The sequence below is a fragment of the Panicum virgatum genome, chromosome 8N (genome assembly GCF_016808335.1).
Source record: "Panicum virgatum strain AP13 chromosome 8N, P.virgatum_v5, whole genome shotgun sequence".
NCBI classification, from domain to species: domain Eukaryota; kingdom Viridiplantae; phylum Streptophyta; class Magnoliopsida; order Poales; family Poaceae; genus Panicum; species Panicum virgatum.
In genome coordinates this window covers 927,613-996,463 of record NC_053152.1, presented here as the reverse complement: position 1 = coordinate 996,463, position 68,851 = coordinate 927,613, and the positions used below count along the sequence as shown (strand labels likewise).

Sequence of the window (68,851 nt, the reverse complement as noted above, 5' to 3'; positions counted from 1 at the left end):
GCAAGGGGAGAATCAACACTATCCATCCACGTCCTCAGGGAGTCCCGGGTCCCGACTCGACTCCAGACACTCCCTCGATCTCCTCAGGGTCCTCTTCCTCTTCTTCTTCTTCTGGCTCCTCCTCTGCTGCATCAGCCTCCATCTCTGCTGCTGCCTGCACCTGAGCCTGGGCGTCCTCAATCCACTCCTGGGCCTGCTGAAGCTGCCCCTCAAGGTGCTGCACCATCTGAGTTCTGTTCTCTAACTCCTCCTGCAACTCCTGAATCCTGATCTTCCTTGCTCTGGACTTGGCCTTCAGGGTCTTGATCTTGTCCTGGGTACCAATCATGTGCTGCTCATGAAGGTGAGCCTCTCGAGCCTTGCTCCTGCATATCGCATTCTCCTCACGAAGCTGCTCATACATGTTGCTCAAAGCTGAGGAGTAGCTGAACGAGAGTGCTGTCCTGACGCTATAGTCGGGCATCATGATGTTCAGGTTGCGGTTCACCCGATCTGTATAGGCCTGAGTGGTCTCATCCCTCAGAGGAAACACACTGTAAGGAGTATCTATCACCTCTGCATTATGCTTCTCTGAGAACTCCTCAATAGCCCTCCTAGCTGCAATCTCCCAGGAGTCTGCCAGCTTCCTACCATAGACAGTGAGCTGCCACGAGTCCCAGTCCAAGCGAGCGGGGCAAGCAGGAATCTTCACAATCATCTGACAGCGCTCGGTGCCCAGCAAGCTAGACTCGTGTCCGGAGTACTGTGGGGGCTCAGTGTAGTCAAACGCCCTGAGCATCTGCCACAGCAGACGAGGAAAGTGGCCGGTGTGGAGGGCACTGGAGTGCGCCCAACCCTCAGCGTCCACGATCACGTGCGTGAAGCTAGCCATCTGTAAGAATACATAGCGCTGACGTAAGTGACAGTTTTCAAAAGAAACAGGTTTAAACTTGGCAACGCAACACAAATAAATTTTTAAAAACACACAGTAAAAACATGGTGATCCAAATAAATTTTTGTGAAGCGCAACCGAAGGTAACAAAAATAAACAACAACTCAGGATTGCAAGATGCAAGATGCATGCCACGTTCTAGCGTATCTCACCCAAACAAGTACCAAAATATGGTATACGAGAGCAATCGGTGGCACAATTACGTTCTCTCCCTATATATAGACTAGTCGTTCCTACAATCAAGGATTTTATAACGCGCTTACGGAGTTAGTTTCCTGCAGAAGAACACAGAGACAGATATAAATATCCATTTCTGGACCCTTCGTGCCAGCACACACGAACGGCCCCCATGTGTCCTACGCCACACGGGTAACGCATATGCAGTTTCCCACATATTCACACATACATTACCATCCACTATAGAGATGGCACCCAGACGTTCGACGCTGAATGGGCAGCGCTGCATACGTCATAACAACGTATTCACTTCCCGTACACTCGCCTTACGGGACATCCAAGGGTAGACGTGTCCCAAGGGTCACGGTCATGGCCAACCGCATGACAGGTTTACATCTCGTAACATTGCCTTACGAAATGGCCGTGATCACAATCACACGACATGAAATCCGCACTCCATATCAGGCGGCAGATAGCGACAGGCTCGTTTGAATCGAGCCTTATCACCTCCTCGTATGCTCAACATACGGGACCCGCGCACGTATGAAACACGTGGGCTATTCTAAGGACTACCAGAATGCTTACCTTGCTTACCTCAGCGTAGGTGCGTCGTTACCGAAATAAGGTTTAACAAAAAGTAAAAGCTGGAAGTGCTGGAATAAAATAGATACTTAGTTGCCACCTAACTTATAAAACATAATTAGGGCATACGAACTATCTATTCTATTCCTTAGCGCATCTAGCGTCAACTTTTCGAAAAACCCAAAATCGTTGCAAGGTAATCACCCCAGTGCAATTTAGAGCTCTGATGCCAGCTGTAGCAGCACCGTCCAAATTAAACCGGCTTAAATGCACTAACCATCATCTTAATACTTAATCCAGTTACTGTGCACTTAAAACGGTGTAACCTGACAGGCTGTCGGGTAAAATCCCGATTAAACTACCGTACTCCAGGATCACAATTGCACTTAGACCCGTACGAAGACGAGCACAGGTGATACCAGCACACAGAAGTCTTTAAATTAATTTACAACACCAGTTTTACATAAAAGATTCGAATACAAACGACAGAGTTCAAACGCACAGCGGAAATTTAAAACTGAGTTTGAAATACAAAACGATAGCTACGACGACGATAAAAGGTGAGCTCCACATCCTGCCCACCGATGTGATGCCAACCTGCCCAATCTTCACGGGGAAGACGGGGCCCACTCGACGGTCCAACCTGGAGGAAGCGGCTGTCCAATCCAGGACGCACAGATCTCCTCGAAGTCCGCCGGGACACAACCTGCTCAGAAGGTTTACAACAACAACCCTGAGTATACTAATACTCAGCAAGGCTTACCCGACTCTGGGTATACTTAGCCCATTACCTAGACATGCAAAGCTTTTTGGCTCTGAAGTTCCTTTGCTGAAAAGCTGCTAGAAGTGAATCCTTACTTTCAATATTTTAGCTCCGTTTAGTATCTCAAGTATTAACTTAAGTTTGCCTAATCATCTAGAGCACACATGGTAGATTAGATTAAATCTTCAGAACAACAGGTAAAGCATTCCATTGCTACCTTTCCATACTTATTCCACTTCTTACTACGATGTGACGCAGTGACCAAGGTTCTCTTAACCGAGAGAGACGGCGAATCGATCCGATTTAACCTTGCAAGGTGGACCTAACTCACACGACACATGTAAGCCCCGCCGGGCCATGCGCGTCAACTGTTCCCACATTACCACGGCATCTGAACTACGCCTGCTAAAACCCAGGTGATGGGCCCCTCGCGGTGAACTCCCGGAGAACCCGGAGGCGGCATCCTATCCAACACCCGCCAACTCCCACGCCCAGCGTAGCATGGCGGAATTCAAATCACCGCTGTAATGTGGTACACAGCTTACCGGTTTCGACTACCTCCTACTTCCGGTATGTGGTTAGTACTGTTCAAACTCGGTCATCAGGGCCAACAACGGTACGGTCCTCAATCGACACAGGCGGGAGTCCATTTTCTCACATAAACCAACTCATTCCCGCCCGGTCTCCAATTCTTTTTACTCAACAACGTACTTCCAAGCCAAAGCTAAGGGATCAAGATCCTAAACTCGCGAGTGACAGCAATCACTCGACTTCTACCGAAATCCTATTTAGCAAAGCATTTCTATCGACACCTGCATACTAGTATAGGCCCACGGTACCTAGGGAAACATGCATACTATGGTTCCATTCAACTCCTAGAACATAAATGCACAATACTTAAATAAACATTGAGTAATTTTAAATTATGGTTATGCTCCGGGGCTTGCCTTGCAGGTCAGCGGGGTTAACTAGGTCTCCGGGGGCGTGCTCAACGGCGTCTTCCTGCTGCGCTCCTGGTCGTGGCTCCTGGACCGGCTCAACGATCAGCTCGTGGACAGCTTCGTTCGTAGCGTCTACACGAATAAAATATGACATGCAACAGTTAGGATATGGTGCAATGCATACGTGCTTACGATGCGAAAACCAAAGATCAACATTTAACCTGAAGTGCTTCCAACGAAAACAACTACTAAAACGACTTAGGTTAGCATGGATTAACAGGAGTTTGCTTTGCATGCATAAAACAAGTAACTAGCCCTAGCAAAGCAATTAAACAACAATTAGATCCACACACTTGCATATAGAACAAGCACCTGAAACTTTTTCAGTGAACTACACATATCAAGAGTAAGCTACTGCAAAATTTTCATAATTTTTAGAGCCATGGAACTACCTACAATAATTAAACTAGGTTTAACGCAAACTGAATTTTTCATCAGAGAAAAAGTAACAAAATATAGGCACAAGTATTTTTCCTCAGAAGCTTGTGATTTTAGAAACCTAACAAAATTAGTTTGGCATTTTTCGCATTTTTCTGTGAATTTATACGGATTTTTAAAGTTTCAGCTAAAAAAAATGAGAAAATGGAAAACATTTAAAGGGGGCTGACAGCCGGGGTCCACCCGTCAGCGACCCGGCCCGCCCCCTTCCTCTGCTTCGCATCCGCACGCGCGGGGCGCGACCGAGCAGCCGCGGCGGCGCTCCCCGCCGGCGGCGCTGCGGGCCGAGCCGTGGCCCCGGGGCGGCCGGAGGTGCGGCGGCAGGCGGCGCGCACGGGCGGGGCCCAGGGCGCGGGCGCGGAACAGGGGCGCGGGCGCAGGGCGGCACGCGGCTTGGAGCGGCGGCGGTAGGGGTGGCGCGGTGGCGGCGCGGCCGGGCCGGCCAGGGCAAGGCCAGGCGGCGCGCGGGGAGGGGCGGATGAGGGCCAGGGGCCCCAGGCGGCCGTGCGGCTCGCGGCGGCGCCGCACGAGCGTGCGCAGGGGGCCCCCGCGGCGTGCGGCAGCGGTGGCACGCGGCGGCGGCTTGCGGCGGCGGCGTTCCGGCCGCCGCGGAGCTCGGCGGCCGCGGGAGCGGCCGGCACGAGCACCAGGGCGCCCGGGTGGCCCTAGGGCGCGCGTCAGCGGCGCACGGGGAGGCCCAGGGAGGTCCGGCGGCGTGTGCGGGCGGCGGCGGCGCATTCCGCGGCGGCGCAGCGGGAAATCGACGGCGACAGCCGCGGATTCGGGTGGGGAAAAGGCCGGTGAGCGAGGGGAGGTCGCGATTGAGCTCACCGTGGGTCGATTTTGGGCGGAGGAGACCTCGGAGAGGGAGCTCGACGAAGAGGGGCGGAGCTCGGCGGGAACGACGATGGCGAGCGGCGGTCTGAGCTCGGTGCTAAGTCGATTCGGCCGGGGTAGGGCACGGCCGCGCCCGTGGAGGGATGGACGAGCTTCGGGGCGAGGTGTAGTGGTTTGGAGCGCGACGAATCGAGTTGCGGCGGCGAGGACTTGCCGGTGCGACGAGCGGCGGCGGTTGCTCGGTGCTGCTCGCTCGAGCTTGGCTCGTCGTGCACTGAGGAGGAGAAAGGAGGATGGGGACGGCACCAGAAGCTTCGAGGTCGTCCGCGAGGTGAAGAGCGGCGCTCAGCGCGATGGCCGACGCGTGGAAGCTCGCCGCCGGCCACAGTCGCCGGTATGGCGTCGAACGTCACAGTGACGAGCACAGTGGAGACACTGTTCACTCGTTTAAATGATTTTAGCTCGCGTTTGACCAGTTGAAACTCAAATTTTCATATGGGAACATGAAATTTGGCCAAAATAGAAGTTGTAGAGGATTAAAAGATCTACAACTTTCGTTTCGGGCGGAAGTTGATTTGGAGCTCAGATCAAGGACAAAAACGAGATCGAACACGGCTAACTAGATGTTTACTAAGCGACGCGATTAGCGTTAACGACGAATTTGAGTCCACGATTAGCGAGATAAATCGTGATTAGCAGGACGATTAACACAGGGGTGTTACATTTATCATCATTATTTTTCATATAGTTTTGAACTCTACTGATTAATTTATTATTAATATACTCACCTATCAAAATAATAATAAAAAATTATGATGTATTTTTCTAAGATGTGTTATGATGTGTACTACTATCTTGGAAAATTTTAGCTTAAGACTCCACCTATGCAGAGAGAAATGAAAAAGATAAATTATATTAGAGGGTAATTTGAACCAAAATGCATAGTTTGGGGGCTAAAATGAACCAAATAATAGTATAGGGAGTTATCCAAACTTTGGCTCGTTCATAGGAGTAATTTAGACTTTTTTTCTTTTTAGATCCATTACGGCCCTACCCATATACCACTCTCATATTGTGTCTTGGCATTTGTGCAAGCAAGATTCTCCCACCTTCTTCTCTTTGTATGTTATATTTTTTTTTTCAATTTTCTCTCTCACCACAAAGTGTAGGTTCTAGGTCACTGGGTCAAAGTTGAGCTATTTATTAATTAACCACCACTGAAATCAATGTCTCACTATAGCTCGAGCTCACGTACATATATGAAATCGAGGTCAATAGTGACAATATGAACACATGAGAATCACATTATCAGTTGGATGATTGTGTGTTGTCCATGTTCAGCATTGCATGCATTGCAGGAGAGAGGATGAACATGATTGTATCAAGTTGTGGGCGTGAAGAAAGCTCATAGGTCTCGTTGGTTTTGTTGCTACGTGGAACCTGCTAGTTGTGGCCATCTATTTATTTACTTGGCTGGATTATTTTTCTTTCCAAATCCTATATTTTTATTTATTGACTGATTCATGTCCAAGTGCATATGCACGCGTCCACTTTATAGAATATGGAACATTTTAAGCATGCAGCAGCTAAGCCATATTCTAATGCAATACGGACTCTAGACTCAACCACGTAATACTTTTTAATTGGATATGGTCTCTACATTAATTTACACGTTTGCATCTTAATTGAATTGGTATGGACTCTTCTGATTACTTTAGACCGTCAGATCTTCATTAAATCCGACGGTTCAAATTCTTCTCTTTTATAGATTAATGTAGGAATTTCTAGACCCTCTCGGCGAACGTGGTGACTTCTTTTAACACTCCCTTATTAATATAACTAGCAAGGTGGCCCGCGCTAATAGCGCGGGTAGATAATTTTTTATTTAATTTTTTTAAAATTTTTACATTGACAGAAGAGATTAATTTGGTAATTTATTTACCTTGAATACAGATGCATATTGTACATATTTTTTTAAAGTTTTTTGTAAGTAGTTATGAAATATATTTATATGTATGTGCGAAAATATATCTAGTTTAGTTGTTAGAGCACTTAAGAAGCATCTAGCAGACCTAGATCTGACTCATCACGATGGCGAAATAAAAATAATCACGGATTAGACAAAAAAAGTTATGTTAAAAAATAAGTTGGGGTCTCCTGCTGACTTTGGTAAATGTTATGCAAAGCTTATATATGTGTGTGTGCTATATTAATGCATATATGTTTTATTTTTTTATTTAACTGAACCTATTATTATTCTTCCCACTTTGGTTACTGCACAATTTATTAGTTTTTAGCTCATATGACTGCATAAATTTGCCTACTTTAGAGTTGTGTCATCTCGGTGATAGATAGTTCCATATATATCTTTAGTGTTGTTTCTAAATCTTTTCTTTATCTTCCATTTTCTCTAGCTATTTCTATTGATTTATGTCTTCCATTATGTTCCTCTGTATATTTGAAATTGATTAGTGTGTATCGCGTCTGATGCATCTAATTGAGAAGTTCCCTATTTAGTATTGTGCCTCAGGGCTTTTGTTTTTTCTGAGCGAAGAGGAGCAGCGACAACATATATTTGTTTGAATCATTTATTTTGTATTGTAGGCAATCAACTTTGGGATAGATTAGTAGGGCTCCAGGTCTGAAGTTGTGGCTAAAATAACTTTGGTTGTGGCTTCTTTGATGTAGCGGCTTCTCTTATGGATATATAGTTGTTTTGAAAACCGTTCGGTAGAACTGTTTGTCCTAATTTTTTCATAAATATATGGAAGATTTCAAATTTCCAACGTGCCATGGCTGTAATTTAATATTTTTATCATAATTTATAATATGATTTTGTAATAACATAACTTCGTATGAAATAACATAGTAGTGATTAATGATATTATTTATAGACTAAACCAATAAATTCACTTTTGTCCTTTTTTCCCTCATTTTCTCATTTTTCCTCTCTTCTTTTTCTATTCTCCTTTTTCTACTTTCTTTACCCGTTCAACATTGCTGCTTCCTTATCCTTTTCTCTTCTCTTTCTCTATATTTCTTTAGAGGTATAGATCACATTTGTGTTTCGTGCCTAGTATTTTTTCATGTACTTATAGAAGATTAGACGGGGATAATAATATTAAAAATTATTTATGCTATTTCATTCCTCAAACGACTAAGTTCTTGATTTTTCCCATGCATCTATTTAGATTGAGCTAATAAATAGTCACATTTATTTTTAGGTTTTGGTGCTTTACCCTTTATTCTAGTGATTATTACTTGTATAGAACTATTTGTATGCCCACAAAATCGTGAATCTTCGTTGGCCACCATCAGATTAGTTTGTACAACTGAAGTTGTTTAGGAATATGCAACATTTATGCATGCCTTCCTTTTCTATTATCCTTTTTATACTTTCCTTACCCGTTCAACCTTGCTGCTTCTTTATACTTTTCTCTTTTCTTTCTCTATACTTCTTTAGAGGTATAGATCGCATTTGTGTTTCGTGCCTAGTATTTTTTTTCATGTACTTATAGAAGATTAGACAGGGATAATAATATTAAGAATTATATATGTTATTTGATTCCTCAAATGACTAAGTCCATGATTTTTTCCCATGTATCTATTTAGACTGAGTTAATAAATAGTCATATTTATTTGTAGGTTTTGGTGCATTACCCTTTATCCTAGCAACGATTACTTGATGGAACTATTTGTATTCCCACAGAATCATGAATCTTCGTTAACCACCATCAGAGTAGTTTGTATAACTGAAGTTGTTCAAGAATATGCAACATTTACGATGATAATCCTTGTTTGGAGAAATAAAGCATTGGTTATTCAGCGGATATTTCTCTCACATTGATTGGCTTGCGTATTCATTGGCCCACACTGACAATCATAAGGTGCTGAGGGTGTTGCAGTAGATTGCAATATCTTAAACTCTGCGCATCGTCATTATTTTTTTTCATCCCTATCTTGACGTTTGGTTGCTCCGGAAGAAATGGATTGATTGAGTTCGACAATGATTTTGAGTAGAATCTAGTGTGCTTCATGCAACTGCATGTACCGTAGGACCTTCTTGAGACTCAAAAAGTTGTGATTCGGAATCTCGAGCAAAGACTATGGTCGCGCCGTAGTGCAGGGCATTTCGAAGATATTTGAAAGAAATTATCTCTTTCTATAGTACAGATACAATACAATTATGATCGTGCTGTCACGCTTATGCTGCTGTAATATTTTTTTGCATCTTTAAGAAGGGACTCTGTATTTAATTTTAATTGGATACAAACACTTTTGGATAGATTAGAATATTGCATCTTCATTAAATTAGACATGGACTCTTTTGGCCAATTTAGACTGTTAGATCTTCATTAAATTGAACGGTGTAAATCATATACACAAATACTATTTAGATCTTCATTAAATATGAGTATTTATTAATTTTATTTGGCATGGAACTCAATTTTTAGTTTTTATTATTGCATTTGACCTATACTATTTATTTAGCTATTTTCCTTCTTAATCAGTACACACATCAACAATAATTTTTTTGTCTTCTAATTCTTGCATTTATATATTTATTAGTCATATTTTATACCAATTTTTTTAATATAATTTTGATTTTTGATTTATCTATTTGGCTTTTTTGTGGAATGATAATGCTAATTTTCTTAATTTATATTTTTGAATTTGCCTATTTAGTAATTGTATACAACATGGACTCTTTGGTGAAGTCCTAATTTCCTTATTTTCAATTTCAAAATAAGCTATTTACTAATCATATTCGAATGGACTCTCTATCATGTCCTAATTTTTTAGTTTTAAATTTGAAATTAGCTATTTATTAATCATAATTTATATGGACTCTTGAGTTACTTTAAGTCTAGATATTCATAAAATTCAACGGTGCAAATTCTTCTCTTTTTTAGATTAACATAGAAATTTTTAGACTATCTCGACGAACGTGGTGGCTTTTTTTAACACTCTTTTAATAATATAATAGAATTTATACTTTTAATTTTTAAACCCTCTCGACAAATGTGGTGGCTTTTTTTAACACTCTTAATAATATATTAAAATTTATATTTTTAATTTTTAATTTAGCTATTTGGCTAATATTATTTTTGTTGACTGCTAATTCTATTTTTCTTAATTTTATAATTCTAAATTTGTCTATCTAGTAATTTATTCAACATGGACTCTTTGGTTAATTCCTTATTTTTAATTCTAAATTAAGCTATCTACTAATTGTATTTGAGCATGGACTCTTTGTCATGTTCTAATTTTTCTTAATTTTTAAATCCAAAATTAGTTATTTATTAATCGTATTTGATATGAACTCTTGAGTTAGTTTGAACGTTAGATCTTCATAAAATCCAACAATGTAAATTCTTCTTTTTTTAGATTAACGTGGGAATTTCTAGACCCTCTCGACGAACGTGGTGGCTTCTTTTAACACTCCCTTATTAATATAATAGATAGATCATATTCCCCTTTCTCCCCGTTAATCGGCCGCTATAGCCATTGTTTGGCCTCCAGCGTCACTCGACTCATGTATCACAAGGACGTTCAATAATACATGAATAATCGTGTCATATCATTTGATGCAATAATGCAAGTTTGTTAATGGCAAGTTGTATTAATTAGCCCGAGCTAGCTAATATAATTATTCAGCACAAGTGTATGGTGAAACTGCAGAATAGTGCAACTTCCGGTTTCGTCGCCCGCGGTGAGCTAGGAGTAAACGTTTTTTTTTTCCTCCATTCTATGTCTTCATTTCTCTCTCCGTCGGCAAGAAATTTCGTGCCATGTACACTCATTCAGCCTGCTGACGTGCTCTGTAATACTTGCTCTTATGACTGAAGAACTTTTGTGTGTGTGCGTGCTACTACTAACGACTAAAACTAACGCAGGATCGGATATATAGGAAAGAAAGTAAGAAAAGGCAGGTTCCGATCGATCCAGCTTCATTCCAAGCATCTTCTTCTTAACTTGGGTTATTAGTGATCTGTTACACGCACTGTATCCTGGAGAAAACTGCACACTTGGGCCGCCGCGCAGCACGGTGAAAACGGCAGCAACTGGACCTGATTGCCAGGCGAGCAAGATTACAGCAGCAGCAGAAGAGGGTGTCGTATTAATGGTTGCCTAGTTGTTTGAGGGTGGACAACTCAGACAAGAGGTTCTGCAAAGCTAAGATTCCTCCGAAGATTAAAATCTTCTTACTGTTGATCGACCATCTTGACTAAGGACAACTTGGTCAAAAGAAAATGTGAGGTGTTGTTTTTCTTTTGACTGTTCAATGGCAAGATACATTTGGAGCCTGATACTGATAGCTCTGGCGGTAGGGACTAACTGTAGGCCGACTTCGTTCAGTTCCTAGTGGACCTCATCCTTCATGTCCTTTTGGGCAGAGCAACAAGATGGAGGGAATGCAAAGGTGCTCGGAGATGGTGCTGAAGTTCTGAAAGCAACGGTGCTGCTCTTCCATCCGCAGATGCCGGAAGATGGTGGTTCAGGGGGGATTGTTCCTCGCTGATACGTAGGTCATGTTGGGAAGCTTTCTATCCAGCGCTGATAGCCCGCTGGCGTGTGTTACTTCTCCGTGAGGTTTTGTTCTGCTAGTTGGTTCTGGTCGCTCCCTTATAGTTTCGCTTTGTACGTGCGTGCCTCTAAACTCTTGTCTAGGCTGGTGCCCGGTAAAATCCAGTTTTAAACTGTACAAGGGTGTGGCCTTGAAGCTACCACATCCCCCCTCTCTCTAAACCAGAACTTTTTGTAGTTTCGTTGCTGTGAGGTAATAAAGTCAGAGTGCATGCTGGATTTGATAAAAAAAATATTCATGTTTGTACCCATTCATCGGCCGCTATACGCTCCGTTCGGTTGGTTGTGGCCAGTAGCTGGTGCTGATTTGTTGTAAATGAAAAGTACCGCTGGTTGATTGTTGGCTGGTGGCAGATACTGATTTGGTGCGGAAGAAAAACACTGCTAGCTAGCTGGCTGAGCATTCAGTGGTCTGCCACCTGCTGCATTTAACCCTTTCTTTGTAAAAATTTCACATTTAGATCCCTAGGGAAACAAATTGTCTTTGGACTCTACGGGTCGGCGCCATGACCCGTGACGCCGAGACGTGTTACCTAGCCACCATAGGTCATGGCTCCGACACTTTGGTTCAAAAATGCAATTTATTTTTGCATGGTTCTAAACGTATTTTTTTTAAAGAACTAAAATGCATAAAGTACAGCTGCTGGACCGTATGTGTACAAAACTGCACAGCGCAGCCAGCACGGTGAAAACGGCAGCAACGGGATGCCAAGATTACAGCAGCAGCGAAACAGCGGAGACGGGTCGATCTTGACCAAAACCCAAACCCCACTGCGGCCTCTTGTCTTGTCCTGCGCTCACGCGCGCTATAAAACCTCGGGAGTTCCATCCATCTTCTCGCGCCGGCGAGGCGAAACCAGAACCACCATCCCCCCACCGGCCAGCCACCGTCACCGTCATTCGTCTAGGAGCGAGTGAGCGACGAGGGAGCCAGTAGACGGAACGGAACACGCTGCATCAGAGACACACAAATTAAGAGATCGATCATGGGCATGGAGAGATCTTCTCAACCATCTCCTCCGCCCCCCGTTTCCTCCCCTCCTTCCTCCTCGTCGTCCTCCATCTCCGCGGAGGAAATTCCTCAACGCAAGAGGGCGAGGGCGCACAAGGGAAGCAGGGCCGACAAGCCCAAGAGGCCCCGCAAAGAGGCGCCCCGCCAGACCCAGACCAAGGACGACCCCGCCGATCCTGCTGCTCCCAATGCCGCCGCCGCCAAGAGGAGCTCCGTCTACAGGGGAGTCACCAGGTACGCGTCTCGCCATCCGCACTGCATGCCGTCATACCCCACCCCATCCCCTGATTCCGATAGCCACCGCTGCTCTCCTCCATCCCAGTCGCAATTCTCCGCGGGCCCTGCCAGGTCTGTCCATCCAAAGCAATTCAGATTTCAGAACTAATCCCCAACCCACAACCGCGCAGAATGTCCAATGTTTGCGCCAGCTCTGTTGACAGCCGGTTGCTTCCTTCTGTTTGCAATTCCTTCCGACGCGAAATCTCCGCTTGCATGTTGCATTCATCGATTCAGGGTCGCAAGCTGTCAGTTACTGTCTACGTTACCCCGATACTCCAGAGGAGGTGCGAATTATGTATCGGATACCGATACAAGATGGATACGCGACGGATACATATCGGAGAAGTATTCGTAAAAAAATAAATGAAACATAAATCGGATACTTATTTGGGTACGTATCGGATACTCCATGGAACGTATCGCAGAGAGAGCAGAGGATCTGCTTCTGATCGACCGATCCAGAGAAAGGGAAGGTTATATGGACTGTTTGGTGGTCTCTTGGGCTGGACTTTCTTAGTTTCTTCTTCTTTTCTTTTTTATTTTTCTTTTCCTACCATTAATATGTATTAATATTTATTTTATAAAAAAAATACTAAAACATATCCGCGTATCGGGTTTTTTTTGAGAAAATGATGTATCTCCGTATCAGTGCTGCATGGCACTGCTGCTCATCTTTACCGAGTTCTGAGTGCCAAGCTCTCTCTCTCTCTTTCAGTCAAAAAAGAAAACAAAACTGTCGCTTTCCCTCTGTTCTTGAAACATTTCCACATAAGAGAGGTCGTTTTCTGATAGCTAGGAAGTAGGAAGTAGTTCATCTACATTACTGCCAGCCATCTTGTGTTGTTCAGTTTCTTTGATTTCTTTCCCCCCTCTTCTCCTTGCTGTGTAAATTTCTTTGTAAATTAATGCTGCTGCTTGCTGCTCACCCACATACGCGTCGCGTTGCATGCGTGTAAACAGGCACAGGTGGACAGGCAGGTTCGAGGCCCATCTCTGGGACAAGCACTGCCTCACCTCCCTCCAGAACAAGAAGAAAGGCAGGCAAGGTGTGTGTGTATTGCTTTGCTTGCTCCTAGTATCACACATGCATGTACACTCACTTGAAACTTGAAAGGGATATGGAAATGATTTTCTAAATATTCTTTTCATATTCTTTTTCTCTGAAAATTGATTCCTTTTCATCTTTTTTTCCAAAGGAAAACAAAAAAATTAAGGTCCTTTGTCCTCTGCAAGGATCCTGATTCATTTGCCAGTAGTACAAAGCTTATTTCAAAAGTGAACCGAATTTCTTAAGGCTGACATTCTGATCAGGCTTTGTTTACCTCCTTTTTTCTGTTATCTTTGGTGGGGGCCCTTGCCTGGTGATCTTCATGTGACTGTGATCTACTACCTCTTGCTGTTGTATTGCGTGTCCTACTCAATAGTCTATTTGGGTAAGTCCCACAAATTACTAAATATATCTAAGCTGTCTTTGCCGGATTCATGTTACTTGTCGCCAGATCATGGTGTGATCTGCATCCTTGTCTTGCTATGAAAACCAATTAATTGTCTACGATCTGCAGGGGCCTATGATACTGAGGAGGCAGCTGCTCGTGCATATGACCTTGCAGCTCTCAAATACTGGGGTCCTGAAACTGTCCTGAATTTCCCAGTAAGTTCCTGCATGCTCCCAGAAAACAAATTGTCCCCGATCTGCCAAGAGTTCATATTCTTAGCAAATTCCTGCATGACCAAATAACCCAGAGACAGAGGGCGAGCTGAAAATGGCTTCTTTTGTGCTCAGTTATTTATGAACAAGACACCGTCCAGTAATAAATTTAGTCATTTAGATGACGTCTAATCGAGCAATGAGCTCACAGCCCCTGTCGGCTTGTTGCAACTAGTAGGAAACATGTCATTATGCAAACACAGACAAGACTAGCCTCCATTATTGTGCGGTCGTAAGCAAGCAGGGGCAGTAACTGGCCGGCAAAGTTTGTTTGCATTTGGTATATCAGTAGATGAAATCAATCGACTAAGCTCGGTGATTTGATTGATGCAGGCGGAGGATTACTCGGGCGAGATGTCTGAGATGGAGGGGGTGTCGCGGGAGGAGTACCTGGCCTCCCTCCGCCGCCGGAGCAGCGGCTTCTCCAGAGGGGTCTCCAAGTACAGAGGCGTCGCCAGGTACTAACTTAATCGCCAACCCTTAAATTAAACCACATCAGTAATTTCCACATAAGTTTTGGAACTAGTGCATGCCATCTCTCATTGTTCAGAGATGCATGTCTTGAGATTCATTCTGTTTATGAGTTAAAATAATGAAACTTCAATATTCTTATTGTTTTTTTTTTTGAAAATATATTCTTATTGTTTTGATGATCAGGCATCACCACAACGGGAGGTGGGAAGCGCGGATTGGCCGAGTCTTTGGGAACAAGTACCTCTACTTAGGAACTTTCGGTATGGGCTAGTGTGCTATATTCCTCAGTAATGTTTATAGTTGCATGCTCTTTGCATTTCTTTTAACAAGTTAGCTTATGCCAGCATTTAAGGGCTACTCTTGTTTGTTGTAGAATTGCCCTACTTACTGCCAGGGCTACCTAACTCTAACCAGTTTTTATGAAGGTTCTTCGACCTAACTTCTACACAATTGAATGATTCGTATTTCTTAGTTTCCCTTCAATGCAGACTAGCCAATCCCCTTGTATACTGTCCTATTCAGAAATGAGTGATCCGAACTACCATGTCTCTTTTCTAAAAGAAACATAAAGAAAAGAAAACAGTGAATCTGATCATCTATCAAATCAGATCATACTAGGGAGCATAATACTGGTGCACTTTTCCTGGGGCAAAAAATTGTCATTTTCTTGACTGTCAAGATCAAGACCATAAGACCAAGATACTCTCATGCAGAAATCCCCAGAAATTTGCTCCTTCAGAAGTCCAACTTGCCTAAAAATTAGTAGCCAAACTCATGTGACAAGCACGTGGCGCCAGAGTCACCACTCACCTGTCATCCACTGCCAGTTGCAGTACTAATAAGATGGTGCCTAGGGATCTTCAATTCATCAGCACTGCCGGCCTTTTGTTTTTTCACTTGTCTACATGATTCAGCACCAGCAGCCAGTGACCTCTTCACGTGCATCAAGCATGCTCTGTGTCACACCTTGAAATTTTTAAATTTCAGGATGTGATTAAAATTAAAAATAAAACAATAATTTTCTCATAATTTTAAAATTTACTCAACATTAAATTTTTTTACAGAGAATTTAGTGTAAAAGAAAATAGATTGGTTGTTTTTTAATTTAAATAAGGTTATTCTTCTTGTGTTGCATTCATGTTGTTTTTGCATTGTTTTATTGTTTGTTGTTCAGTTTGAATTTGAATTCTTGAATTCGAATTTAAATTGAATGCATTTGCTCTTCTTAAGAAAATGGAAAACTTTTCTTTTTCCCCTCTTTCACTTTCAGCCCAGCCGGCCCGTTCCCTTTCCCTTTTTCCCTTTTTCTCCCCACGGCCCATTTCTCTTTCTCCCGGCCCATCTCCGCGCACGGCCCGCTCCGTCGCTCCCCTCTCTTGCTGCCACCGACAAGCGGGCCCCACTTGTCCGGGGTCACCCCCTTCCTCGAGCCGGACTCGGGTCCGAGCCCGAGTCTTGTGGCCGCGTTGCCCGGCCGCGACCCGCACGTCGAGGCCGACCTCATCTGCCCTATAAATAGTAGCCGCCTCCGCCCCTCCGTGCCCCAAATCCGCGGCCACCGCTCCACCCTCACAAACCCTAGCCCTAGCGCCGCCACCATTGGAGCTGAATCGAGCTCGGAGTCACTCGCCGCGCCGCCGTTCCGCAGCCGCCTCGTCGAGTTCAACCAACCCCGGAGTTTCTCCTTGCGGTGAGGAGCCTCGTCGGCCCCTTCTTTCCCTTCCTCCCTCTCTGTGCCGCGTAATCTAACTCGCCGTCGCCGCAACGCCGCTTCGCACCGCCGCACGCCCAGTCCTAGCCCTAACTCGGCCGCCCGAGCCCATAATCGAGTTCGCAGTCGCGCGCTCTACCTCCCAGTGCAAACCGCACTCGAAATCGAGCTTGGAAACGCGTTATCGTGTAAGTCCGGCGAACCGCAGCCTCCCCTAGCTCGCCGCCAGTCGCCTGCACCGCCGCCAGCCGCCCCCAACCCGTTCTGGCCGTCGGATCTCGCATCAACAGCCCAGATTAGATCCATCCTGAGTCAAACCAATCAAATACCAGTCAACCATGGTGTTTTTGCAAAAGAGCCCTCTACTTTTTCCGAAATCAACCCGCGGTCCAAGCTAGTTCAAAAGTACTTACAAACCAGTCCTTTATTTTTTGTTTTAGCCCCTGAGCTTTTCTAAAATTGAACCCGCAGTCCTTTTCAGCCCGCCGTCGGTCTTTTTACGTGCTAGCCCTTGAAGTCTATGGTTAATTAGGTTTTAGCCCCTGATTTCTTTAGAGCTAGCCCCTGGAAGTCCCTGGTGCACTGTTTTAGCCATAACTTCTACGTTTTAACTCCGTTTTCATCGATTCTCGCGCTCACGTGATCCTTGCAATGTGTGCGATAGCTTTTTGACCTTGTTATCCTTTGTAAGCACACTTTAATGTGCCTCACAAATCCTTTTTGCTAGCCCTTCATGTCCATAGTTAATCGCGACTAGATCCCTGAAGTACCGTTTAGTCTATATAATCGTCGTTTTAGTTCTGTTTTCCGCGTTTCTTGCGCTCTCGTAACCGTAGCAGTAAGCCTTATCCTTTAGTACGCTCTTTTAAAGACTTTCTTTATTTTGGTGTATTATTCTTAGCTGTACTTGTTATTTGCTTTGTATGTTTGCCCATGATTGCTTCAAGTAGAAGGATCGCTGTTCGAGGATTGAAGAATCAAGATTTCCAAGTGAGCAAAAGCTGAAGAGCAGTAAGAGTAGCTTTTCGTTGGAGAAAGACAAGTGACCCTAACCATACTTCTATCTATGCTTGTTTACAAGAATACTTTGATTTAATTGGAACATGGAGAACCACCCAAAAAAACCGTACAACCACAATACTATATGGCTCTGGTCTTGGCTAAGCAATTAGATGATCTATATGTCGTTCCTGGGGCGTTTTGATTGGTGGATTTTGGGTTATCGAAATTTGAGGAGCGGGTGAAGGAAGCTTCGTCTTCTGAGATACCGCAGAAAGTAAGGGACCAGTGCGTACATATAGTGATTCTTTGTAAAGGCCTCGTAGCGTCCCTATGCAATCACACCTCGGAAGTGTGGTATTGTGCCTAGCTAGCACATTGCGTGGTTGGGTTCAAAGTTCTTTGGAACTTTTACACGAATTGTGGTGAAAGTGTACAACCTCTGCAGAGTGTAAAACTGATATATCAGCTGTGCTCACGGTCATGAGCGGCTTGGACCCTCACATGATTAATAAACTTAAAGATGGAGTTATTTCTTGTGGCCTTACTGAGTACCAACCATAAGTGTACTCACCCTTGCTTACTGCTGCTCAGAAGGAGAAAATTGTGGTGAAGTTTTTTGAAGATGTTGCTGAGTTCTAGGAGTACGCAACCCCCAGTCGATTGCCTGTGAAGTTTGAAGCCTTCGTTTCCAGGATAAACTGTAAACTCTAATAGTCTTTTATTTGTTTTAGTTCTCTTTTACGTGATACTGTTATTGATTATTTACTTATGATGTCTCTATATGTATGAAACTTGATCCTGGCATACATATAGTTATGCATTCGGTTTTGTCCTTAAAACCGGGTGTGACACTCTGTGTGGCTGTGTCAAAACTAGATCAAGATTCAAGATCCAGACCACAGATTTGCTTTCACCGCTATTACCATCATAAAAGGCCAGTGTTAGAGGAAAACACAGAGGTTAACTACTTGCACTGAGATTGGACATGTCCAGTGACTGGCACATGTGCAAGGAAGCGGCCACCGGCCATTCAAATTAGTGAATAGCAGCGAATAGCCATTGTCTGCAATTCAGTATCTCCTATTAGGACAACAGTGCCTGAATATAAGATCATCTCCTGCATGATGTGTTCTCAAACCAACAAAAATATGCATTCACCAGAATCTGTCACCAAATATTTGTCTTGCTTTCCAAATGCACTGTACTCTAAGAACAATGACACTTGAACTCACATTGTTGAATTTCTCAAGATATTAGTCAATGCATCATGTCTAAACTTGCAAACATGCACTCATTCAGATAAACTTACATCATTCTCTTCCTGCAGACACTCAAGAGGAGGCAGCCAAGGCCTACGATCTTGCAGCCATTGAATACCGAGGTGCCAATGTTGTAACCAACTTCGACATTAGCTGCTACCTGGACCACCCGCAGTTACTGGCGCAGCTCCAACAGGAGCCACAGGTGGTGCCAGCACTCAACCAAGAACCTCAACCTGATCAGAGCGAAACTACAGTCCAAGAGTCTGACTCAAGCGAAGTGAAGACACCTGATGACATTGCAAAGCCTGATGCTAATGCACAGCCTGATGACAGTGCAGAGCCCCTCACAGTCGATGACAGTGCAGAGCCCCTCACAGTAAATGACAGCATCTATGAAAGCTTATGGAGCCCTTGTATGGATTACGAGCTGGATATCATGTCAAGTTCTAACTTTGGCAGCTCAATCAACCTGAGCGAGTGGTTCGCTGATGCAGACTTTGGCAGCGACATTGGGTGCCTGTTCGATGGGTGTTTTGCAGTTGATGAAGGCAGCAAGGATGATGTAGGTCTGGCAGATTTCAGCTTGTTTGACGAAGGTGATGGTAAGCAAAAGGATGTTATTTCAGATATGGAAGAGGGAATACATCCTTCAACAATTATCAGTGTGTGCAATTGATCCTGAAACCTATGCATGCTATCTGTGGGATCCGAGATATCCAAGGAGGTTTTCACTTTTCAGGTGTCCTTTCTTGGGTATACTTGATTTGTCCAATGCCATAATGCCACTACTGCAGAGAAGCTGAACTTCTTCTAGAAAGCCCCATGGCAATTGGCATTAGACAAATGTGTTAATGGTTTTTGATTCTTTGAATTTGCTCCAGGCTGCCTGACTAACCTTGAGAGATCGTCTCACCTAGCCTAGATTCAACTAATCACATCCTGATGAATCTGAAATGTAATTTAAGTGGTTGTGTAGCATCACAGTTTTGTATGGCAGTGCTGCCAATGCAGCATATATTTGTGCGTTTCAACAGTTTACAAGGCCGTAACCCTAATAGCTCCAGCTTAAGGAACATAGCTTCTTTTTTTTATAGAATGAATTAATCTTGACAGAAGACCTTGTATAATGTTTATTCCATACATGCGATTTTTTTTTCAAAAGCAGATATTTTACCCAAAGATGCTTAAAAAGATAATAGGAAGATATCGACGAGTCCCCACCCCACCCAGGCAGTGGCGGATCCAGAAAACATACATAGGGAGGCTGAAGTATAAGAGCAAGTCCAAGTTCATGTTCATGGTATCTTATATAAGACCAATTATAAAATCGACATTGAAGTTATACATCACTGAACTAGGCAAATTATTCAATTTAAATCAGTGCTTACATACGTACCCAACGAAAGTCAAAGATCAGACAAGCCAAAGATCATCTGCCATTCACCCATTAAATGGGGAGGGCGAGAGGCGGATTGGCGGGAGAGACGGGACTTTTTTTTTTTGATACAAACATACCTGTATTTGTATTAAGAGATAAGGAAAACATACACAAACACGACCAGGTACAGGTAGCCGCTAGAAGGATTCCGAGGACACAGCTGTCCCAGCCACACTTCACAAAAGACCCCAACAAAACAAAAAATTACAAAGAGGCCCAAGGGGACTACTGAGCTTGCTACCGCCGACGAGCACCACCAACCAGCATCACCGAAGCGGACGCCAACGGCGGAGCAGACCGAAGAACCGCATACCAGGATCTGGAGGAGAACCATCTCGCCTTGGCTTCGACACGAGCCGCAAAGGAGACCCGTCCCAGAGAACGGAAAGGCATCGCCTGTATACCATCGGCCGGGGACACACCCCGCTCTCCCTAGATCCGGGACCAAGGTTCGCCATCGGAGACCGACGAAGAAGAAACCAAGGCCCCCAGACCGGCTCACCACAGAACCCGCAACTGGCCCTTCACCTTCAGAAAAGAAAGTCGCCTCCGCCGCCGCAACCGGAGGAAGCAGCACCGGCAAGCAACGGGAAGCCCCTGTACACTCCCTCTCAAGACCCAAAGCACTGGATCTAGAGAACCAAACCCTCACATACCTCACGGAAGCACCGGGGTCAGCACCACCGCAGCGGGGAAGAGGAAGGAGGGACTTATTCCAAAACGACGACGCCGCACCCGCCTCGTCGCCGCCGCCAGGACACGAAACCCTAGAAAAACTAGGACCTAAACTACTAGTCAACGGGGAACCAACGGTCTTCCCCACCTCGCGAAGCCTGGACGGCCATCGGAGGCGAAGAAGACCGCCGGCGCCGCCGGCGAAGACGAAAGAGACCGACCTCTCCCTTTTTTCGCCTCTCTACACTGTAGCACCAAAGGACCTGGGAGAGGAGAGTCCCCGCGTGGTGGAGAGACGGGACTTGAGAGAGAGAGAGCCAGAGACCGAGAGAAAGAAGAGAGGCCGAGAGGGAAAAAAAAAGGCCAGCTTGGTCGGGCCGGTATCTTTTATTGCCGGGCCTTTACATTTGGGCTTTGGCGGGGTAAAGACATCTGGGCCAAGTTGTTAGCTGAACAGCCCCGTCGGACGGCGCGTCTTCAACCTCGCCGCGAACGCCAGCTACCGGCCGTTCGCGCCACAACGCCCCCGGCATGGCGCTCCTCCTCCTCTTCCTCTCCATCCTACTCTGCTTCGACGCCGCCGTGGCTGGGTCATCTCGTTCTCCGGCCACCGAGCTCTTCGTCCTCGGCGACTCCACCGTCAGCTGCGCAGCCAGCATTCTCCCCCTCAACCTCACCGCACCCTCCCTCCCCGCCGGCCCGTGCCTCTTCCCCTCCGCGCGCCGCCTCCTCCCCGACCACCTCGCCGCCAAGATGGGGCTCCCAGCGCCGCCCCACATCTCCACCCTCAACGGCACCGCGGCCGCCGCGGCGAGGGGCGTCAACTTCGGCGGCCAGTACGGCGACCGCGGGATGTTCCGCATGGGCGCCGTCGGGCAGCAGCTCCGCCTGGCCGCCGAGACTCTGCAGCTGCTGCAGCTCGAGGCGGGCACTCCGCAGGACGCCTCCGCCGCCGCGGCGGGCGCGGTGTTCGTCCTGTCCTTCGGCACCGACGCCTACGCGCGGCTGCTCGCGCGCGGGCCCGCCGAGGCCGACGCCGCCGCGCCCAAGCACGGCCGCCGCGGGCTCGGGCGCCTCCTCGCCGACCGCATCGCCCGCGCCGTCTCAGTACCGTGATGGATTCCTCCCCCAAATCAAAATCTTTGCCGCTGCAATCGTGGAAGACGTGCGAGCATTTTGACGGTGCGCGTGCGGGGTGTGCAGGAGCTGTACGAGGCGGACGTGAGGAGGGTGGCGGTGATGGGGGTGGCGCCGCTGGGGTGCGCGCCGCGCGTCATGTGGGAGGGGACGCGCGCTCTGGACGGCGGCCGCGGCGGCTGCGTGGAGGAGGCGAACGAGCTGATCCAGGGGTACAACGCCAGGCTCGCGGCGAGGCTGGACGACCTGCGGCCGGAGCTGCCTGGCGCCGCCGTCGTGTTCTGCGACGTGTACAGGGGGATGATGGAGATCCTCTCCAATCCCGGCAGATACGGTAAGGATGAGATGTTTCAACTTTCGGCTATTCTTTTTAATTAGCACTTTATTTCATTGAAGTATGGTTGAATTGACACTGAATTGTTCATGATCTCTGAATTGCATACTCTGCATCATCATCATGCACAATTCTCGCTTATACTGTGTGTCGTGGGATTTCTAGGGCACCCACAGCCGGGTGGCGGAGCGCACCCGCCTATTCCCAGAGAGGGAGTACTCGGGAAGGTACTAGGCGATTGGGCTAATCTAGCTCTGAGACAAGCACATAAGAACACACGATCTAGAGTGGTTCGGGCCGCCGGAGCGTAATACCCTACGTCCACTGGGAATGGTATTGATCTTGATTGTGTATGAATCTATCCTCTGCTGGGTCCCGGCTTTTTCCCCAGCCCCCCTTTTCTTCTAGCGACTGTCCCCCTTTTATAGACCAAGGGGTGCGAATACATAGGACGTTGATGCCCCGACAGGTGGACCCAACGTGACTGTGCAGCGTACTGCGCGGAGTAATTATATGGCTACAGTGGTAGCGAATCTTTCCTCCGATACGCTTCCATGCCCTGCTGACTCTCTGACGAAGGGAGGTCTCCTTTTGTCCCGTCAGCAAGGTGCCCGTTGGGGGAACGTAGCTTGCGGCGTGATCTGTTGAGGCTATTATGTAGGCGTCATAATGGGTGAAGCCGAGCCGTCGTATCCATCTGTTATGGCAGACTGGCAGGCGCGGCGTGGGCGGCGCCAGCGGCTCCACTAGGCATCTCGGAAATACGCGATCAACAGTGCCCCCTGGTCAAAGAATCGCCTCGGCTTCTGCTATATCAATGCGGACGTCCTCCTACCGCAATGAGTACGGCGGTAGGTGAACCTTAATATGGAGACCAAGCGGCTTTATATGCGTGTCTGCGCTTGCAGACACGTGGCAGCTCCGGACCACCCCGAGGCGGGGTGTCGATTCCTTCCCTTGGCGAGGGGTCCGGTTACTATACAGGGGGTCCGGGATTCCGCGGGGATCCGGACCTCCACGGGAGGTCCGGAGCCTCCGGCTGTTCGGGCTGAGCGCCTGCTTCTTCCGGAACACGCGGTGCTCCCGGACCTTTCCCAACCAGAGGACGGGTCCGGGACCGTTGTCAGGTAAACAGGGCTTCCGGACCGCCGGGGTCCGGCTGCTGGACGTGGTTAAGGATAACTAAAAGGCTCCTCTTGCCCACACAGCAAGAGGGGGTACCCCAGTCCTGGGGTACCGACACTGTGTTCAACTAGCCTGCTTTGAAGAACGTACAATCAACAATTGTCAGCTGCCAAGGTGGCTGATCATAACATTTATTTATAACAGACTCATCAAAGCATATACTGCGATAAGGTACCCAGCTAGTCCATCAATAAGCATGTGCTGTAACTCCGTAAGCCACTAAGTTTTGGAATACCTTAATCTTCAGACCATTCCCAACTGAACTACTAATAGCATATGGAACTATTAGTTCAGACTTGAGATGTTCCTACAAAACCACAAGGCGTATTTTGATGAGGATACTTCAGAACACCAACTTACTTGAATTGGCACTGAAATTATCATGGTCTGTCAATATATGTCAATATAACCATGCACCCTGCACAATGGTCGAATTGATACTGAGTTCTTCTGGGTCACTGCATTGCATACTCTGCATCATGATGACCATGCACAATTCTCGCTTATGCTGTGTTCTACACATCTTTTTTAGAGTTCTTGTTCTACACATGTAGCCTGCTATGTAGAACAATAGTGAGCTGCCAAGCAAGGTGTCTGATCATAACATTTACAACACACTTAAGCATACTGCGATAAGCATGTGCTTTAACTCCGTAAGCCACTAACTTTTGGAATTTGGAATACGTGAGTCTTCAGACCATTCTCAACTGAACTCCTAATAGCTGGTGAAAATAGTTTCACCCTGTAGAAGTAACATTCCAAAATGATGGTTTTCTGGTGAAAGTGAGAGGTATCTCTACTGACCCCCCTTTGACCTTTGTCCAAGTATTGTGCTTCGACACATGATGGTGGCAGTCCATTTCGTTAAATCATTTTCTGGTGAAAGCAAAGGGAATCTCTGACTGATTCACATTGTCCAAACTCGAAAGTTATCATTGAAAAGGACATGATCATATATAATAATGGTGGCCGCTTTTTCTTGTGTTTTGCTGATGTGTGATTACTGAGTGCTGAAGAAAATGCATGCATGGAATTGCTAGCTAGCTTTATATAATCATGCGTGGCATCATTGTCAGGGTTGGAGGAGACGAGGGAGGCGTGCTGCGGACTGGGCCCGTTCAAGGCGACGGTGGGGTGCCTGAGCAAGGAGATGGCGTGCGGCGCGGCGGCGGCGGCACGGCACGTGTGGTGGGATCTCTACAGCCCCACGGAGGCCGTGGACGCTCTCGTCGCCAACTGGTCGTGGGGGCGGTCGCCGGCGGATTCGGCCTCCGGCTCCGGTGCGACGATGAGCAGCATCTGCAGCCCCATCTCTTTGCAGCAGCTGGCAGCTGCTGAGGCGCCGGCGGCGGGTTAAATAACTCCAGTTATTTACTACTCCAGTAGTACGGATATATCAACACATAGTTAAGAGCATCACTGACAATCTTACTATCACTGATTGGAGGCTTCTTTAAAGCCTCCATGTGAAGCCACCTAAGATTCTAGGCGGACACTCTAAGAAAATAGAGAAGTCCTAGAAATTCTCGCAAAAATCAGAAACATCTGGCCTTCCATCTACCTACTATAATCATAATAGTCATTGGATCTGTTATATTTTCTAATAAATTATCCAAAATAACCTCCTAAATATGTATCTAAATTACCCAACTTTGCCATCATAAAAAATCTAAAGTAACCCCCTAATCTTCGTGTAAATTACACACCTATGTCATTAGACAATAATGCAAAATGGCCCCTTAATTTGTATACAAATTATTCAATTATGTCATTATTAAAAGTTAAAGTAACCCATAAATCTGAATCTAAATTATATAATTACAACAAATATTAAAGTATATCAATATAAAATTTTAAATTACTATTTCTATCATTAATATATTATTATGTATATAAAAATACTACCCACGATAAGTATCACTGTGTATTCATGTACGATAAAAGAGATAAGAACACTAATTCATAAATAAATAGTTTAATCAAATATATATATCAAACACACATGGAGCTGTGGTGCAAAATGAAATCTATCGCAACTATAATATCATAAATATATATTTTATAGTATGTGTTAAAAATATTCAATAAATATGTTATATATATATATTATATTATATGAGGCAGGCAGCCAGCCCACCATCGTGATCCCGCCTGGCGCCCTCTTACGCACGCCAAGCGCCCCTCCCGTGCCGTTGCCTGCGACCACGTTCCCTTCTCCCTTCGGTTTTTTTCCTCATTGACTCCACGTGTCCGGTTTATGTATTTTTGATCGGTGGTTAATGGTTTTTTTTATCGGTGGTGCAGGGGCAGCCGGGTAGGCATGCAAGTGCATTTTTTTCCCAGGACATGCGAGTGTGACGACACGCCATTTTTTGGTCAGAACATAAAATATTCTCATTCTAGAGAAAGAAAACATTAATTCCAGCTGGGATGATCGTTCAGGTCATTGAGTAAGACGTAACCATTTTCTATCATACTATAAGACTTGTCGCTGAAGCATATGCAATCATAAAAACTTCAATTCTATGCAAAGTAGCAGTAAGTTCTCTTATCACAAAACTGAGAACACTTTGTATTTACATTCACCATATTCAAACCGAGCACACGATAAGAGTTCATAAAAACTCAATGCATTCTGCTATTTTATTGACCCTGTTTTTACAATATGGTGGAACAATAAACAAAAAGGAAATCAGAAACTATCTAGCCAATCAACCATCTCATGTGCAGGTATCCAGCATGCATATTGCAATCTGCATAAGAGCTAAGAATTATTAGTATATGCAGGTTTAAGACAGCCTATACACATTGCATAAGAGCAAAACTAGGGGCGCACGGGAGCAAACAGAGATGGAGGGCGTGTTGAGGAAGCTCCTGAGCAGATGGCACGCCGAAAGAGGTTGGTCGCAGGATCCGGCGCCGTCGGCAGTACTCTCCTAGGGGAGACGGGAGGACAGAGCGACATCACGGAGCGCCGGAGGAGCACCGGTGACGGGAGGAGCGGAAGCGACATAATCCCAAGCTGGGTGACACCTGCAAAACAGAGGGTGCAGACTAATTTATTTCTTACTAGGAAGTCTAGTGCCACAAGACTAAAGCTTCAAAATAATATGGTTCACAAGGTGAAATGGGCAAGGAGTAAAAAAAGTTACACTAACTATTTTTATTTTTACTAGGAAAGTCTGAACTGAACCAGGATAGCATGCTTGTTCTCTTATTGTCTGAACTAAAAAATGCACACTGTATGTAGCACCATGTCGTTTTATATACTCAAGAGAAAGACTGAACTGGTCCATATTATGCTCATGATAGGGTGGGGGAGCAAAGTGATATGCATAATCAGATACTGAAATTTCAGAATACATAAGCATGCATATGGACACCTCAGTCTCAAACATCAACGTCTACACATAAAGATGAAGTGGTACCAGTGTACCACAATATGCCTAAAGTCTAATAGGTGCAATCTAAGAAGAGATTCTGGCAGGATTTCATAAAACTAACCACAGGTAGTTCGATAGATATATTACTACTATATTATGCCTAAAGTCTAATAGGTGCAATCTAATAAGACATACTGAAAGGATTTCGAAAAACTAATCAAAGGTAGTTCATGCTCTGATGTCTGGTCTAGCCTTTACTTTGTAAAATAGGACTCTTTCCATGATTATGGCACTCTTTGCACCTATGGTTACTTTGTTTTGTAGCAGTCTCAACCAACCAGGCAACCATTGAGAAATACCCATCAACAGAAATAAGTGTTTATACTACCATTTCTGTAAAATTAAAAAATGTCATTATCTAAACTTCATCACACACTATATAGCTCAAATATTAATATGGGACATATATTAAATTAACAGTACAAGCTTTATCACTCAACCTATTGATTGGCCTCAGTGAATGGGGAGGTGTTTCCATCTTGATATGACCAAGGCCTGAAACAGAAGCAGATGAATGTCTAATGAACCACTATAGCATGTTGTTAAAAGAGACGATAGGCAGCGAACTAAGGTTGATCACCAACAACAGGCTGATTGCAGAGCTCACACAAACTTCACAGCAAAACACATACACATTTGCGATCAAATTCTACTGCGATCTGAACATAAAGATGCAATTAATGTGCAAATCCTTCGAGAAAATACATGTAACAACAAATCAGTAATACTAAAAAAATATACAAGTCCAGTATCAGGCGGAGGGAGCTAGGAACGGGCGAAGCAGATCAGGACGGAGGTTAATGACCTAGGAGGCCAAGATCTCGCATCGTGGGATCGACGGAGGGCTAACCAGCAGCTTGCAGCGGGCGGCACCAGTGCCTGGATCGGCGACGAGAGGAACGGCGGCGCAGGGAGGGGGGGCGTCGCAGGAGGGGAGCGGTGTCGGGAGGATGGAGGGCCGTCGATAAGAGGGAGCGGCGCAGGGATGAGGCAGCGGCGTCGCAGGAGGGGAGCACCGCCGGGAGGAGGGGAGCTGCGTCGGATAGGTGGAGCACCTAAGGATCACCAATTAACATATCCAGAAATGATGAGCGAGAATCAATGATGATGATGAGAATCGACGACAGGCACAAAAAATCTACTAGGCCCTTGTTAGATGCACCACGTAAAGTTTTTGAAAGTTAATTTTTTTTGTATTTGAGGTATTAATATAGGCTAATCACAAAATTAATTACAAAACAGGTCTACGAGACGAATCTATTAAGAACTAATTAATCCGTCACTAGCACATGATTATTGTAGCAATTTAGAGTCTGATCATAGCCAGCCTAATTAGGCTTATTAGATTCATCTCGTAATTTATAAGCAAACTATGTAATTAGTTTTTTATTCCATCTAAATTTAATACTCTATATGCACGTGCCGTACATATTCGATGTGATTTTGCATCTAAACCAGGCTTAGGAGGAGGAGAAGGCACACGGAACAAGCATCTATCATGTGTCACGGACGCGTCGGCCTAAGCAGGTTGTGCCATCGTCCGTGTCAGTATCCAGGCCCATTTTCAAGCCCGTGCGACCACACAAGCCCCCCCCCCCCCAAAAAAAAATTTAGGTGCTTCCAAAATATGATAAGTATATGATAAGTACACTAGTTATAGTCATATATAGTAGGCTTTGTTTTAGTTGTGTTTTGACTCAATACGAAGGAAATTGTGACACAAATATATCATAGAAGAGGAAACATGCCACTCGATTGTTGTCTTTCGATCCAATCCGCAGTGCGATCGTTTCTGCTTCCGCCGCGTCACCGCTTACCAGGCACGATGAGAGTCGCGATGTCTGCACTTTTATCTTCCAGACTTGGTTGGGCAGTCGCAGGTCATAACGACCTAGCGGCGATTGAGCGACCCAACATCCAAACGTTCCGCTCATGTGATCTGGCGACCTGACTGGTGCGGTGGCAGTGTCTATCACTATAGTCCCAATTCATAGTTTCGTACGAGCCTGTCGGTATCATTATTATGTATCGGCCGAGAGAGATCGAGACTGGACAAGTTATATTAAGGAGAAGCAACTTCGATCCGAAATTCCGAATCAGTATCGTCTCGTGTTTCGCGTGCTCTATCGTGGCCGTGGTGGATGGCTGCCACCAAGTTGTTTCATAATGACATAAATATTTTCTTGATGAATGGCATTCTTTTACTTTTATAGATAATGGAATATGGAGAGATATAAACAATACTCCTAGTGTACGTAGCTGATGGCTTGCTGATTGGGCAACGGACGGGAGGGATAGGTGTGAAAGGCATGGGCCGACAGCGTGCCCGCGCGTCTTGCTCTGCTCCACTCGTTTCTTGCTGCTGCATGGTACGGTGTGGAGTAATTGCAAGCATGGGCATGGCATGCATCTGCTGGGTGACCCTAGAAGCGCGTGCATGGAAAAAATAAGAGAAATTAAAATTATTCACCACTGTCATTACGAAAAAATTAAACTAAAATAATCATATACATATTTATAAATTAAATAACCATATACATATTTATAAATTATCCACCAGTGCCATTAAAATATTTCTATTTATAAATATAAATATATCTATCGTTTTGCATATCAAGCTACATATCCTACATATCTATAGAATACTAACTACACAAACAATTAACATATTTTACCACACATATATCTTATTATATTATCAAAATTCCAAATGCACCTTCACAATTATATTATTATTAGTTAAAATAAATAAAATAATTCTAGACTTTGCACTATATTAGACTATCACCTGGCCTGCAGTGATCATGATGAGAGGGTGGCCAAAGTTGGGCCATTGATGAGGATCACAGAGTGGGAGGCCTAGAGCAAGACCATGTTTAGGTGTAAAATTTTTGAAAGGGAATCTTGTTATTTAGGAGTATTAAATAAAATCTATTTATAATTTTTTTGCACGGATGGGATGTAAATCGTGAGACGAATCTAATGAGTCTAATTAATCCATGATTAATCCATAATTAGTGGATGTTCACTGTAGCATCATTGGTGCCAAATTATGGATTAAGTTGGCTCATTAGATTCATCTCGCGATTTACAACTCATCTGTGAAAAAAAATTTATAAATAAATTTTATTTAATACTCCATGCATGGGTCCAAACATTTGATATGATATCTTTTGGTGTAAATACACATGCGTCCAAATATTTGATATGATGTTTTTGAATATAAAGTTTTGGAATCTAGACGCGCCGCCACGCTGCAAGCTTCTTCAGCCTCCATGAAGTCTGGAGACTGTCCATCACCTACTGCCTATTGGTGAAGTCTGAACATGCATGTTCGCAGGCCCAATGCAAACGCAAAGCCATTACACGTCCAACCTAATCCTTTCTCGCAATCCTCGTGCATCCCTGTCCTTGGGAGGGTCCATGACACTACTCGAAAGATTTGTTGCTGACATTACTACAAGACACTACCGCACCTCACAATTAACACCACAAGCAGATCAGAAATCAGGACAATATTGATCAGGCCATGATTGGTATAGTAAACTTATCAGGCTTGACCATGAACATAGGTTTCTGAAATTCTAAACATAATCTTGTGTTCTGCACTATGGAGATTTGTTAACTTATGTCCATTGTTCCCCAACAGAAACTAGGCCATGGAGACATGGCACCATGCAACAGACGACAAAATTAAACATCTAAGAGGATCTTATAGTAGTATTAATTCGCAAACGTACGACCTGGCAGTCTGGCGTGGACGCCGATGGGGCCAGATGGACTTTAGCCCATATTTAGTTTCCAAAAGTTTTTAAATTTTTCCATCATATCAAATTTTCAAACATATACATGAAGTATTAAATGCAGTAAAAAAAAACCAACTACACAGTTCAACTGGAAATGACGAGATGAATCTACTAAACCTAATTAGTCTATAATTAGACATTTATTACCAAATAACAACAAAAGTACTACAATATCCAAAACCAAAAATTTTCAACTCCTCTAGTAGTAGTACTAGCTACGTGCCGCAGCCTGGGCCGCAGGACACCTCCCACGCACATCCGCACATGCCCACGACCACCACCGTGGCTTTATTTGCATTGTTCCCTCCGGCGTCCGCCACATACAGTAGACTGATCGATCTATTATTATTACAACTAGATAAAATATAATCATATATTGATAGAAACAAAACTAGTACGAGTATTGTATACATATAGTTATCTGTATGTTAATTTATAGTAATCTATGTGATTGAGTCATAGACGGAGGGCTGATCCGATTAGCATACGAGATGGACTAAGACTCATTTGCCAATAATACAAGATACAGTAAATTAAAAATTTAGATGGAAACAGTATGTGCTTTACAAATAGATATAGATTTCAAACTAAAATGTCAGCCCAAATAAAGCAAGCACACAATGGAAACACGTATAGCTACCACAGACCACCGGTATTATTCTGTGTCTTGCAACACTAGCCACGCCTGCATGGATGCGCTTTTACCATGAGATTGTGTTTGGAGCATGCGCGCTTGGCCTGGCCTGCTGCTGGCCACAGCATCCACCCACTCATCCATCAGTTGGTCAATATTTATTAAACATGCCCATCATACCCTCCTTACCAACACAAATGCATGCAGCCGGGCTACAAGGGAGGGGCAATCTCGTCCGCCCTCCCACCTCCGCCAGTCAGCTACCTCTACCTCCCGCATGGGCATGGCATCGGCATTGGCATGCGCCCCCCACCTCAGCTACCACCCCCTCCCTGCTGCTTCCACAAACTAACAGGAGCATCCCTTTCATTCCTTGCCATATAGATAGATGCCTGCTCTGCATCCATCCTCAGATCCCCTCGCCTCCTAATAATAGTAGTCTTCGATCTGCTTGGATTCCTTTAGCTGGCGTAGCTTGTTGCAGACACGCACCACCACCAAAGCTAGCTCTAGCCAACATGGAGAACAGCAAGAGCACTAGTAGTAGCAGCAGCAGCAGGGGAGGAGAGGAGTCCAACAAGGTGCCCCTGCTCCAACCGAGAGCGGCAGACGACCACCATGGAGGCAGCAGAAGCTTCATCAGCAAGGATGATGATGAACAGCAGGTGGAAGAAGAGTCGTCGTCGCTGGGGCGGCGCGCGTGGGAGGAGAACAAGAAGCTGTGGGTGGTGGCGGGGCCCTCAATCTTCACCCGCTTCTCCTCCTTCGGCCTCACCGTCATCAGCCAGGCCTTCGTCGGCCACATCGGCTCCACCGAGCTCGCTGCATACGCCCTCGTCTCAACCGTCCTCATGCGATTCAGCAACGGCATCCTGGTATTTAATCTAGTACTAATCTTCTTGCTTCTAGTTATATGGTAGCACAATTTATATATAACTACTAATCTTGCATCCATGTATGTATGCCAGTATGTGTTCCTTTCAATGAGTGATTTCATCTTAATCAGTTCCTCCATCGACAATAAAGGATAGGTACTATAGGAAGGACAAAACCGGTGCGTATCGAGTGTCCTGTAAACAGAATCTCAAAAAAAAAAAAAGCGTAGCCGCCTAATAAAGTCTAAACCAAGGCAGCAGTCGTCTGTTTCAGCCTTTTTGCCTGCGTTGTCACTTGTCTTCCATTCATTCATATATAACAGTGCATGGACAAGGACCGGAAAGAATACCAAGCCAAACTTTCTGCTAGTAGGAACTTTGCTTTACAAAACTGATGGCCTGGCCACAATGAGACTGACTGACGTGTGACAAACACACAAGAGAGTAGTATTTTTATTTTGTTACACACATGCATCATCAACCGTAGTTGTATCGGTCAAGGTTAAATAATCTAACAGTACTGTGGTCCTTCATCAACCATAGTATTAATACCTTCATCTGTATTATTATGGGCCCACAGTATGCATAATTCCAATAAAGTTCCGCGCCAACTTCACCGTATATTCATTCATTCGGTGGGGTGGAGCCTCTCTTAAATTGTCTTGCACTTGCACGTGCCGCGCAAAAGAGAGAGACATTGAATGGGTTCGTCCTCAAGTTGCTCTGTTCTTTTCTCAGCCAAGAAAATGCGCCAGCGTAGACGCCAACCAGTACGCATCATCGATTGTGTTGTCCACATATCGCGCTCCAAAGTCATGGTAGAAAATTCATGGACGACTCCATTGGTTGATTGATAGCCGTCCATTCTTCGCTGTCAATATCCATATGCTGCTGCCGCGCACATCACCCTAGTGTCAGTGTCACCACAAACAAGAAGAAAACAACCTGCAAAAACCATTAACAGCTGAAAACAGCAAAATTTACCTAGGCATGGCAAAGGCCTGCATGATATCTGTATATGCCAGACAATGTAGTAGTAACACTCTAGAACCAAGCTCAAATTAACTATGCATTTGATGGAAATTAGTTACCGTGAAATGCAGCTGGGCATGGCGAGCGCGCTGGAGACGCTGTGCGGCCAGTCCTACGGCGCCAAGCAGTACCACATGCTCGGCATCTACCTGCAGCGCTCCTGGATCATCCTCTTCGCCTGCTCCGTCGTCCTGCTCCCCGTCTACCTCTTCACCGAGCCCATGCTCGTCGCCCTGGGCCAGGACCCCAAGATCTCCGCCGTCGCCGGCACCATCTCCCTCTGGTACATCCCTGTCATGTTCTCCTACGTCTGGTCCTTCACGCTCCAGATGTACCTCCAGGCGCAGAGCAAGAACATGATCATCACCTACCTTGCCATGCTCAACCTCGCCCTCCATCTCACCCTCTCCTGGCTCATGACCGTCAAGTTCCAGCTCGGCCTGGCAGGGGTCATGGGCTCCATGATCATCGCCATGTGGATCCCCGTGTTTGGCCAGCTTGCCTTTGTCTTCTTCGGGGGTTGCCCTCTCACATGGACCGGGTTCTCGTCTGCTGCGTTCACTGACCTCGGTGCCATCATCAAGCTCTCGCTATCTTCTGGTGTCATGCTCTGGTAAGCACCATATTTATGCTTCAGTATGCATAATGCAGTCTCAGAAACAAAAAACAGCACTGATAAATATAATATAAGAGTAGTAACAATGTACATGCCTCCAAACTCATCGATCTGCTTGGCCTTTTCAGTTTGGAATTGTGGTACAACACCATATTGGTGCTCCTCACAGGGTATATGAAGAATGCAGAGGTTGCACTTGACGCCCTTTCAATATGGTAATGTACACTACATTTAGTAGTAGTTGTTATTCACATTTCTTCCATAGACACCAGAATTAGTGTCAACTACCAGAATAGTAGCTACCTGTCATTGTATTTGTATGATGTCCCTTCTGTGGTCACAAACAGCTAGCATTACTAAGCAGTGTGTGGTATCTATTTGTGACATGTGCAGCCTTAATATCAATGGTTGGGAGATGATGATTTCTGTCGGATTTTTGGCTGCAACAGGGTACTTACTTTATCTTTAGCCTTTTTTATCCACCGTCTACTTTCCACCATTTGATGCTAATGCAACGTACCTTCAGAGTGCGAGTGGCAAATGAGCTTGGAGCTGGAAGTGCAAGAAGGGCCAAGTTTGCGATATACAATGTCGTCATCACGTCTTTCTTGATCGGATTTGTGTTATTTGTGCTCTTCCTTTTCTTCCGTGGAAGCCTTGCCTACATTTTTACTGAGAGTCGAGCAGTGGCCGATGCTGTTGCTGACCTCTCGCCTCTGCTAGCCTTCTCCATATTGTTAAACAGTGTTCAACCAGTGCTATCAGGTATGCTTTCGGTTCTACTTAATGGCAGAGATTAGTGCAATGTACCTCATATTTAATTGGCACTAAAATGTTACTTCATCATCTATAGGTGTTGCTGTTGGTGCTGGCTGGCAAAGTGTAGTTGCCTACGTTAACATTACATCATACTACTTGATTGGCATCCCTCTTGGAGGAGTCCTAGGCTATGTAGTGGGACTTCATGTAAAGGTAATATTATGAAATTTGGCATGAACGTGTCTGGTGCACCTTGGCTGTAAGTCGTGTTCCTCACTCCACTCGGTCATCTGCTGTGTAGGGCATTTGGATTGGCATGCTGCTCGGAACACTGGTCCAAACTATTGTGCTTCTGTTCATAACATTAAAGACCGACTGGGAAAAACAGGTATCTTGGTTCTTGGCTCACTGTTTGCTTAGTGTTGTACTCCTACTTAGCTATGCTATTTGTAATCTTCATTGATAATACATGGACTGCTAGAAGGTTCCACATTATATTGAATAGTTCTTTATTCCTATTTGCAGGTGGCGAATGCTCAAGAGAAATTGAAGAGATGGTACATGGAAGAGAACAGAAGGCTGCAGGGCTCAAGGGGAAATCCTTGAACCGGAAGTGGACCTTTGTGGGTTCTCCAAAAAAATATTTGAAGGGCATCGAGACCCAATGGCACACAAACATACCTTCTCAGTTCTCACATCTCAAGAACGAAATGAGGGAACTTTAGCCTATCCAGAAAATGTGTTCACCTCCTCAAACCAAGAACGAAATCCATTGTTAGCAGTAGCGAACATCAAGTAGAAACGCACTGCATCAATTGCCAACAGGATGGCATATGTACGTGAGCCTGTGTTGGCTGGCCGTGAGTTTGGCGAGACTGTTTCTCTGCATCGATTTTGGATTTTGGGGGTATGCTAATGTCGGTCCCATCAAAGCCCTGTTTGGACCTTTGGGGCATTTGTGCTGATTTTGTGTGTAAATTTGCGCATATAACTAGTTCCAGATGTGCACCTATTGGGTTCTTGTCGATCTATCATGTTGAATATACTACGGAGTTCGGCAAAATAAAATAGATTAGGCAAAATAAAATGGTTTATACTTGCTAGGGTTCTGTTTGCAATCTGCTAATATCGCACTGAAGTGTGGATTTCTGATAAAATACAATCGACTTTCAGCAAAACTACACGACACTGTAATTCAACCCGAGGCAGATTGAGCAAGCAAAATCGAATGCGAGATCAGAGGATATATGGGATGAGGGGAGTTGGGGACGAACCGAGCTGAAGTCGAGTCGGTGAATGGCTCTTGTGCAGTCAGCGACCGAGCGTGGCCTACTCCCTTCCTCGATTCAACTCATGGCTGCCGATCGAGGCTGTCCGCCGGCCGGCGTCCAGGGCTCATTGCCGCCGCCGCCGCCGCCGCCGCCACCGCCGCCGCTGGGCAGTCTAGCGGCGATCCACCGGCTGGGCCTGGGCCTCACTTCCCAGTCTCTGAAACTGACACCATGGCCCCACACTCTGGTGGTGGCTGAATCAGCACGGCCCACACATTGGGTCCACACGCCAGAGAGACGAGCTCCGTCTGTGCGATTACACCACGCGAGCACAACACCCCCTCCCTCTCTCCGTCGCGTCACAGGCGACGGTGGCGGCGACGAAGGATCCCCGGCGGCTCTTGGTGGACTCGACGGCCGTTGGAGGTTTGCCGCCGGCGGGTTCAGCAGGACCTAGCTAGACGCTGCTTTCCTCCGGACAAATCCAAGTTGGGGAAATGCCGACGGCGGTGAAGTCGGTGCTGCCCGTGGTGCTCCTCGGCTGCGGCGGCGTTGGCCGCTACCTCCTCCGACACATCGTGTCCTGCCGTCCCCTCCACGCCAACCAAGTATCGCTCTTCTTCTCCCCCTGCCCACTTGTTTGTCCGATCGATTCGGCGATCGCTGATTGGCTGACGGTTTCTGTTGTTTCACTACCTGCTACCGCCGGCAGGGCGTCGCCATCCGGGTGGTGGGCGTCGCCGATAGCTCTTCCCTGCTCGTCGCCGACGACGTCAACTCAAGCGGCCTCGATGACGCGCTCCTCACCCACCTCTGCGCCGCCAAGTCTGCCGGCTCTCCCCTGTCATCCCTGCTCAGCCAAGGTAGGCACCCTCCGTTTCGTTCCACCTCCTGTTGTGGGATTTCAGCTGTAGTCGTTCTAGGGACTTCGGCACTTCCTCTGCTGCTATCATATCTAAATACAGCCTGCGGTACATCTCTGTCGCTGCCTCGCGTCGTAGTGCCATGAATCAGCATTTGCATCTGATAACCTGACATATGGATAGTTCAAGATCTGAATGTGCAATTTCAGGGAACTATCAGCTGTTCAGGAACCCTGAGGCTAGGAGCAAAGTCATTGACGCTGCTACCACGCTTGGAAGAACAACCGGTTCGTTATTCTGTGCTCTATTGCTCATACATCTTCCTCCTCCTCTAGTATATTTTTTCTTCCTGCTTTTATTTTCCAGTGAGTATATAGCACCAAAAAGCTTACATCTTTGATTTTTGTTTGTTTCTGATAGATTTGAATCATATTTCTGATTTTGAACCTACATTTCACATTTCATTGTCACACACCTGTTCGCAGGTCTTGTATTAGTTGATTGTTCAGCAACCTATGACACTGTTAATCTGATGAAGGATGCCGTGGGTCATGGATGCTGCATTGTATTGGCAAACAAGAAACCTCTTACTGGTGCTTATGTAATGCTATTCGACTTATTGTTTTCTGCTAATAGTCTTTCTTGACAATGAATGAATTCACACTATTTCCTGTAATTCAACAAAGAGCAGTTATCTGAATAACAAATGTGTTTGTTACCCACAGGAGGATTTTCAAAAGTTGGTCTCCAACTTCCGTCAGATAAGATTTGAATCTACTGTATTCTCTTGCTTGTATCAGTGGCTCCATTTTATTTTCTCTTTCCCATTTTTATGCCTTGACATACTACTGTTGTTTACATATGACCTGAGTTTTGCTGCTATGGGTATATATCAGAATCTTGCCTGTAATATATTGAATGTTGTGGTATTATTATCTAAGTTAACTTTATTGTTGCAATTTCATTATTTCAATCTTTACAGTGAATTAATTTGTATTTGACCGCTGTTTGAGTATTGTTTGCTTGAAATCAAAACTGCAGATATATTCATGATAATAGTCAGGGCATACATGTAACACAATTTTATTTCTATTTAGCATCTCTCTCTCCTTTTTGTGTTTTCACATTCACTAGGCATCCTTGGTGATTTATATCTGCAATTGTTACTTTCAGGTTGGAGCAGGTTTGCCCGTGATAGCTTCTGTAACCCGTATTATTGCATCAGGAGATCCAATTTCTCGTATAGTTGGCAGTCTAAGTGGTATGCAGCTATTAGTCTATTATGCAAAAGGGCGCCCTGTTTCTAAAAAAATAACACACGTTTTCCTTCATATGGGTTTGTAGGTACACTTGGTTATGTGATGAGTGAGCTAGAGGATGGAAAGAGATTTAGTGAAGTTGTAAAAACAGCCAAGTCTCTTGGCTTTACAGAACCAGGTCTTACAATAACTCATTAATTTTTTTCCATTACAATTTTCCTATGTGTCGATTTGTAGCTAGCTCTTGTTTGTGAAGTGGTGCTCAAACAAAAAATATCTATAGTAATTTGTTTGTAACTAAGATAAACTAATATAGATAATCTGAGCACAAGGAACACAACTTATGTATTTATTATTTACCAGCTTGACATGTGCATTTACTGATGTCTTTATTTTACCAGATCCACGAGATGATCTTGGTGGAATGGATGTGGCTAGAAAGGTCAGATACCTCTCAGTTTCCTATTCGATAAGTGTTCTTTTTGTCACCTTTTTCATTTCCTAAGCGAACTGTTATTTATTGCATTAACTGCTGCTGTGTTGAGTTTATTTGTGTCCTACTAAATTTGATGTGGAAAATCTTATGAACATAACCATTATCAAACAATGCTCATCCTGTTCCAGTAGGCTGTGTTATTCACATGTCCATATTCTGTAAGCCTCACAGATAGCTCAGGAGCTCATGCACAGAGAACACACACAAGAACAGTAGTATTCACATATTCGACTTTAATACCTTCACACTTCACAGCTTCAACTTCCAACATAAAAACTTGCATCTTTTGTGAAAGGGGTAGCTGAGGTTTGGTTCAAATATTTCGATTTATCTTTGTTAACAGGCAGTCAGGTCTAAGAACTTCATGTTTTGCATGCAGGCATTGATCCTAGCGAGGCTTCTGGGGCAACAAATCAGCATGGACAATATCAATGTATGCCTATTTGTACTATTTCTTAAGATTCATAGCTGCAACTTTGATATCGATTTTTACAAACATTGTGCTTTTGGACTCTGGGGGGTATTCTCACTGTTATTGATTATGTTGAAACTTATATTGGTGTGACTGTTACTTTGGCTATTCACGTTGACAATAATCAAGTAGGTCTGGGCAAATTTAATTCCTATTCACATGCTGTACTTCTGGATAGTCTGCCTCCAATTCATTTGAATGGTTACATGGAGCCATCTTTTAGGCCTGGTACTGGTTTATGGTAGCATAATATATACTTGTCTGAATTTGTTCCAGCAATCATAGTTAGATACGCTAAGTCTGAAACAGTATCCTAAACAGCCTTCAAGTTTCTAAAGTTGTTTATATAGCTAATTGATTACGCCATTTGTTTCTGGTGGTGCATTTTTGTTCATTTATATAATTATATGGCATGAGAACTTTTCACTAGATTTTGTGCAGTTGATCGCTATTAACTTGAATGTCTTTGCACAAAAAAAACAGTTGTTACTAACTTACTATAGATTCTTTTATTTATACAAAACTACAACATTAATATAATGCGCTACAGTTAACTGAACCACTGAGATGTAATCAATCAGGCACTGTGGTTTTGATAATGTCTAATTGAGCTAATTTTGTGTTTTTTCTTCACTCCCAGGTTGAGAGTTTATATCCTAGCGAATTAGGACCTGATGCAGTATCCACAGAGGACTTCCTTGAAAGTGGTTTAGTACAACTTGACAGGAGCATGGAAGAAAGAGTCAGAGCAGCATCTTCTAGAGGAAATGTTCTCCGCTATGTCTGTGAGATTGGAAGCAAAGGGTATGCACCAAGCCTAGTGTTATAGTACCATGCAATGTCCACTGGCATCATAAATCAGGGTCCAATCTTGTTACCTATCACTTCTTTACTTATTTGGAGCTTCCTAGCAAGCTTGTTTCTTGCTGGCTGGTTTTCAACCTTTCTGTGGTATAACTAACGCCCCAGTTTGCAGGTGCCAGGTAGGCCTTAAAGAGCTCCAAAAAGATTCCGCGCTCGGCAGATTGAGGGGAAGTGACAATGTGGTATGCTACCCTTCTTTCTTTTACTGTCTATTTTTATCTGAGCATCTGTCACCGTTGTCTCAAGGGCGGGCCTGGTGCAGCGGTAGAGCCTACCGTCTGTAACCGGAAGGTCTCGGGTTCGAGCCCCAGTCTCCACACATTTGTGTGGGTAAGGCTTGGGGCTTAAAAACAACCCTTCCCCAGACCCCGCACAGTGCGGGAAGGCTACGGCACTGGGTACGCCCTTTTTTTTATCTGTCACCGTTGTCTGTCAATTCCTACACGTAGAGAGACAAATCATTCTATGCCACGGTATTATATGGGGCACTGTTGTATTTGTTTCACTTTTTCCAGAGTAATATGTTTTATTTTAGCATCATAAAAGAAGTTTGGTCTCTACAAGAGGGCAGTCTCACTCTTATCTGTCCCTGGTCTTATAATTCACAAGAATATTTCTGTGTGGTGATCAATCAGGTGGAGATATACAGCCGATGCTACGAGAGCTCACCTCTGGTGATCCAGGGCGCAGGAGCTGGCAACGACACCACTGCTGCAGGCGTTCTTGCTGATATAATGGACCTCCAGGACCTGTTTCAGAAGCCGGCATGATTGGTGTCCACGGCATCTTGTTAGCACCGGGGCATTCAGTTGTTGTGCATAGTAGCATCCTTGAGTGCTTCTGATCTGTCTCTCCTACGGGGATGGTTGGTTGGTCGAGGATGGAGTTGGGGTCGTCGTCGCACGGACATTTTTGTTCATTCAGCGGCATTGGAACAGCATGGCGAGTTTTCCTAGAGAAAGAAATCTTTTATTCCATCGAAATATTCGATGTGTTCGTTTGGCTGTGGCTGATGGCTGGTGCTGATTTGTTATGACAGAACAATACTGCTGACTGACTGGTAGCTGGTGGTTGGTGTTGATTTAGGATGAGAGAATAATAATGCTATCTGGTTGGCTGACAAGCCAAGCGAACACAACGATTTAAGGTCCCTTTGTGTACAACCAAGCAGACGTGGTGACGCTGATGATATATTGATGTGATGTGATGGGAACTTTTTTTACTCGTCATAGAGGTCGGGTTTGTGTAAATACGTTTCATAGAAGTGTGCGTGTTGTGAGCAGGACTGCGTTAACGCGCGACCTCGCGCTATAGTGGAGCGCGCGACCATTCTATTTTGCTCCGCTTATCTCCGTACAGAACCGTCGGCAACTCTTCACGTACACATTCTTTTCATACTTTGCTCTCTCCCCCACCAGGCACCCACGTGTAGCATATCCAATGAACGCTTTTAACATGCAATGAGTTGACAAAAAATATTTTATCTTCTTCATCTGATCTCCATTTTCAATACTGATTGCACCGTTATATTCTACGTGATGAGACGAACAAAACTAGATCCCACATGTATATATTTGAAGATATTTTTGCACTAGTAGCAACTTATATGTAAATTTGAGTTTGTTATTATTAAAGAAGTTGCTACAATATACACATATAAGTTGCCACACATAAAGGCTAAGGTTGCCACAAAAAATATTTATTAGTTTTCATAAAAAAACAAAGTTGTCACAACAATATGGTTCTTGATCCATTTTTACTGCTTGCAACTGTTAACCCAAGGAGTATATATGCAGTGAGAGGATGTTCCTTTCACAGTAACATGAGCAATAAAAAATGATATATTTTCTTAAAATGATCATTACTCACTTATTGAGTGTCTGTTTTTAAATCCGTTTGCACCATTATGTTTCTTGGAATAAAATCTACGAAACAAGATCCATATCTGATATGTTTTGAAGTTGTTTTATGCGCAGTCAAGTTGTATTGATTGCAAGTGATAACTTATGTACAACTATGCAACAACTTACGCATTGATAGATGATTTTTTTTATATAACTTAACAATAGACATAGATGCAACACAATTATATTATATAGCAACTTATTGTATGTCTATTTTTTCTATTGACAACTTTAGAAAAATATGTCAACTTGTAAAGATTGGGTAATAAATTATTTATAGACAATACCATATAGTATATATATGTTAATAACTTATATAAAGATAATATGGTAACTTATGTAGATACTCTATAGAGGTAACAACTTATATAGAGACAATATGGTAACTTGTGTAGATACTTCATAGAGGTAAATAACATGAAGGTAAAATAAATTTTTATTGCAATTTATCTACATAATTTATTTTTTTCGTTCATACATATACATAAGTTGCTACATAGTTAACACATAAGTAGCTACGCACATTCAATATAAGTTGTCACTTTATAAAAACTATTTCAAAACATAGGCATCATGAGTCTAGTTTTGTAGATCTTATCGAGAAGAATATAATGGTACAATCGGATTTGAAATCGGACTAAATATGAGAAAATTATCATATTTTTTTTGAGCTCAAACAATATAATTTATATTGTTCCGACGAGGGGCCGCAGCAGGCCGTAGCAGGCCGCGCGGGGGTCGTGCGCTCGCATTAGAGCGACAGGTCATCATATACCTTTTTTTCTTATGGGTATCTAAATTGTTTGTGTAATCCTAGAAGAAAAAATTCTGCGAATACTTTGCAGCGGCCCACTACGGGAGCCTGCAATTGTATGGACCTCCCCCTTCCACACTCCACACGAACGAAAGGAAGCCCAGTAGCCCACTCCAGGCCTACGCCACGCCGCCCCCGCACACCGGTAGTAGACTAGTATCGCCAAAAAAAAAACCGGTAGTAGACTAGTACAGTACACCGTACCCATCTCGTATTAGGGTATTGATTACCATCTCATCTGGAGTACGGTAGTTGGACTAGAACTAGGAGGATTTCTTCCAAAAAACAAAAAGACTACTAGGACTGGGAGGGAGACCTGGAGTCCCGAGTCCGTCTGTAACGGCGGTTGTTGCCCTGCTTGGTGTTGGCGCCATAAATATACTCCACGGAGAAGGATTCAAGTGGAGAGGCCAGTCCACAGAGGGGAAGATCAATCAATCGCTCTTGTTTTTTCAGGTAGAGGAAATCGCCGGGAAGGGAGATTCAATTCGCGGTGGGCATGGCCGCGGCATCAGGGACAGCAGCGCTCCTTCGATCTCTCGCGACCAAGATGGCACGCGCGCCGCCGCCGCTTCGTCGTCTTTCCGCGGCACGTGGACTCCACTCAGGGCCTGGCCGTTCCACCCCTAACCCTAACAGTGGTTCCTCGCCGCTGCCATCCAGCCACGAGGTATTAATCTACCTCGTGCTATGAAAGAGAATATTCGTCATCCCGGCTAGATCTACCCATAATTGTCTGCTCTGCGATGATTTTATAATTTGTTCGATTCAATAAATATAATTCTAATGGAGAATAATAATCAGTCGCATTAGAGATCATGTCATTGTACAAAACGTCAAGTATTTCTAATTGCAATTCTTATATTCACTTTCTTTTGTTATGTTGATTGATATATGTTCTTTTCCTTTTTTTCAGGAGCGAACAAGGGAAATTCTCACTGAATGTGACCGGTTCGACCTCTTATTGCACTTTTCCTTTTTTTTATTCATTTGCTCACTAACATGTGTCCCATCATCCTACATGTTGTTTAGAAGTCACAAACTGTCACTTCCCACTATTGAGGAATATCTGCATTATTCCAATTTTGTGAAGTTTTAAGGTTTATATGATGACTAATAAAGATATTGTCACTTGGATTTGTGATTTTCAGCACAAAGGTTGAATTCAAACAAACTACAACGGTGGAATCAATAAGAATGTCATTCAATCTTGCTTCCATTTTGGTGTTCAGTGGCACGCTTTTTTATTGTTGGTTTATGCCGAAAATGAATGAATCTCTTGCTAGAGAAAGGTCGAAGATGAAAGATGAAATAATTCAAGTCATAAGGCAAGAGTTCGAAAACGTGAGGATACAAATTGAAGGTGAAAAGTGTAAAGCCAAAAATTGTCAAGGCCAAAGCATGCAAACTTGAGGTACTATTTTATATGCCATTTCTTTTTTTGTTAAGCTCTGCATGCGTTAAGATTCAAACTTTGTGATCTTTGATGAATTATTAGCCTCGCTATGTATTTTTATATATACTAAAATGGTACTATTTCATCATAGTTTTGTTGATTTGGGTGGGGGATTGAGAGAAGTCCAATGAACAGAACACATGCAAAATATCGTACTATAAATCTTGTCATTTTGGAAGGCATATGGGGACTGCATCTGTTTAGTTTGGTTAGAAAGTAGAAACACATACTAGTTTCCTTTCAGCTATTGTGCATTATTAATAACATATATGTCGTGTTGCATTCCTTTCAGGTATGTCGTATTGCATTTTAACAGTGCAATTGCTAACTTGTATTGTATTGGTACTTGCAACAGGAAATCGTGGTAGGTGGGCACCAAGCCTCGGATGATTTGGATGAGGCCTAGAGTAATTACTAAGCCCGCAAACCAAACAAAGTAGTATTGAGCTGAGAGGCTTCAGTTGGTTCTCAGTGTAGGATATTGTAATATGCAGTTTTATGATAGCTGATACAATGATCTGAGTTGAAGGTTGTGGTCCTGTGGAGCATTGTTAATTTTTGCGTCTTGTTGCCTGTCCCCTGGAAATTCCCTTTCGTACATAGTTGTTAGCTATCTTGTGGCGTGAACTCTGACAATTTTGTAGTTAATGATGATTGCAGTTTCTTGAATGAACTTGTGTTCAGTCTTTTTGCAAATGGTTGAATTCTTGCTGCATTCTTCCTAAGATGTAAGCTGTAACTCCATTTATAACATATATGTTGTATCGAATCCTTAGTTTTTCCTAAGCGATTTTGCACGTTGGATGCTGATGTGGATGTCTGACTAAGGCGCAGAGGTAGCATCTTTCAAAAAAAAAAAAAACAGAGGTAGCCTGATGAGCATGAGATCAACAAACCTCCCCCTTCCCTTGGGATTGCACTCCCATCTCCAACCATCCCAATCCCAATCGGCCAATCCAATGCTGCGCCGCAACCCCACCCGCATCGACCTCCGCTCCTCCGACCGCGACGAGCTCGAGGACCACCTCCGCGCCGCCGCCGCCGTCACCCCACCACCCGCCACCCCCTCCGGCTACACCACGCCGCCCCCGCACACCACCTCCTCGTCCAACCCCCTCCTCCACCTACTCCACCCGCCGCCCGGCGCCGCGCCTTCCAAGGCCCAGCGCATCGGCCTCTCCACCACCACGGCCCCCTCCAACCCACCCAGGCCCTCCTAGGCAGCTCCCATCCCCATGGAGGTCGAGATCAAGCTCCGCCTCCCCGACGCCGCCGCCCACCGCCGCCTCTCCTCCTTCCTCTCGCCCCACCTCCGCCGCACCCACGCCCAGCGCAACCTCTTCTTCGACGCCGCCGCGCGGATCCTCGCCGCGGCCACCGCCGCGCTCCGCGTCCGCCTCTACGGCCCCGACGACTGCGCGCCCCTCCGCGCGGTGCTCGCGCTCAAGCGCCGCCCGCGCATCGACGCCGGCGTCAGCCGCGTCGAGGAGCTCGAGGACCCGCTCGACCCCGCCCTCGCGCTCGCCTGCGCCGACGACCCCGCGCGCCTCGGCGGGGTCGACTCCCCGATCGTCCGCCTCGTCGCCGCCGAGTACGGCGTCGGAGGGGGCGCCGCGCCCTTCGTCTGCCTCGGCGGGTTCCGGAACACGCGCGCCGTCTACGAGCTCGAGGACGACGGCCTCGTGCTGGAGCTGGATGAGACGCGGTTCGACTTCGGGACCAGGTACGAGCTCGAGTGCGAGACGGCCGAGCCTGACCGGGCCAAGGAGGTGCTGGAGCGCCTGCTCACGGTGGCCGGCGTGCCGTACGAGTACTCCCGGAGCAATAAGTTCGCCTGCTTCATGGCAGGGAAGCTGCTTCCTTGACTAGGCAGGGAACAACTTCTCAATTTCTACCGAATTGATGTAAAATCCTTGAATTTAATAAAATGCTCAACGCAAGGAAAATAACTTTACCAATTGCTGCTGCCTTGATGTGATGGTCATCTGCATGTTTCCTGGCTTATAGATTCGTAGATGTTGTTGTGTTGCTTGTATTTGATGCCAGGCCTGCAGTTGCCTCTTGGTACTGCTCCTTTTGCATTAGATCAAATCTTGAGAGCGATGACTGTCTTTGTTTCTTCTTCCCTTTGGCTTCTTCTATGCAAAATACTTCCTCCTCAAAAAAAAAAGGGCTTTGATGAGAATGCCTGCTGGTTATGAGCTGACGACTTGGATGATAATGCCCGCTGGTTAACAAGTATACATATACATATGTGTGTCAATTCGTGGGCAATTTTATTGAGCACATTCAGTTCAGAATCCGTTGTTTTTCATGGGACAGCTAGGACCTTTGAGATTGGGAGTTTGATTGCTTGCCGTTTAACAGAATGTGCAATGTTTAACGGCAATGGAGCCTATCAGTTTTTTTTTCTTATTCCTTGTGAATTACTACAATTATAGCGTGCATCCACTGGTTGTTGAAGTGTTGGCCTGGCCACCCCTGCCTGTTGATTCCTACTCGTAGAGAGATAAATTAATTATACTGAGGTCTGAATTTTATTTGTTTCACTCTTTTCCAGTGTATAAGGTTTTACTTTAGCATCATATAAAAAAAAGTATGGTCCCTTTAGGGACAATCCCTGCCTGGAGAATACGTTTCTCTTTCCAGGCAGCCATCAATGTTCCAGCTATCATTTGGTTTAACAAGAACATTTTGGGTGTGTTTAGTTGGTGAAAAAATTTGGGTTTCGGTACTGTAGCATATTTTGTTGTTATTTGACAAATAATATTCAATTATGGACTAATTAGGTTTAAAAGATTCAGCTCGTGCTAATCAGTTAGACTGTGTAATTAGTTATTTTTTAACTATATTTAATGCTTTATATATGTGTCCGAAGATTCGATGTAATAGATACTGTGTAAATTTTTTTTGGGAAGTAAACATGACCTTTGTGTGGTGATCGGGTGGAGATATACCAGCCGATGCTATGCTATGAGAGCTGAGAGCCCCTTGGAGGTCTGGCAGGTGGGCCGGGCAGTAAAGGATGACAGACAGGTGGGCCCTAGCCTTCCCATGGCCGTTGCCCTTCAAAGGACGGGTGGGTGGGGAGATAAAATAAAATTCGAAATGCTCGTCTTGTCGGGCCGGCCGCCACTGAAATCCTCCACAAATGGCCGCCGCAGACGCAGAGCAGGAGAAGGAGCTCCTCTCGTCGGTGGTGGGTGACATCCGGAGCTACTCCGGCTCCGACCCCCTCCGCCCATGGCTCCGGTACGCCGCCTCCCTTCCCACCCTTTTCTCCCACTCCCCGCCCGCATCATTTCCTTTGTCGATCGATCGATTGATCCGCCGCCCGCCCCTTGTTCGCTAGGGGCATGCGGAAGATGGAGCGGGCGCTTCCGCCGGCGACGCTGCGGGAGAAGCTGCCCAGGTTCCTCCAGAAGTGCGCCCAGGAGTTCCAGGACGACGCACGCTACCGCGACGATCCCCGCTACCTCCGCGTCTGGATCCAGCTGGTCAGCCACCCTCCGACTCCGATTGCTGCAACCACCCGTTTCGGTCCTCTTCCTCTTCCCCTGCCACTGCCGACCTAATGCATCACAGTGGGGTTCTTGAGCAAGTGGCCCCCATCATAAACTGAGCTCCTTTTGACGAGACATTTTGTCTTACTGGGTTTCTTCATTCTGTAGATGGACTACGTGGCGGATGCGAAGCCATTGCTCAAGAAGATGGAGAGAAATCGAATTGGCCTTAAGAGAGCTTCATTTTATATGGCTTATGCACTATATTATGAGAAGCACAAGAGGTTCAGCGATGCAGACAAGATGTACAATCTGGGGATCCAGAAGTAAGCAAGCTCTTACATCGTACGCTCATATTTCAGGCTTTTACTGATACAATCATCTGCTAATATAATAATTAGTATTATTATTGTGCGAGCTCAACTTACATTAGCTATGTCTGCTATATTGTGAGCTACAGAAAAAGCAGAATCTTTCCTGCACTTTCAGCATCTGGAACTATGCATATACAACAACAACAACAACAACATAGCCTTTTTTCCCAAGCAAGTTGGGGTAGGCTAGAGATGAAACCCGAAAGAAATAAGTTCAAGGTTCAGGCACATTGATAGCTAGTCTCCAAGCGCTCCTATCCAAAGCAATCTCTTTAGAAATATTCCAATCCTTAAGGTCTCTCTTAACTGACTCATCACACGTCAGTTTAGGTCTACCTCTACCCCTCTTTACATTATCTGGAACTATGCATATCTCAGGTTCAAATACTGCAAATTAGTTGTTTGTGGTAGTTAAAAAAGTTATTTTAGTATGTGCGTGTGGGGTAGGCTCATGTCCAACCCAAAACAGCTCCACTAAAACAGTATGCACAGTTATGCAACAATAAACAAATGAGACAATTAGTAATTCCAAGTAAAACTTCATGTCAAAATAGATCTCAGTACAATGTTCGGTTCATAATAAAGCTGGTTACTTACTGAAATGTTTAATAGCCTGGCAGAGCCTATCAGTGAGTTGCACAAAGCACATGAACAGTTTATTCTTCGAATGGAATCATACAAGAGGAGGAAAGATAAAGTATGAATCTCATTTCATGTATTAATTCAGTTTAGACTATGACCAATGTTCAATTTGTTCACCTCTTTTTTTTTCAATTCATGTGGTTTAGCTGCAGGAAAGAATACCTACAAAAGCTGATCCAAGTGCTAAAATGCCTGCGAAAGCTGGGCCTAGTGCTACATCTATGAACCAAGTTGAAGGTAGGTCTGTGAAAAAGGATGCGCAAATCAGTTGCTGGTGGAACCAGTGTTGCATTTGCTGCTTTTCTTTCTATTAAAAAGCTTATCGGTCATTCTTTCCCAAAATAAAAGAAACATACTTCTTGTAGATCCTTACCACGAACTTTCCTTTTCATAACATATTTTCTGATTTAACTGACATGCAAATATAATGGATGGTTTGTTCCAGTGTTATCTTGCTTATTTCTAGAATATCTTGCAGGTGAAAGCAGAAACAGTAAACAACTGAAATCCAATTCAACTCAGAAGTCAGGAAGCAGTTCTACTTCATTAGGCTGTTATCCTCCATTAGGTCCAGCTAAAGTTTGTATGCTATCCAGAGGCAACTCAGGAGCAAACAACAATTTGTCCCGTTGTAATAGCGATGATACTGTAGTTGTAAAGTTTGTAGGCTCTGCATTGGTTGGGAAGTCAGAAGCTGAAGATGCCTGCCATCATGGCCTAGTTGAACCAACTATAAACACTAAGGAGGCTATGGATGCCATCAATAGCATGTTTTTGGAGCCAGTTGAACCTGAGACGACGCTCAAGAGACGCTCAAAGCATGAAAAGACAAATTCTAATCAGCAAAAAAGTGCATTTGACATCTTTGTTGATGAAGATGAACCTAAATATAATGAACCAAAGATGGTCCACAGCAATAGCATGAAGCAAGAGCATCCAAAGTTTGGTCAGCAAACAAGAGGGTTTGAGATCTTTATTGATGAAGATAGTACAAATGGCAAAAACCAAAATACGGGGCAGAACAAGAACTCTAAGAAGGAAAACATGAAGTCAAATCAGGAAACTAGTGGGTTCGAAATCTTTGTTGATGAAAATGAGGCTAACTGCAATGTACAGAATGTCATGTGCCACAAGAATAATAGATGTCCTCCAAGACCATTGCATGATTCATCTAGACATAAAGGCCAAAATGACTTTCAGAAGCCATTTGTTGGAGGATTTGCAATATTGCCAGATGAAGAAGAAGAACAATGTGAGAAAAGTGATGATGATGTCAAGACAAACTCTAGAACTGTGCAGCCTACTCATGATAATAATAGTTTGCACTGTCGGGTTCAAGCTGACTCAGGAACACGATATCATGAACGTCCTCGCCCTGCAAGTTCTGGGCTTCAAGAGGACACAGTTATTCATAGGTTTGTTGGATCCACTATTGATGATGAGGCTAAGGTAGAAAATGCATGCCACCATGGATTAGTCGATCCAACTGTCAATCTAAAGGAGGCTATGGATGATATAAACAACATGTTTGGGAAACCACTAAACTTCCAGGGTGAGAGAACAAAGAGAAAAACCAACACACTGTCAGATAGAAAAGCAGCTCCAGTTTCAGGTTTCTCCATATTAGCTGATGATGACCCAAAAGAGAGCACCTGCAAAGCCAGTCAGAGCAATTCCTGCAAATTTGGGGATGAGAATGGTCTATTTGAGCCCACAATCACCACTCGTGATGTCATGGCGGAGATCAACGATATGTTTGGGATGCCACTAGACTAGACTTCTAAGATATTTGTTCAGAGTGAACTGAATAACTCAATTGAGAGTCAGACAATTGCCTTCGCCTTTTTGCTCTTCCCTTGAGAAATATGCAGTGTACTCGTGTATTGCTGATATGAACTATGAAGAGAGCTTGGAATCAATCGCCTTATTTGGTACACATATGGTGAGCATTTTCTTGAACTATTGTCAAATGTTTGCAGTTCACATTCATCACCCTGAAACAGTGTATCTAATTTTGTCAGTAATTTTGTAGCGTTAAATATGAATAGAGAGTTGCTACTTTGCTTTCTCTAGTTAAGTTTTCCAGTGACTCTGAAAATATTATTAGAGACTGCTCTTTGTTTTTCTTCATAATTTATTTGTCTTCTAACATGCTTTGAAGTTCTAAAAAGATGGAGGAAAAAGCTAGATACTAAGGTAAATTCCTCGCCAGTTTTGTTTCGTCAGGGAAAAATCGAAACACAAAGATAAGTTTTGCATGTCTGTGCTAGCAGTAAGTAACGTATATTGGAGTGTGAAGAATGGACATTTGTTTTACTGAACTTCACATGAATCTACTTGATGGCCCTGAGTTTTGCTCTGTTGCTTCTTACTTTATTGAAAAATGCTTCTCACTTTATCTCAAAGATCAGTTGTTAACTTGGTTCTGGTTACTTCTGATGTTAAATCTTACAAATGTATTGATTCTCCTGGTGCAGGTGAATATTACAGCAGATGTTAGGACCTATGTGATTCAGGGGGCGGAGAACTGGTGAAGATGCATTGCTTCTGCTGGAGTTGTCGCTGTCTCGCTGATATACTTTATCTTCTCGAGAGCAGGGCATAGATAGCATCCACATCTTGTAAGCATCAACAGAGAGATCCCTGTTGCACTGTCATATAATGCCGCTATAGTGACATCGCCACATTGGCTCGAGGCTCAATTTTTTCATGCTGAAAAAGCCGAGACTCGTGTATTTGTTGGAAATTGAAGCAGGCATGAGTACGTATGCTGCTCTGATCATCTGATGCTTATAAAAAACCCACTTTCTGATATCCAAGTCTTGTGGTTGCACATGTCTACCGTAAGAGTTAAGACCCACTAATGAACTCAGTCTGCATGTGGAGAAAGTGGTACTATTTTTTAGTGTTTCAAACATTCTAGCTTCTGGAAGTTGAAGCTGCGGTTCAAGCACTGGAAGAACAAATCTTGCACTCTTAGAGAGAGTCATGAGAGAAGAGCACTGCCATTGTTGATTCCGATAAGATTTAGCAGATACTAGTGCAGTGTATGTATGTATGTACAGTACAGGTTAAACAGGCAGCTGAATCGCGTCGACAACGACTGAAGACGACGGCCTAACTGAAAACTGAAACCTAGCTCAAGTCTGTATCAGCAGTAGCTGGTTAGATTTCAGTTCACGGGCGGCCGATGCTGAGCTGCGCGAGCCGCGCGGCGATGTCCCCTCCGCCGGGCGCCGGCGCGCCGTCCTCCCTCGCCACGCGGAGCCCCGCCAGGGTGTCCGCGATGCCGTCGACCGCCGGGCTCCTCACCACCGGGGCGATGGCGCCGCACACGGCCCCGCACGCGGCGTCGTCGAGGAAGCAGAGCGCGAACCCGTTCCCGGACTCGGGCTCCGCCCACGAGAGCGTCGCGCCGTCCAGCCTCTCGAAGGCGTCGCCGGGGAGGATCGGGTACACGAACACGATGCGCTGCGGCTGGCCGTCGGGGCCCGCGGCGTACAGGACCAGGGACTGCCCCTGCGGGCGGAGGAACGTCACGGCGGCGTAGGCGGCGCCGAGGTTGCACCATTGGCCGCCGCCGCCGCCGCCAGGGAGGTGGAGGAGCTGCACGGGGTAAGCGCCGCTCGCCATGGGATCCGACTCGATGGATCTGTTTGGCCAATAAAGGAAGGAAGGAGTTCACTGGAGCCAAGGATTAGGTAACCTGACGACTGGTGAGTCTGGTCGCGCCCGTTGCTTTTTGGCCTTTTGTGATAACAAATTACCTCAATTTGAGTGTGAATTTGGAACAGATGATCAAATACTGCAACCAACAAATGCTACATGGCTACTTATTTGCAATTCCTGCCTATGGAGAATACTGATTAGGAGGACATAGACAATCAACAATGTGCTACTAGGGAAAGGCTTCTCGTGAAATTGGCACGCCAGTGCCTCAATCGTTTTGTCGGAGGAAAAGAAAAGAAAAAAATAGGGTAAAATGACATCTGAAAAGAACCTGATAGTGAGATTCTATCCTTCTCTTCTCTTTTGAAAAGAACCTGGCATTTTCTCAACTATTAGAGTGGTAACAACTAGTACCAACCAACAAAAGTTGGAATGAATTAGTCACTTCTATCAAATGATACACAATCGAATAATTTTTTTTTTCTTTAAGAAACAGATCATCAACTACAGTTTGTTGGTCCAGGCAGAGTAATGTTTTAATGTAGAGAATTCTATCATCCTATCCCCATGAAGATTGATCCAGAGGAACGGTCCAGAAAGCAAGGCACTTCAAATATTCTGGCCATCAAATGCCTCACTCATTCTGCATTACAGTGATAAGTATGAGATGAGCGTATGATGTTGCATTTTCCACATATGCTTCACTTAATCTGTAAACATTTCAAACTATGGATCTCCAAGTACATGAGTGGTGCAAAATTAAGAAATCTACTCTACCAAATGCTAAAATGCTGTAGCACGCCTAGGTTAGTAGTCTATTTAAGGAGAGGTTAGGGAGTCATCAAAAATATGTTGAGAATAGATTAGATCTAGTACCTATTATCCCTGCCCTTGGAGTGCGGCCGCCGTCGTTGCGAGGCCGCGCTCCTTGGGTCCAGGGCCATCCCGATCCAGATTCATAACATCAGTATCTCCAATCAACCTGTAGAAATGGTTGCCCACCTAACATGTCCTCTTTCCCTTAAAAAGGAAAAAAAAAGGGGCGCCTGCCGACTCTTAAGGATCACTAGTTCTCTATGCACAGACATACCTCTCTATCACCCATGTACGTAAAACAGTGACACAGGCAAACCTGACAGGACGGATCTATATAGCGAGAGAAGCACACAAACTAACAAATTGTCCGCAAAGTATTACTGTGTCATTCCATCAGAAAAACATCAAGCGCTCCCTCACAATGGCCACCACACCCTCAATATCTCAGTCTCAGAAGCTTGATCAGGTGGCAGAAACAGGAAATAGGGATGAACTACACGGCAGCCACACTGGGACTAGGATTTGTGTTCATTCACTGCCACCTGGAAACATGCAGATGCAGCCGCTCCATTTTCTGCAGTATTGTGGTTCATGCAACCGTGCACTGGGGCCGGAGGCAGATATCTACATTTACAAGTAGGTTTCTTGGCTTCGGCTTGGTAATTAGAGATTTGTTGAGTTATTTATATTCTGTTTCACATTCCTAAATCTTCTGTTTTAATCAAATTAACTTTTGTTCTGCACCTTGTTAGCTGTTGGTTCTTAAAATTTGCAATGTTTTATTCAGTAAGGTCGTAAGGAGGTCTAATTGAGTTAATTTTCATCAGAAACTTGTGTTCTTATATAGTAAGAAAGAGTTCTATTTGTTCTTCTTTCACAAATGCTTGAATTCTTGTACCATTCTTCATAAGATATAGCTATTGTACCGTGGATCTTTGCCTCACAAATTTTCCTCCCTTCTGTTGATGCTGCAGGGGAGAGAGTGCTTTCTGTAGTCCTGAATGCCGAGAAAAAGGAATGATGGTTGACCATGCTCAAAGGAACCCGTCTTAAAATTTCACGTCCATATCTGGCAGCAATTAAACGATTTGAAATTGTGTTCAGAGAAAGTATAGCTCTCATGCTCTGTAATATAGTCGTTTATTTAACTATTTCTGGACTATGTCGATTTTATGAAATGAAACTGGAACTTTTGTGTTTGATGGGTTTCTTTAGCCAACGCCAACTTTGCAACATGAAGGATAAATCACGAGGCTTGTAGTGTTTGAGCATTACAGTAGCAGAAATTGAAACACTGAACACTTGAGTTATCTGATAACAAATGAGCGCCTTTCATGCTCCTATGGATTCACATCTTGATTGACATGTACGGAACCAAGTACAGAGATGCATATGACTGACTAAACTGAAAGTTGTTGACACCATGATGTCCATGGATCTTCCCACAAATTAAAATCAAATTAATGTCCATGGATTGAAGGTTTTGTATCAGTTCTGGAGTCATGATCATGGGAGCCCTTGGCCTTGGGCTCCCAAACTGAAGCTGAGGGGAACAATTTTGATTCTTGAGTGCAGACTCAGTTCTATGAATTGTACTCATGACTTCATCAGAACTATGGTCAGCAATTGCCTCTCGTGAATATCTCCTAATATTAGTAGTGTACACAATGTTTCAAGTTAGTGCTCCAGATATTTGGAATGAGTATTACGGTGTGTTGTATATGATCTTGAGCACAATGCTGCATTCCATGTACTGCTATCGGCTACTTGGGGGCAAATAGGAGTTCTTCCACGCCAACTTTCATGTTGGGACCTGATGCAAACTTGATGAGTTTGTTGTCAGGAACTGCAACCTCGACAATGAACACACTACACACAGGACGATGGTCTGAAAACTTTGACTCCCCGCGAATGTAGGACAGCTGCACTATCCCTTCACCATACCAGAGAATCCGGTCACACCTACAAAATGTTTTTGGTTGATCCAGCAATGAATATTTTAGTGCACCCACAATGTTCAGAAACACTGTATGCTGAAACTGAAACAACTGCAGGCCTGTTCTGAAGTCACAAGATTATTGCCTTACCATGCTGGTGTTCTTCGCTTCTTCTTCGACGTGACGTCTTCACCAGCATAATTGTCGGAATTCCAAGAGTACTTGTACGTGGGAGCAAAGAAGATCTTGCCCTCGCTCCACCCTCTGAAAACTCCACTCTCTCTTTCAGTCTTGAGCTGGTCAGTTCAGAATACCCAATGAACACTTACTGATAGAGTATTTGCAGAATCCAGTACACTGCCATGAATTTGGTAGCTTACCTGATCCTTCTCGAAGAGTGTACCCCAGTCGCTGGCCTCGACGAGCTTCTTGGCCTCCGAGTAGCTCAGAGCGATCCGGTAATTCAGATCACCGAGCCAGATCACACGGCTGCAACCATTACCACTTGTCAGTTCTCATTTCTGAATTCTGGCATCAAGTGAATGCACAGTGAGTAGTGTATGAGTAATTACTCGTGATCGAGGATTCTCTCGGGAATCCTGCGGCCGGATCTCTTGCAGAGCCGTCGGAACTGCGTGTTCTTGAGGATCTCGACGACGTCGGAGTTCCTCCTGAGCTCGTCGCCTTCCTTCTCCCCGGACGCCAGGTGGCTGCACACAAAGCACAGGCTCGTCTGGTGCAGCGACATGCTCACAGAGATGCAACCCTGCAACCAAACACATGATAGCATTTGAATCTTTGAGCTTGACGGGGACGGACATGGCAATGGCGTTTGCGTGGCAGTTCAGAGTTCAGACAGTGACCTTGTTGCCGAGGTAGCCCATGATGCCGCGGCCGACGCAGGAGAACCGGACATGGCCGACGTGCGGCACCAGCCCTCGCCTCACCCACACCGTCGCGAACAGCCCCACCATCTGCTTGCAGGCAACCAGGCAGTACCTCTCGCGCCGGCTCGCCACCGCCGCCGCGGGGCTCTTCACGTCGGACACCGCGAAGCTGCTGGTTCTGACCTCGTCGTCCTCCTCGTCCGACGTCGTCGTGTCGCTCTCGACGGCGTCGGCCTTCTTGCCGCAACCCATCAGGCACGGCGCCCTGTAGGACCTCCGACTCCGAGGCCGCTCCGACGGGCAGGTGCACGTCTTGAGCCGGCGGCCGCGGGTGATGGCGGCGCGGCGGATCTCTCTGTTGGAGGATTTGTGGAACCGCGAGGGATCGAGAGGGCTGGAGCTGGGCGTTTGGAGACCGGAGGCCGTCGTGTCTACGGACCGGCAGAACGAGAAGCTCGCTGCAGCTTCAGAAATGGCGTACGCGTCAGATGGTGGTGAAGGCCGGTTCAGCGCCTGGTTGATGAGGGCAAGCCATCTCGACGCCGGCTCGTTGTCCTCGATCACCAGGACGTTGCCGGCGTTGAGGGGGACGACTTCTTGGAATCTGCGTTGCAATTGTGGCGGGAAAAATCCTATCAAGTTACTGTTTCGACTTCAAAGTAACTTAGGTAAATGCTGACATTTAGTCTCTGGATTAGATTTGCAGTTTTTCCTTGTTGAATTAGGATGTTGATCAAGTTACTACGGTAACTGATTTTCCAGGATGAAATTAGTAAAATGAGATGGTAGCGGACAAAGTCAGTTGCTAGGTAACTGTCGATTGGATAGATGTGCAGGACAACCACAAGAAAGGAAAGTTGTGATTGGTTTGCATGATAGGAAGCTCAAAAGCAAAACATTAAATGTGCTGAAATCTCTTGTGGTGCAGGTGATATGAAAATGACAACGATTTAAGCTCAAAAGAAAACGTGTAAGAGGTTGTGATGGTTTAATATATGCATTGTGTAAAGACACTGAAAATATGAAATCTCAATCTGATAAGACAATAACAATAATGCAATTCTTTGATGTTTATAATTTTGTGCATACCCTAACACATAGATGTCTGAGTAATCATCAGAAGGCAGGAAATCATTCAGATTGAGACCCCTGTCCGGAGTCTTTCCAGCTACGTTCCATGTGGCTGCAAATACCCTATGAAAGTCAGAGCAAGAACAGAGTAAATATCTAAACTTGAGCCAATGAAAATATGCTATCTGTGACAGGTAATTAAATAAAGATTTGAACCTCATAAAAAAGTGAGTATAGCTTAAAAAAAATCAGGGACTTTACTGGCAATTATGCTCACCTGAAAGCTTCTGTGTGGTTACTGCTAATTGTTGCAGGAGAACCGAAGCTGCTGAATTTTAGACTTCTACTTTCTATTTTGGAAAGATGAAGTTAGAAAAGGGGAAGGAAAACCAGGCTTAGAATTCAAGGTCAAAGGAATTGATAATACATACAAAAAAATAAAGTAATTAATGACCTAGTGTAGAAGACTACAAGTACCGGAGCAAGATGAAATAGGTGCATACCTGAAAAACTTCTGAAGAAGGATGAGGATGATGCTGACGGGGAAGACACTGATGACTGCTTTGGGGACTCTTTCAAATCAACTGAAAAAGCATAAATGATGTTTTGTTTTGAGTAAATTAAATACAGTAATCTCTAAAACAGGTGAGAACTAGTATGCTTCCACTTCGCCAACTTAAAGTTAGCAATCATGACCATACCTAGCTAATATGCATTAATCTTCGATTTTCCAAGGTCATGTAGAAAGAAAATGGTTGCTTTGCCGTTAAAAGGGATGCTATGAACTTAAGAACCAACCTGTGGAGTTGATGGAGTACTCTGTACCATGCCTTGACAAGGCATTCCCATCCTTTGCTCCAAGAACTCTTAGAGAAAGAAACTGAAAAGAGAGGGTAGATAAACTGACTTGTAATTTTTAATCTCAGATGATGAAACTTTCCTAAAAGGCTGAAAGAACAGAGAATATATTACCTCCTTCTTTCTGTTGTGTTTCTGATCCATTTCTGCAGAGTTTCTGCCCCCAGCATCAAATGAACAACTCATGAAACAAAGGAATCATTAAGCAATGAAGACAGGTAATAGAACGCCTGAAAGAAGGATTTTTTAGAGAAAGTGAGGTAGGTACAACAGTAGAAGTTTTCATTATGCACGAAACTATGTAGAAGAGTCTGGTGATCCAGAAAGCAAATCAAAGGTAGCCACAGGGTTTCAAGACTTATTTCTTTGGACAAAGACTGATGCCAAAAGAATTTCAAAGCTAGAACATGAAAGTGAAAAGGCACCAACAGCTCATTTAGAAACGTTACTTGAATAGTAGTATGAAGTTATAAACATAACTCTGTACTTGAATAATAGTATGAACATAACTTGACATAAAAATCTCATCACATCACCAAACAGAAAACAATTTATTTTCTGCAAGAGACCTCTCAAAATAGATGAACAAACTGAAAGGTCAAGTGTTCAACCGAGCAGACAACGAAAGATCTATAACAGAAAAACTTCTATACGAAAGGAAATATTTTGTCACAAAATACGGCATAAAAAAGTTTGAAAATTTATAGAGACCACAACCACAAAACAAGGCTTTCACCTGCTCATTTCAAGGATGAACAAATTACAATTTGTCACTAAGAATATGGTGTAGACGACAATGAAGCATGTATTCCGTCCTCAAAGGAAAAATCTACATGATGGACATTCATCCAGAGTTAGGGCGGTGAATCCGATCCTATGGAACAGTGGTAGTTGACCAAAACAGGTTTAAAAGAGATATGTGAAGTTCCAAATGGGGGACACAGCTGCTACTGCTGCCATGGACATGCTAATAAGATAATTAGAATTGAGAAACATTATTCAATGAGATGCTAAAGAAAACGAAACAAACCACAGGGAACCTAAAACAATGGACAAACAAGACAATGGGACGAGGTCGCATTTGCTCGCACAAGAATAGGCATATTGGACTAACCTACTATATCCTAACTCTTCGATAGATTGAAATGGCCATTGCAGAGAATGTGGAGATCTTGCAAACCTTTGGGAAGCATGAAAAGTAATTAAACAGACAGTCGGAATTCAGAAAATGGGGAGTTTGACAAGCTGTCTTCCAGTAATGAAGGAAAAGTTGTCACGAACTGAATAAACCTACATATAAACCAAGGTTGCCAACTGCCAAGAACTGCATGTTGCTGAATTAAGAATTCAAAGGAAGCATCCAAATAAGGATAGTGGTTGATCTAGGAATTACCGGAAGCTAGAAAATAGCTGAAAGTTTTAAAACATGATGTTGGAATAGTCAATAGTGTGAGCACTGGAAACCTCTAAAACCATCAGATACAGACAGCGCGAAAAAACCAAAGCTGGCCAACATACTTTTGCTTCATAGTGAAGTACTAATGACCGATTGCACACGGAAACCAAGAAGAGGGGAGACCAAGACCGCATTGTTGATTGAATAAGGTAGCCGTTTTGGCCTTGGAAGCATCCGAAACAGATGTTTAGGCTCCAAGGGAAAATGACAAAAACGAATGGTCCAAAATTCATTGGAAACTTCAGAGCATGGTAAGTTGGAAGCAGCAACAAACCTCAAAATATTGAGCAGTGAACAACATGACAAACTAATTATGCGAAAGGTATACTATTGAGTAAAGTTTTTTTATATATAAAAGAAGATTGCCATTGGTATCATCAACTGATGATGGTGTAAAAGGAAAACTCTGCTACTGCATTAGAAGCATCAGAACCGGGACAAATGTTAAGGGGGGAGAAAGAAGCGAGTGCGAGTCCAATGATGAATCGAACTCCAGCAGCAGATAATTACTAGAAACGAAAGGAAATCAAGACAAGGGAAAGGGGGGATCGAGGACGAAGAGAAGTTATCTGATGATATTCATACCGCAACCGCAACGAAGCAGCCGGTAGCTAGGTAGACCGCCCCTGTTGATTGGATTCAGTTTTGCTTTTGTGGATCTCCGGCAACTTTAATGGTGGCCTGGCGATGGACGGGGAGAGGCGTGCCTGCCAAATGGAGATTAGAGAGGAGAGGCGCCTCTCCTGAATGCAAACTGGAGAAGAAGGAAACGGTCGTTTGAAAAGGAAACAAGTGGTTTCATAAAAAGAGAGAGCGATTATTTTATTTTATTTTGTGATGGTGGTTTGGAAACCGCCGGGTTTGGGAAGCAAGAGGCGAGGGCGATGTCGATGTCGTCGTGGTTCGTGCCATTGCCTCCTCCTGCTGCTGCGGGGGTCGGACGGACAGGCCTGGGAGGTTGACGAGGAGCGAGGTTGGGGATGGAAGGACGACGTGGGGCGCGATGGTTGGTGCGGTTGGTGCCTCGGTCAAACCCAAACACAAACCCAATCGGGCCATGGTTTTTCTTGTCGCTGCTGCTGCTGAGTCCTGAGCTCCTGTCGTCTCCTTGTCTCCTGCGGCGTCTGCAAATAAAGGGCAGTTAGCTGCTTCTTCGCTTCGTGCATCGGATCCCTCCTGGATGCTTCATTCCAAAACAGATTGATGAGGAATTCATGAATCCTCAAGGAGCAAGGTGAAGGTGGTAGCTGCGTGCCTGCATGTTGGTCATGATCGATGGACCACTACTGCATGCCTCCTGACGGCCCGGGGCTACTACTTATAGTTTAATTGGCTTTCACTTCCTGCTTGTTGGTCTGGGATAACGAACTGCCTTGCTTGTACAACTGGGCGTTCCCGTAATTCGGGTAATAGAAAATTTGGCATCTCTAAAACTGCTACTCGAAATTGATCTGAAAAAGGAATACTTAAATCAAAATTTCAGGAAATATTGGGTTTGGATTCAATTTTTCCGAAATACCCGATGAACTGCCAAATTTTTATCTCTCCCATTATGCAACAAGTAAAAAGGGGAATCCAATACAAAAGTAAGATCAACATATCACTCTTATTGCACAAATCAAACAAACAAACAATCAACAAATAAAACAAATAAATTTCTTATTGGGTTGTTGGGGTCAAGTAAGTGGGTTAGGCCATGATCTGTTGGGTTTTCAATAAAGTTCGGGTAATTCAGGTACCGGGAGTCAAAACCCGAATTATGCGAAATAAATTCAAGTTTCTTAACTTCCTACCCGAGATAGTGATCAGGTATATCGGATTTGGGTAATTCGGGATCGGGAAATTGTGCCTACCCCTACATGCATACATGCACTCCCGAATACAAAAAAGAACTATAATTATTGCAAATTATACAAGAGTTAACTTAGGATCCACTACTGTTAGTTCAGGGCACTAACTGAATAATCATGGAGAAGAGAAATATGAGCAGTCACTAATGCTAAGGCTTACCTGGTCATAAAAATGAGAGGACGGAAACAATTACAAATTAGCAACCAAGAATAACCAATCAATTTTTTTCTTCTATCTCAAGCCGCAGCTTAAATGTACAGAGGTCCAGTGAGCCCATAGCTTGCTGTCTGGGTCACGTTGGGTACATTGACTGACCTCTTATTTGGGCCTCCTCTCAGCCTGGGCTTCTTTCCCGTTTTTCCGGGGCCCCTCCTGAGCCCATAGCAAGTACTCTCGATTTTATTTACATGGTTTAGTATTAAGTGGGACAGAGCACACGTATGTACTAATGTACGTACGTATGTACAAGATACACCCTGTGTATATCATCATGACGATTGATCGATCGATCGATCGGAAGCTGAGATGTAGGCGCGATAAAAGTGCGGCATATTCTAATACAATAGCTAGGCCCGTTGATAGATGAAGCAAAATTAATTAATAAAGCATGCCAGGCTAGCAAATACAGTAGAGTATATTAATGCATTTGTGAACTTTAGAGCATCTGCAACAGATTATTCATCTCTTTTTTTAATAAAAAAATTTTAATGTTTTGATGATGGAGGTGTTTCAGCAAATTACCAATCCAATCCCCAGAAGCAAGTAGCAGCTAGGCAATGCAGAAGAAAGATCAAGCTGCCGTACGTGCTGGACCATATGGTTTTATTAATTTAGTAGAGAGACCGTACCTGTTGACGACCTGCAGCAGGGACCATCTTATATATCTATCTATCTCCAACGTCGTCGTCCTCCAGCAGGCAGGCAATCCATCCCCATTTCACCGGCGCTAACTCAGAAGGACTCTGCCACTCCGTCCCGCCACATGCTGCATGCGTCGGTGGCCGGCCGACCGCGTCCATCGATCAGGACTTCTTTCGCATTACGTACCTGCTACCTATATACAGGAGTAGTACAGCATGTGTCCCCACCAACTTCGTACTTTGACTCCTACTCATTGCCGTGTAAAGCATAAGCAAATTACAACAGAGTTATAGTAGCTTGATAATTGAAATTACGTACTCGTGAACAAAAATCTAGCCACAGCACACTTCTAAATTTAAATTAACATTCTCCGGAAAATATTGACTATCAAAGTTTAAACATATGTATTGATGGTATTGATTATACTCCCTCCATCCCAAAAAACAGGGCGTATAGTTTTTGGCACGAAAATTAGCGCAGGTCTCAAGAGAAGATTTGTTTCCCTCGGTGCCCCTAAGCAGGATTAACGGAGCCCAGTCCACGACGCCCCATTCTGCATGCAATGGAAGGTAATCAATGAGCTGCATGCAAGGAGAGTGATCGGCATACAAGGAGAGCGATCGGCAGGGAGAAAAATCTGGCGTCTCTCCTTGGCCTGGATGCAGTCCTTTCCGATGCAAGGAGAGCAAAATTTTTTGTTCCACCTAATCTCCCATCCCGTAGAATTTTGGGCCTGAAAATTTTGGCGCCACATGTTGGCTGCATGCAGTCCTTTTGAACATCAAAACTTTGGAGGGAACGCAAGTCACAGGACACTATAAATACACCCCCATGTAGGAACCCAATTCGTTCACGTTGCCTCTCTCTCACTAGCTATGGCTCTGTTTGCTCGATGGCTCGTTCTCTTGACCTGTCTTATTGGTCTAAACGAGCAGCCTCAAATCTTGGTGGACGAAGGTAGAGCATGACGCAGCCCATATCCTGCGACGCGAAGCCCAGATGCCACTTCACCCTTCAGACGGTTCCCCGTCTCAACCAGGGATTCCGCCGCCGCGAGCAATCCATCGGCCACCACAGCTTGAAGAACTTCTGCAGCTGCCGCATTGAGCCCGTCTGCTGCCGTGCGCAGACCGGCTACCACTTCGATTTGGAGGTCTGCCGCCGTCTTCGTACCTTCAGTCATCAGCCGTGGAGTTTCCATTGGCACAATCTGAATGCCGGACGGTGTGGAGTGTCCGTGGACGTATAGTGGAACAGGCTATAAGAACGTCTCCAAACAGCCATACAAGTGTAACGAACATGGCAGCATTGATGCCATTTCGAGTGATTTTGGTGATCGAATGACAACACAACACTTGGACTAATATGATTGTTAAGATGATCATTCTCAGGCTTTTAGGTTCAAGTGATGACAAAGAGAAAGAGAAGATAGGCGTAGCAAGGCCCGATGGACTGCCCCTTCGATTCAGGAGCACCGGAAGAACCGACGCCAGGGCATCGGAGCATCCGATGGTAGTCGGAAGAACCGACGCCTTGATACTTTGGTGCAGAAGGGAATCGAAGCCAAGTCAGCCTATAGGCACCGGTTGAACCGACGGGTCAAAAAGGGGCATCGGTGCATTGGCCGTCCTTTGTACCAGAGACGATGTCAGGTGCCCAGGAGAAGTGTCTTCAGCACCGGTTCAACCGATGGGGCATCGGTGCATACCACCGGTGTAATGACGTCAGCGTCCAGGAGAAGATTCTTTCAGCACCGGTTGAACCGGTGAGGCATCGGTGCAAAGCATCGGTTCAACCGGTGGTCTCTGCGTCAGCTGTCAGGACTTCAACGGCTACTTCATGTTGTGAGTGACCGGATGAACCGACGCTACCCTGCCAAGAGGCATCGGTTCTTCCGGTGGTAGCAGATTTTCAGCTGACCGTTGGAGCAACGGCTACAAGACTTGGTGGCCTATATATACGCCTCACCCCGGCCATTTGAAGTGTGCTGGAGTTGCTGAACATCCCAAACACACCCAAGAACATCTCCAACCACCATAGAGCTTCATTGTACATCATATAGGCTTAAGCACACTTGTGAGAGTGCTTAGTGCTTGTTTAGGGATTAGTTCTTGCGAGAGCTCCCTTGAGAGAAGTCTTGCTGCGGCAAGCAACTTGTGATCCGTCGTGTGACCCTCCGTCTTGGTGTGGAGTGGCAACGACACTTTGTGCGGGGGAAGAGGAGGCCCCCTCCTTGGTGGAGAAGCTCCGTAGTGGATTTCGGCCGGGTGACCGAGAGAGACGGTGGCGGTGCTCTAGACTCGGTGTCTTGTGCGCACTTGCCTTTGCTTGCCGGCATCGCCTTGGTGGCGTAGTGCAAGACGGTGATCGGAAGAGCCTCGGTGTCCCGTGGACGTAGGCGTTTGTGCCGAACCACGTTACATGACCGTGTCTACTCGGGAGTTTGCATCCCTCTTGCACTTATCTCTTTACTTACCTTATTACGTTTCCGCATTTACTCTTTCTTGTGTGCCTTTACTTTCCTAGTTAATTTGATTAGGATTGGCTATAGGTTGCAAGTTTTTAGGGGTAAGTAGAGAGTTGCATAGATAAACCTTAGTCATAACTAGCATGTGTAGGACGTGTTAGGTTTATCGTTTGCAAGTAGATTGAGCCCTAGGTTAAAAAGCGATTAGCGACCCTATTCACCCCCTCCCCCTCTAGGGTCGGACACCCCGGTGATCCTTACAACAAGGAAACAGCATGCATGTATAGAAGGAATCGTCATGCCATCTGCCTCGTCGGAAATTTTGGAGTGACCGTTTGAATATTGCATCAAGAAGGAAACATGCATGCGGTCATTAACAGGATACAGGTCATTAATAGGATACCAAACCAAGGAGAAGGGTACATGCGTCCAGATTAGGGGAGAAAAGCTAATACGCCTTGTTTTTTGGGATAGGATCCAAAACTCTATACGCCCTGTTTTTTGGATGGAGGGAGTATATTTTAAAAAAATTGGGAGTTTTATAAGGAACAGTAACCCACTACCTCGGCAAAAGCTTCGATTTGGTTGGCAAACAGCTATTTGCTGAGTGTCATTTGTTGGGCACTCATCAAAAACAAAAGACACTCGCAAAATCTTTACCGTCTGTCAAAAAAACACTCTCAAATAATTTTTCATGAAAACAAGAAAAATGATTTTAAAAATAAAATTTTATTTTATTTTATTCCGAGAGGAGGACAACACTACCCAGCCACCCCCGCCCGCTCTACGAAGTCGCAAGTTGCGGCGTGAAACCACCTCTACCACCGCACCACACTGTCATTTGTGTTTATATTCCGTTTTGATTCCCCACATATTATACTAAGTCGAGTGTAAATTACTTGTTTGAGGTCCTAAACAAATTCAAATTAAAACATTATCAACTACAAATTTTCATAACTTTTCGAGATCTACAACTTTCATTTTAGTACTTTCTTCATCCGAGCTCGTCGATAAGATAATTTACAAAATTTGAATTTCAAATTTGATAAATTCAAATGTAGTTTTTGACGACAAGATAATTTCAAATCAAAATGTTGTCAACTACTAAGTTTCATAACTTTGAGATCTACAACTTTTATTTTGGCTGTTTCCTCATTCGAGGTACTTAAAAAAATCAAATTTCAATTTTTTGCAAATTCAAAATTATTTTTTGTTGATAAGATGATTTCAAATAAAAAATTATCAACTACAAAGTTTCATAACTTTTAAAGATCTATAACTTTTATTTTGATCATTTGATCATCTAATATAGTGGTAGTAACATTGTTCACAAATCTTATATTTCTCTCTTCTAGTTTTTTTTTGTGACTTCTCTCTTCTAGTTTTACGAAACTATATGAGTCATGTAAATTTTGTGAACAACGTTACTATCGTTTTGTTGAATGAAGATAGGACCAAAATAAAAGTTGTAGATCTTGAGAAGTTATACAACTTTGTAGTTGTTTTCTTTCGAATTTGAATTAATTTCTGCTTCAAAATATGCTTTGAATTTACTATTTGTCAAGTGTTAAAATAGAACACTCGGCAAAGAGCTTATTTACTGAGTGCAAAAGTAATACACTCGGCAAAGAGTTTCTTTGCCGAGTGTATTTGTTTGCTGAGTGTTTTTTTACTACACTTGGTAAATAAGCTTTTTGCGAAATGCCCAAGGCAAAACACTCGGCAAACAAAAGTATACTCGCAAAAAAACTCAATTTCCGGTAATGATCCTGGTAGCTATAGATACCCATAGTAGAATTATATATTAATAGCCTCTTGCAAGAGGCTTAATGTTTTGCTGGCATGATCTAATTAAATGAAGAAATTCAACACAAGCGTGCACATAGTTTTGAAAAGCTGGGTCAAGTTGATGATATGGGTCGACGATACGGCACAGGATTAAATGGAGGGTATGAGACTCCTTTTCCTTCATTTAGTAGTTTGTTCCCCTTATAGGTAGTGGTCCTAATTATGAAGGAGCACTATGTGACGTGCATGATGTACTAATAGCTAGTAACTATTATATATCCCACATATATATATATACATATATATATACACACACACATCGCCGGTCCACGGATATAGTTGATATATATGACGCACACAAGCATTGACAACCCGAGATCATGACTACTATACTCGCTGTGACTCCAATAACTCGTGGATCGGCCGGAAAAGAGCTCTAGTAGCCTGCCTGGAAGTGAATACAAATACATGATTAATAATTGCACACAATTTTCAATTCTTTCCGGATTGTAGTATGCACTGGGTCCCTTTTTATTTTGTGTTCAAGGAATCATTCAGCAATTGATGCTCAAAGCGTGTCTCAACTAGTTTCTAAGCCATATATAATGTTATATTCTCTTTGCTCCAAAATCTATATTTGACTATTTGTGGTGTCTAGTACATTGTCGAGGCAACACTTTAGCCAAGAATTTCTATATATAAAAATAAAAAATCTCATTACATGAGTATAAAAACTGTTAGAAATGAGAGTGAATGTGAATGATTCTTTTAATTATTGGAGACCACTCCTTTTATATATGTACAAGATGGGCAAAGGGTGTCCATTCCCGAAGGGACATGCCCCTTCGGGATTGACCCCTTCAAGCAATTGGCAACTTCCCAATGACATCCTAATGATGTCATTAATCTAATCAAATGTTAATTACAGAAATTGATCACTAGGCCTAATTTCTTCTTAACACTCCCCCTTGATCAATTTATTCTTCTTGTGGTCTTGTAATATATTTGATCTTTTAGTGGTCTTGTAATCAATCGAAAAACTCCTTGAAAACCCTATGGGAAAAATCAGGAGATGTAATACAATATATCTCCCCCAAAACCCTTTCAGGAAAAATGTGAGGAGAATCTTTGGAAAACCCTGTGGGAAAATCAAAGTAATACCGGTATACCAGGCAAAACTCCTTAAAACCCAGTGGAAAAAATAAGGAGAAACACCATAATATACAATTATCAATGTTAGTAGACCCTTGGGATAAATCCAAAGTCTTAGTCTAATAACATCTTGACCCTATGGTCAATATGCTTCAAATATCATCTTCCAAAACCTCGGTGGGGAAAACTAGATGATATAGCATATACCTTTGCTGACATTGCCTCATCAAAAACTTTATATGAAAAACCTTAAAAAGGAAAAACTCACATAAAGAAAAGAGTACAATGTATCATATGTCCCAATATCATCCACCAAAAACCCCTTCGGGAAAAATGGATGATATGACATAGTCTTGTGTCTATATTGCCTCATTAAAAACTTTATATGAGAAACCCAAAGGGAAAAACTCATATAAAGAAAAGAGTGCAATATGATGTTTTGAACAAGTTATTAATCAAAGAGACGAGAGACTCCCCCTGAAACTTGCAAACTTTTCATACCAATGTATTCAACACATATGAAATGTGAAGTATAGTAGATTTTGTGAATATCTCTTTGAGATTATCACAAGTACTTAGTTTGCAAATGTTCATATGCCCATATGATCTATGGAATAGAACCTTCTTAATGCAAAATATTGCATTAAGTATAACTTGTCTCCATCTAAACAACACAAGCTGCATTACCTTTATAGATAATGACCTTTGATTCAATAGAATCAGAACCACATAACTTCAGTATGTGACATATCATTCTGTCAAGCTATACACGTTCATGTGTAGCCTTGTACAATGCAAAATCAGAATGATTAGTGGAATTAACCATTAAATGTCTACTTAAAGACTATTACAAAATGGTCTTTCCATATTCCTGTAAAGCTTATTTTAATGATCTGGAATTTGAGGATCTTATAGATAACCAGAATCATGATATCCATGTAATCGGATCATGGATTATACCAAGTTCGTATGTGCTATTTTATGATATTAAAGATATTCTTAATTTCAATCTACCAACCTTAGGTAGAACAGCGCTGCTATTAGATAGCAAATTATTGCAAAGACAATATCCGGCCGAGAACTTTTGCAATATATGTATTAGCGCATAAATAGGACAGGGATAATAGACCGCATGTCCTGTTATCTTAATTCAATCACTATGACATAAAACAATCTCCCCTCATATTTTTCTCTATCATGAGGTAGAGCCACCATAGGATTCCCTTTCATATTGAATCACTCAATATGATGTGGATATAGATAGCTTTACTATAAAAATATGGGAGAATATACTTGGATCCTAAACACAAAATAAAATTGTGATTTAGACCGTTATCTTCCATCTCTAAGCTTCGTCTTTAGACTACAACATGTTTTTGACAAGTGTTCATTACCAATGGTGTCAAGATTATTGACAGTCA

At 44.2% G+C, this 68,851-nt stretch overlaps 8 protein-coding genes and 1 long non-coding RNA gene across 17 annotated transcripts; 6 read left to right on the top strand and 3 right to left on the bottom strand.

The window, feature by feature from the left end:
* The first annotated feature begins 12,147 nt into the window (after positions 1-12,147).
* On the top strand, positions 12,148-19,792 carry LOC120686488 (AP2-like ethylene-responsive transcription factor At1g79700). The gene is made up of 7 exons (XM_039968711.1): positions 12,148-12,563; positions 13,569-13,654; positions 14,033-14,041; positions 14,171-14,259; positions 14,650-14,774; positions 14,974-15,050; positions 18,831-19,792. Exons 1-7 carry the CDS (start codon positions 12,304-12,306, stop codon positions 19,439-19,441), a joined length of 1,257 nt encoding a protein of 418 aa, XP_039824645.1. The 5' UTR covers positions 12,148-12,303; the 3' UTR covers positions 19,442-19,792.
* A 1,617-nt stretch (positions 19,793-21,409) lies between these two features.
* On the top strand, positions 21,410-24,911 carry LOC120686484 (GDSL esterase/lipase At1g71250-like). Its single transcript, XM_039968706.1, has 3 exons — positions 21,410-21,985; positions 22,082-22,349; positions 24,611-24,911. Exons 1-3 carry the CDS (start codon positions 21,410-21,412, stop codon positions 24,889-24,891), a joined length of 1,125 nt encoding a protein of 374 aa, XP_039824640.1. The 3' UTR covers positions 24,892-24,911.
* A 1,122-nt stretch (positions 24,912-26,033) lies between these two features.
* On the bottom strand, positions 26,034-28,064 carry LOC120686751. Of its 4 annotated transcripts, none has more exons than XR_005680358.1 (4): positions 27,719-28,064; positions 27,418-27,636; positions 26,371-26,567; positions 26,034-26,287 (listed from the first exon to the last, which is right to left on the bottom strand). It is a non-coding gene; the product is annotated as an uncharacterized LOC120686751 (long non-coding RNA). The 4 variants fall into 4 exon arrangements; XR_005680357.1 differs by having other exon boundaries at positions 27,783-28,064; XR_005680359.1 differs by having other exon boundaries at positions 27,828-28,064.
* Positions 28,065-31,609: 3,545 nt separating this feature from the next.
* LOC120685733 (protein DETOXIFICATION 21-like) lies at positions 31,610-35,742 on the top strand. The gene is made up of 8 exons (XM_039967811.1): positions 31,610-32,292; positions 33,396-33,937; positions 34,069-34,155; positions 34,334-34,390; positions 34,467-34,705; positions 34,794-34,912; positions 35,001-35,087; positions 35,225-35,742. Exons 1-8 carry the CDS (start codon positions 31,615-31,617, stop codon positions 35,303-35,305), a joined length of 1,890 nt encoding a protein of 629 aa, XP_039823745.1. The 5' UTR covers positions 31,610-31,614; the 3' UTR covers positions 35,306-35,742.
* A 358-nt stretch (positions 35,743-36,100) lies between these two features.
* Positions 36,101-54,299, top strand: LOC120685737 (homoserine dehydrogenase-like). 4 transcript variants are annotated; one of them, XR_005679716.1, is made up of 12 exons: positions 36,101-36,578; positions 36,683-36,833; positions 37,043-37,120; positions 37,319-37,434; positions 37,559-37,612; positions 38,007-38,094; positions 38,178-38,270; positions 38,494-38,534; positions 38,968-39,021; positions 39,701-39,923; positions 40,037-40,106; positions 40,560-41,148. XR_005679716.1 is itself a non-coding variant. In XM_039967816.1 (12 exons), the coding sequence occupies exons 1-12, from the start codon at positions 36,468-36,470 to the stop codon at positions 40,692-40,694; spliced, it is 1,155 nt and encodes a 384-aa protein (XP_039823750.1). In that variant the 5' UTR covers positions 36,101-36,467; the 3' UTR covers positions 40,695-41,146. The 4 variants fall into 4 exon arrangements, 3 of the variants coding, with proteins under 3 accessions (XP_039823750.1, XP_039823751.1, XP_039823752.1); XM_039967816.1 differs by having other exon boundaries at positions 39,701-39,864; positions 40,560-41,146; XM_039967817.1 differs by lacking the exon at positions 38,968-39,021 and having other exon boundaries at positions 39,701-39,864; positions 40,560-41,151.
* LOC120685738 (triphosphate tunnel metalloenzyme 3-like) lies at positions 45,038-46,129 on the top strand. The gene has a single exon (XM_039967820.1). The coding sequence runs from the start codon at positions 45,334-45,336 to the stop codon at positions 45,961-45,963; it is 630 nt and encodes a 209-aa protein (XP_039823754.1). The 5' UTR covers positions 45,038-45,333; the 3' UTR covers positions 45,964-46,129.
* Positions 46,753-51,436, top strand: LOC120685734 (probable inactive serine/threonine-protein kinase bub1). The gene is made up of 7 exons (XM_039967812.1): positions 46,753-47,350; positions 47,451-47,595; positions 47,770-47,927; positions 48,588-48,672; positions 48,764-48,854; positions 49,096-50,559; positions 51,095-51,436. Exons 1-6 carry the CDS (start codon positions 47,250-47,252, stop codon positions 50,391-50,393), a joined length of 1,878 nt encoding a protein of 625 aa, XP_039823746.1. The 5' UTR covers positions 46,753-47,249; the 3' UTR covers positions 50,394-50,559; positions 51,095-51,436.
* On the bottom strand, positions 51,572-52,617 carry LOC120685739. Its single transcript, XM_039967821.1, has one exon. The coding sequence runs from the start codon at positions 52,248-52,250 to the stop codon at positions 51,795-51,797; it is 456 nt and encodes a 151-aa protein (XP_039823755.1). The 5' UTR covers positions 52,251-52,617; the 3' UTR covers positions 51,572-51,794.
* On the bottom strand, positions 52,771-60,563 carry LOC120685735 (type I inositol polyphosphate 5-phosphatase 10-like). 3 transcript variants are annotated; one of them, XM_039967815.1, is made up of 11 exons: positions 59,897-60,563; positions 57,970-58,085; positions 57,796-57,877; positions 57,501-57,581; positions 57,275-57,347; positions 57,016-57,120; positions 55,903-56,530; positions 55,612-55,805; positions 55,420-55,528; positions 55,180-55,335; positions 52,771-52,862 (listed from the first exon to the last, which is right to left on the bottom strand). In XM_039967815.1, exons 2-10 carry the CDS (start codon positions 58,039-58,041, stop codon positions 55,186-55,188), a joined length of 1,494 nt encoding a protein of 497 aa, XP_039823749.1. In that variant the 5' UTR covers positions 58,042-58,085; positions 59,897-60,563; the 3' UTR covers positions 52,771-52,862; positions 55,180-55,185. The 3 variants fall into 3 exon arrangements, with proteins under 3 accessions (XP_039823749.1, XP_039823748.1, XP_039823747.1); XM_039967814.1 differs by lacking the exon at positions 52,771-52,862 and adding an exon at positions 54,410-55,064 and having other exon boundaries at positions 55,190-55,335; positions 59,897-60,560; XM_039967813.1 differs by lacking the exons at positions 52,771-52,862; positions 59,897-60,563 and adding exons at positions 54,410-55,064; positions 58,592-59,882 and having other exon boundaries at positions 55,190-55,335.
* Positions 60,564-68,851: the final 8,288 nt, after the last annotated feature.

Coding starts and splice junctions, on each gene's coding strand:
- LOC120686488 (XM_039968711.1), top strand. CDS start 12,304: ATGGGCATGGAGAGATCTTCTCAACCATCTCCTCCGCCCCCCGTTTCC. Junction 12,564..13,568: donor GTCTACAGGGGAGTCACCAG/GTACGCGTCTCG, acceptor GCGTGTAAACAG/GCACAGGTGGACAGGCAGGT. Junction 14,775..14,973: donor AAGTACAGAGGCGTCGCCAG/GTACTAACTTAA, acceptor TTTGATGATCAG/GCATCACCACAACGGGAGGT.
- LOC120685733 (XM_039967811.1), top strand. CDS start 31,615: ATGCATGCAGCCGGGCTACAAGGGAGGGGCAATCTCGTCCGCCCTCCC. Junction 33,938..34,068: donor TCTTCTGGTGTCATGCTCTG/GTAAGCACCATA, acceptor TGGCCTTTTCAG/TTTGGAATTGTGGTACAACA. Junction 34,391..34,466: donor GGATTTTTGGCTGCAACAGG/GTACTTACTTTA, acceptor ACGTACCTTCAG/AGTGCGAGTGGCAAATGAGC.
- LOC120685737 (XM_039967816.1), top strand. CDS start 36,468: ATGCCGACGGCGGTGAAGTCGGTGCTGCCCGTGGTGCTCCTCGGCTGC. Junction 37,121..37,318: donor CACGCTTGGAAGAACAACCG/GTTCGTTATTCT, acceptor ACCTGTTCGCAG/GTCTTGTATTAGTTGATTGT. Junction 37,613..38,006: donor AGATAAGATTTGAATCTACT/GTATTCTCTTGC, acceptor TGTTACTTTCAG/GTTGGAGCAGGTTTGCCCGT.
- LOC120685734 (XM_039967812.1), top strand. CDS start 47,250: ATGGCCGCCGCAGACGCAGAGCAGGAGAAGGAGCTCCTCTCGTCGGTG. Junction 47,351..47,450: donor CCCCTCCGCCCATGGCTCCG/GTACGCCGCCTC, acceptor CTTGTTCGCTAG/GGGCATGCGGAAGATGGAGC. Junction 47,928..48,587: donor TACAATCTGGGGATCCAGAA/GTAAGCAAGCTC, acceptor AATGTTTAATAG/CCTGGCAGAGCCTATCAGTG.
- LOC120685735 (XM_039967814.1), bottom strand. CDS start 58,041: ATGAGTTGTTCATTTGATGCTGGGGGCAGAAACTCTGCAGAAATGGAT. Junction 57,582..57,795: donor GTACTCCATCAACTCCACAG/GTTGGTTCTTAA, acceptor ATGCTTTTTCAG/TTGATTTGAAAGAGTCCCCA. Junction 55,529..55,611: donor GAGAGAATCCTCGATCACGA/GTAATTACTCAT, acceptor TAATGGTTGCAG/CCGTGTGATCTGGCTCGGTG.
- LOC120685739 (XM_039967821.1), bottom strand. CDS start 52,250: ATGGCGAGCGGCGCTTACCCCGTGCAGCTCCTCCACCTCCCTGGCGGC.
- LOC120685738 (XM_039967820.1), top strand. CDS start 45,334: ATGGAGGTCGAGATCAAGCTCCGCCTCCCCGACGCCGCCGCCCACCGC.
- LOC120686484 (XM_039968706.1), top strand. CDS start 21,410: ATGGCGCTCCTCCTCCTCTTCCTCTCCATCCTACTCTGCTTCGACGCC. Junction 21,986..22,081: donor GCATCGCCCGCGCCGTCTCA/GTACCGTGATGG, acceptor CGGGGTGTGCAG/GAGCTGTACGAGGCGGACGT. Junction 22,350..24,610: donor CTCCAATCCCGGCAGATACG/GTAAGGATGAGA, acceptor CATCATTGTCAG/GGTTGGAGGAGACGAGGGAG.